The sequence below is a fragment of the Oncorhynchus nerka genome, unplaced genomic scaffold, assembly GCF_034236695.1.
Source record: "Oncorhynchus nerka isolate Pitt River unplaced genomic scaffold, Oner_Uvic_2.0 unplaced_scaffold_16___fragment_2___debris, whole genome shotgun sequence".
Taxonomy (NCBI): Eukaryota; Metazoa; Chordata; class Actinopteri; order Salmoniformes; family Salmonidae; genus Oncorhynchus; species Oncorhynchus nerka.
The window spans coordinates 37,146-109,234 of record NW_027040323.1 but is presented as its reverse complement, the minus strand read 5'-3'; the positions used below and the strand labels follow the sequence as shown (position 1 = coordinate 109,234).

Below are 72,089 nucleotides of genomic sequence, written 5' to 3'. Positions count from 1 at the left end.
TCTTTAACCTGTCTCCTCCCCTTCATCTACACTGATTTCAGCTGGATTCACCTGGTCAATCTGTCATGGTGTTGTTAATTTCTGGTATACTGTTTTGCTATGGGCAGGGTTCTTTTGGGCACAGGGCACAGGGGAGTGTAGTGCATTTTTTTCCCTCGTTTACATTCTACAGTTTGCAGGTTTTACTCTTTAATTTCTTCAATAGAGCAAAATGTCCTCATCTGCTTCTATAAGCATCCCCTTGGTACTTCCCTTATTCAATACACTTTTTGTCGCACTTACTATACAGTGAACTCTATCCTGCCCTCTAGCCATAGTAATAATAGTGGTAGGTGGATTGAACCCACAGGAACATAGAAGAATAGCTGATAGACAGCAGGTCGAGACAGTTATGACACGAGACACGCACTCCAATTCATCTTGTTTAGGCCATACCAATGCCCTGCTCCACAAACTTTAGACTTACCTAACGTCACTGTTACGATTTAAAATGACAAGTTATCAAACCAGTTCACAGGTGTTTATAGAGAACGAGGTAAATCAGCTTTTCATTTCCTTGCACCCGACTTGTGGAATGATCTACAATATACTTTACAATTGGAGGAATTAGTACTTGTAGAGAATTTCAGACAGGAGTGTCTGTTCTTTATGATTGTATTTTGATGTTTATTCTGGTGCTATACAGGGCTCATCTGAAAAATAGACCCTGGTCTCAGTATTGACTCTGACAGAATAAAAGTTAACTAAAGTAAACGCTTCTAAATGTAAGATATATTGCCTGTCAGCTCTATAGAAATGACAAAAATACAGTAGAATAGAATGCAGTATATGAGATGAGTAAAGCAGTATGTAAGCATTAAGCAGTGACTAGTGTTCCATTACTAAAGTGGCCAGTGATTCCATGTCAGCAGTCTCTAATGTGCAAGGTTGAGTAACCGGGTGGTAACCGGCTAGTGATGGCTTTTTAACAGTCTGATGGCCTTGTGATAGAAGCTATTTTTTAGTCTCTCTGTCCCAGCTTTGATGCACCTGTACTGATCTCACCTTCTGGATGATAACGGGGTAAACAGGCCGTGGCTCAGGTGGTTGATGTCCTTAAAGATCTTTTTGGCCTTCCTATGACATCGGGTGCTGTAGGTGTCCTGGGGGACAGGCAGTGTGCCCCCGGTGATGTGTTGGGAACACCGCAACACCCTCTGGAGAGCCCTGCGGTTACGGGCGGTGCAGTTGCCATACCAGGGCAGTAATACAGCCGATAGGATACTCTCAATTGTGCATCTGTAAAAGTTTGGGAGGGTCTTAGGGGCCAAGCCGAATTTCATCAGCCTCAGAGGTTGAAGAGTCGCTGTTGCACCTTCTTTACCACACTGTCTGTGTGGGTGGACCATTGAAAATGATCGGTGATGTGTACGGTGATGTGTACGCCGAGGCATGCTCCCTCTGCTGTTTCCTGTAGTCCACGATCAGCTCCTTCGCTTTGTTAACGTTGAGGGAGAGGATATTTTCCTGGTACCTTTGCTTTCTTAGGTACAGGAACAATGGTGGACATCTTGAATGGTGGACATCTTGAAGCAAGTGGGGAAAGCAGATGGGGATAGGGAGAGATTGAATCATGTTTGTAAATACTCCAGCCAGCTGGTCTCTGCATGTTCTGTGCATGCTCTGAGGATGCGGCTAGGGATCCTGTCTGGGCCAGCGTCTTGCGAGGGTTAACACGCTTAAATGTCTTCCTCACGTTGGCCACTGAGAAGGAGAGCCCACAGTCCTTGGGAGCGGGCCACGTCGGTGGCACTGTGTTATCCTTAAAGCGGGCGAAGAAGGTGTTTAGCTTGTCTGGGAGAAAGTGGAGTCGCAATTCAACAGCTCAAACACGACATGTATCTGGCAGAGTCTACAGACAATCACAGATTACATAAAACCACACAACCCTCCCCGAAGCAAAGATTTTTTTGTTAACCCTCCCCTATTTCAGACCACACGCTCCATCCGAGTCCTACCTGATTTACCTAACCTTTTAAAACTTGATAGTGTAAACGGATCACTTTGCCCGAAACACCCTAACACAGGCAGGACGTGCAAAATGAACAGACCAGAGGCAGTGATTGGTATTCCTTTACTTGAGATTGTTTACTAAACGGGTCTTCTTTGCCCAACAAAATAACTCCAGTATAGGATAACATCCAACTCTGAAAAACCAGCGTAACAAATAACGTGGCCAAAAATGGAAATCAAAACAACGCTCTAACCACTAGGCTATCTACACATAATAATTACAGGAGGCAGGCTTCTCTCTACCTAAAGCCTGCCTTGGTTTAACTTCTTATGTGCAGGTAGCGTCCCACCTGGCCAACATCTGGTGAAATTGCAGAGAGCAAAATACAAACTACAGTATTATAAATATTTAACTTTCTTGTTAATCCAGCAACGGTGTCAGATTTCAAGAATCGTTATTGTCTTTACCGGAGAAAAATACCAAAGAAAGCACTCTCTTCCAAGCGCTTGGAAACACTACAGCCAAAATGGGAGCCACCTAGAAAAACTACAATTTCTGCCTAATTAAAAAAAAAAGCCTGAAAAAAAAGCCTATTTCTAAAGACTGTTGATATCTAGTGGAAGCCCTAGGAAATGCAATCTAGGCCTTATAATTAAAGGGATAGCCATTGAAAAATGAGGTAGGCCGAAAAACATTTTTTTGGGGGGGTGGTTTGTCCTCGGGGTCTCGCCTGCCATATCAACTCTGTTATACTCACAGACATATATGCATATCCTAGCTTCTGGGCCTGAATAACAGGCACGCTTTTCATCCGCACGTCAAAATACTGCCCCCTACCCAAGAGAGGTTAACCCAGAGTGGCGCACACTGGAATTGTCTTGCAGTTCTCCAGTTGTATCCAATGAAAGTGTGCAAGGTTCAAGGCACGAGGGCAGGGGGCACGGGATGGGCCGCAGAGCTGCACACGGAAGACAGAACTAGCCCATGGGTAAGGGAGGAGGAGGAAGGGATAGGGAGGGGGGGTGGACCCACAGGGTGGAACCCCACCCCCCACCCCGCCACACTGAGTAGCACAGAGCAACACTTTAAAAGTGGTGTAGATCTTATTTATTTAAAGAGCATATTGAAGTTAGAAGCAATAGGATTTAAAGCAACAGGCTCCAACTATTTTAGCACAGTTTTGCGCTGTTCTGAGACAAGCATGGGGAATGGTCTTGATAAATCAATGAATTTTTTTATTTTGACTGAATCTCAATTTGGGTATTGGTTAGACGACAATTATACAATTAGGGTGTAGAAAAGTTATGCTCTTAGTGTAACCTTTATTTAACTAGGCAAGTCAGTTAAGAATAAATTCTTATTTGCAAGGACAGCCTACTCCTTCCTCCCCTTCCGGGGAATTGAACTCCAGTCGTCTCCCGCGTGCCCACACATTCTTTAGCTAAATAGTACAAATACTGTAGCCTACTCCCGTCCCGACCATCACGTTGCACAGCCCAGAGGGTTTTCAGTTTGCCTTGGTATAGAAACACCATAATATTAATCAAAATAATTAAGCAACATTTCTTAAAATCAGTCCCATATACTGATTTTATACATTCTCTAGTACAGCCACTATTGAAGGCTATCAAATGCTTCTCAAAGATGGTGGTCAAACTAGCATTAACTAGCTTTAATGGTACCAGCGGTTGGCACTTATATAACGTACCATAGAAGTCTGTGGCACCATGCAAGCTGTGGCACCATGCAAGCTGTGCAGCAGTATGCTGCAACTTTTAAAGGACAAACCACTGTAGGCGTGAAATGATAGGGCATGGGCCAGCAGAGCTGGTGGGCCTCTCTCTCTGAATCTCTCATTTAGGAGTACTTTGTATCTCACTACATTCTGTTTTCAGTAAGATCAGCAGCAGGTCAATGTTATTTTGATTCAATTTGCTTTGAACTTGTCGTGTTTGTTCTGAAAGTGTTTTAGGTTGACTACTGTCTAGCCTCTGAGATTTTCCCCAATAACAGCTAACCCATCTGCTTTCCCATTAAAGCCTGGAAAAATGTAGAGATCTGATCTACCTCTTCAGATCTTAAAGTGGAGCCGAGGAGAGAGGGAGGCAGAGAGACTAATCAGGGGGAGCTCTCCGTGGTAGTGATGCTGGTCGTGAGGGTTTGGGGAGGTGGGAGAGAGGGGTTACCTGAAGGAGAACCCTCTGAGTAGTGAAGGAGAATGAATGGTAGGGTTGAGGGTCCTGAGAAGTACTACCATGGGAAGAGAGTGGTGCTGAAAACAGAAAATCTGAAGTGTGAAGTAGTCTGCTCTGGGGACAGCCTGTCCACTTGAAGTCCACACGTTGACTGATTGTTGCTTTGAAAAAGGTACCGGAAAAATGTTGTCTTAAGTTTGTGTGCGCACGCGAGTGTGTGTGTGAGAAGGCCTAACTGTTTGTGTGTGTGTACATGCACATGTATGTATTGGGGAGGGGTTGATAGCTAGCTACAATGATCACTCTAAATATTTCAAAGGACCACGAGTGAAAACAAAGGAAATATGGGAATCTAGAGCACTACTCCTGGAAGAACTAGAGAGAGAGAGGCCCATTCTTCCCAAAACAACAGAAAAAAAAAAAAAACTGTTTGATCACAACCACTCTCCTCTTTCAACCGTTCCCTGTCTTTTCCATCCTTTTGTTTAATCAGTCATGCCGGTGCTGGGGAGCGTCGCAGCCAGGCAGCGGCTCGTGCCACATCAAGGACAACAGACTAGAGAAAAACATATGTATTCAGCAAACCCACAAAATGGTGGATATCTTCCCACAGGAGATCCGTTCACACAGACAACACTTTGTTTGTAGCCGTTTTCTCTCACACCTTCCCACCGTAATTAGCGTCATCACAGTAGAAAACAGCCCCTCGTAATGGCTCATTTAAAACTTTTCATGATCATCATTCTAATCGGACCAGACTACATTATGTTGTTACAATAGGGATCTAAAACCAAAGTGGCTCTGGATAAAATCGCCACTAAATGACTATGACGTAAGTTTAAATGTACATTTGGAAAGGGGAGAGTCGATATTTCTTTCTCTTAGTATGTGAATGGGCCCCAATAACAGCTGGGTGTGCACCTCAATAGAGTCATTTGGATGCAGGGCATATGAGAGAGCTGAAAGAGCCACCGCTGGATTGAAATCTACATCTATACAACACAAGGCTGTTTCATCACCAAAAAATACATGTTAACCAGATTGACTGAGTCTCTGAATAGAATCCATACCCATCTGCCCATAAGGCTATGGCTGCGTAGGTAGAAGTAGTTTAAATAATTGACCTGCACTTGATTAATCTTGATTAATTTTGGCTGGCATAATGGGACCAAGAAATATTCCCATAAATGCAAACCTGACCATCTGGCATTCCATGCGGGCACTTGCAAGTGTTTGAAAAAACAAAATACTACTGCATTAAAACCAGGTCTGCTGCTTAGTGAGTGTGTTGATACCACTTTACCATAAGGAAGTAAGAAGGCCTTTTCACCAGTCTACTGCTGCTTGGAGTCACATCTTCTCCTGCTCCTCCCCTCCGGCATATGACATTTCCAGAATACTAACTACAGGTCCTGGGATTCATCATTAGGCGCACCTGGCACTCATCATTGCGTGCACCTGTTAACCATTATGATTCACACCTGGACTTCATTACCTTCATAATTTCCTCCCCTTTATATGTCACTCCCTTGTGTTTTCTCACCAGTTGGTTGTGTTCTTGTTTACCAACTTGTAGCCTTATGGAATTGTCTCATTACTGGTTTTGTTGTTTTATTAAACGTTTCACCTGCACCTGCTTCCCGACTCACAGCTCGGTTATTACACTTGGTTTATAATCAAAACCTTCCCATCCTAAAAGCCTGGTCTTAAATTGTGACCAAACCTTAAAACCTGTCTAGGACACAGGTTCCGCTAACGGAACCCCCCCAACATTCCGCTGAAAAGGCAGCGCGAGAAATTCCTAAATATTTTTTTGAAATATTTAACTTTCACACATTAACAAGTCCAATACAGCAAATGAAAGATAAACATCTTGTTATATAAACATCTTGTTAACAAGTTAACTCTACCCATCGTGTCCGATTTAAAAAATGTTTTACAGCGAAAGCACAACCTATATTTATGTTAGATCACCACCAAATCCCAAAAAACACAGCCATTTTTCCCAGCCAAAGATAGTCACAAAAGCAGAATTAGAGATAAAATTAATCACTAACCTTTGATAATCTTCACCAGATTACACTCATATAACATCATGTTTCACAATACATTTATGTTTTGTTCGATAATATGCATATTTATATCAACAAATCTCGGTTTACCTTGGCGGCATGTTCAGAAATGCCTCCAAATTATCCGGAGTAATTACAGAGAGCTACGTCAGATAACAGAAATACTCATCATTTGACGAAAGATGCATGTTTTACATATAATTAAAGATACACTGGTTCTTAATGCAACCGCTGTGTCAGATTTGAAAAAAGACGTTACGAAAAAAGCATACCATGCGCTCAGACGTAAATATATTTCTCCGCCATGTTCGAGTCAACAGAAATACGAAATTACATCAAAAATATTCCCTTACCTTTGATGATCTTTCATCAGAATGCAGTGCAAGGAATCCTAGTTACGCAATAAATCGTTGTTTTGTTCCATAATGTCCATTACTAGTGTTCAATTAGCTACTTTTGCTAGCACGTTTAGTTCACATGTTGAAAAGCTGGCGCTGGTCCAGGCGAAATCGGACAAAAACTTCAAAAAGTTATATTCCAGGTCGAATAAACTGATCAAACTAAGTAGAGAATCAATCTTCAGGATGTTATTATCATATATATCCAATGATGTTCCAACCGGAGCATTCCTTTTTGTCTACAGAGTAATGGAACGCAAGGCATATAATGACTACTGCGCGTAACCAGGAACTGGCATTCTGCCAGACCAGTGACTCAAATAGCTGCCATCCGGTCCCACATCACACTAGAGGCTTCATTCCACGTTCTACTGGCTGTTGCCAGGTTAATGCGCCTAGATAGCAGACACTGGTGTTGCTCTGTCCCAGTGTCACGTTGTCCATTCTCTGTTCTCGCCTTATGAGTAACCACGCTGAAGTCCTTTCTCTCACACACACACACCAAAACTCACACACACACCCAAATTCCCACACATCAGGCCACATGAACAGGCCACATAAACATTCCCACTCATTAGCATTTATTTATCTTTGAATAACTATCCCTCCTCTCTCTCACTGCTCTCTCTCTCTCTATTTCCACTCTATATCTTTTCTCTATATCTCTTTTTCTCTTCCTCTGTCTCTGCCTTCTCTTTCGTCTATGTCTCCCCTTTTTTCTCCCTCTCCCTCCCCTCACTTTTCTGAAGTGATTTTTCATTCTGAGTGGTAGGTGTGTTTAATTGTGCACAGCGGTAGAGGTCTGCCTCCCAAATGACACCCTATAATATAGTGCACTACTTTTAACCAGGGCACATAGGACTCTGTTAAAAAGTAGTGCAATATACAGGGAATAGGGTACCATTTTGAACACAGTAGTAGAGGTTATCAGTTCCCTGACAGAGAGAGGCTACATAAATATCCAACAGCACAGGTGCCACTTAGGGGACAGGGCACTTGTTTGTTTGGGAATAGGGGTGAGGGGTGAGGGAGGGGACGAAGGGTGATGGATATAAGAGGTGTTGGTCGCTATGTGTTTAGGTGAATACAATATATGATAGGCAATAGGTAATAGGTTGTTGCTCATGTAGATAGGGTTTGGCCTCAGGTAAGCCTGAGGCCCCTGGTTTTAATGCTACTCATTTACATCACGTCACTCTCTGACACCTCCAGGGGATGCACACATGCTCGTACACACACACACACACACACACACACACACACACACATAAATAAATATAACTGTGTTAGTTAGCGTTGCGCGCTAGTAGTGTTTCAACTGGTGACGTCACTTGGCTTTCGTGGAGCAATAAGAACCATTGTGGCTCAGTTGGTAGAGCATGGTGCTTGCAACACAAGTGTTGTGGGTGCGATTCCCACGGGGGACCAGTATGAAGATGTATGCACTAACTACTGTAAGTCCCTCTGGCTACGAGCATCTGATAAATTACTAAAATGTAAATGTAACGATACTTTGTTGTTGTTGTGTTCAGAGAGTCCCTGTTTTGAGGCGAGGAGAGGGAAGGAATGAAGGAACACTGTGCTACATTGCTGCTGTTGACCCGGATCACTCAGTTGGGCTCTGCCCGGTTGCTGCAGAGAAAGAGGAGGTCAAAGAGGCCCTCCTATGTTGGCCCCTATGTTGAACATAATAAACGTCTCTCTATCCACCGGATGTGTACCAAACTCACTAAAAGTGGCAGTAATAAAGCCTCCCTTGAAAAAGCCAAACCTTGACCCAGAAAATATTTTAAAAACTATCAGCTTATATCGAATCTACCATTCCTCTCAAAAAATGTTAGAAAAGGTTGTTGCGCAGCAACTCACTGCCTTCCTGAAGACAAACAATGTATACGAAATGCTTCAGTCTGGTTTTCGACGCCATCATAGCATTGAGACTGCACTTGTGAAAGTGGTAAATTACCTTTTAATGGCACCAAACCGAGGCTTTGCATCTGTCCTCGTGCTCCTAGACCTTAGTGCTGATTTTGATACCATCGATCACCACATTGTTTTGGGAGAGATTGGAAACGCAAATTGGTATACACGGACAAGTTCTGGCCTGTTTAGATCTTATCTGTCGGAAAGATATCAGTTTATCTCTGTGAATGGTTTGTCCTCTGACAAACCAACTGTACATTTCGGTGCTCCTCAAGGTTCCGTTTTAGGACCATTATTATTTTCACTATATATTTTACCTCTTGGGGATGTCATTCGAAAACATAATGTTAACTTTCACTGCTATGTGGATGACACACAGCTGTACATTTCAATGAAACATGGTGAATCCCCAAAATTGCCCTCGCTAGAAGCCTGTGTTTCAGACATAACTGGATTGCTGCAAACATTCTACTTTTAAACTCGGAAAAAACAGAGATGCTTGTTCTAGGTCCCAAGAAACAAAGAGATCTTCTGTTGAATCTGACAATTAATGTTAATGGTTGTACAGTCGTCTCAAATAAAACTGTGAAGGACCTTGGTGTTACTCTGGACCTTGATCTCTCTTTTGTTTCAAGGACAGCTTTTTTCCATCTACGTAACATTGCAAAAATCTGAACATTTCTGTCCAAAAATGATGCAGAAAAATGTAGCCATGCTTTTGTTACTTCTAGGTTAGACTACTGCAATGCTCTACTTTCCGGCTACCTGGATAAAGCACTAAATAAACTTCAGTTAGTGCTAAATACGGCTGCTAGAATCCTGACTAGAACCAAAAAATGTGATCATATTACTCCAGTGCTAGCCTCCGTACATTTGATTCCTGTCAAGGCAAGGGCTGATTAAAATGTTTTACTGCTAACCTACAAAGCATTACATAGAAAAAAAGAATATAGAACGCCCACCCTAGTCACACCCTGGCCTAACCAAAATAGAGAATAAAAAGCCTCTCTATGGCCAGGGCGTGACAACCGCACGTAACGCGCCAATGTAAACTGAGATTTTTGGATATAAATTTGCACATTATCGAACAAAACATACATGTATTGTGTAACATGATGTCCTATGAGTGTCATCTGATGAAGATCATCAAAGGTTAGTGATTAATTTGATCTATATTTCTGCTTTTTGTGACTCCTATCTTTGGCTGGAAAAATGGCTGTGTGTTTGTGACTTGGCTCTGACCTTATTCTCTACATATGTTGTGCTTTCGCTGTAAAGCCTTTTTAAAATCGGACACAATGGGTAGATTAACAAGAAGTATATTTTTCATTTGCTGTATTGGGTTTGTTAATGTGTGAAAGTTACATATTAAAAATAAAAATAAAATTTTGCTCGCTGCCTTTTCAGCGGAATCTTGTTGAAGGGTTCCGCTAGCGGAACGCCTGCGCTAGAAAGGTTCATTAATAGAGTTTACAGTCATTTTTGAATGGGTGAATGCTTGTTAGTAACTGGAATAAGCAATTTCATAAATGTGTCAAGTGCAGCATCATTACACACCACAGACCAACAAATATTCTTTACATCAACAACATAGGAATCGCTACAAAATGTATTGTATGACCTATTATACACTGTATTAGCCCAGCCTTTGGAACTTTGGTCTTTCTAGATATGGCTACTTTATTGTGATCACTACATCCGATGGATTTGGATAGTGCTTTCAATCAAATTTCTGCAGCATTAGTTAACTTCTTGACGCTACCCATCCCTTAACCTCTAGTGACACCCCAGCCCGTGAACGGGACCGTTGTCATCATCTGACACTAATTAGCATAACGTAACGGAATATTCATAAAAATCACAAATGAAATATATTGAGACACAGCTTAGCCTTTTGTTAATCACCCTGTCATCTCAGATTTTCAAAAATGCAATCAAATTAAAGCATTTGTTTAGCTTTGATGAGCCTAGCATGTTTTGTCAGCTAGCAGCAGGTAACTTAGTCAGACAGAAAAGCAATCCCAAATCGTTAGATAGCAAATGACTCCCAGTTAGATAGCAAATGTTCCTTTTTTCCAAAAATATTATTTTTGTAGGCGAAATAGCTCCGTTTGTACTTCACGTTTGGCTGAGAAATCGCCCGGAAATTGCAGTCACGAAAACGGCGAAAAATATTCCAAATTAGCTCCATAATATCGACAGAAACATGGCAAACGTTGTTTATAATCAATCCTCAAGGTGTTTTTCAAATATCTATTGGATAATATATCAACCGGGAATGGTGGCTTCTTAGTAGGAGAGAGAGAAACAATGGCCACATTTGTCCTTTACGCAACAAACACTCTGAGAGACATCAGCTGACCACTGACGCAATGTTGACGTTCTGGCAAATTTTTCAAAATAAAAGCCTGAAACTATGTATTGTGACACTAGACACATTAGGGAAGCCATAGAAAAAGTAATCTGGTTGATAGCCCATTCACTGCTCAATAGGGAACGCAGAGCCTTCTAAATAAGAGTCCCTTCCTGTTTGGATTTTTCTCAGGCTTTCGCCTGCAACATCAGTTCTGTTATACTCACAGACAATATTTTTACAGTTTTGGAAACTTTAGAGTGTTTTCTATCCTAAGCTATAATTATATGCATATTCTAGCATCTTGTCCTGGCAAAATATCCCGTTTACTACAGGAACGTTATTTTTCCAAAAATGAAAATACTGCCCCCTAGTTACAAAAGGATAAGCGGGATAATTGTCATCGGCAACCGCTGAATAGCATAGAGCCACAGTCAAATAATATTACAAAAAAATATTCATATTCATGAAATCACAAGTGCAATTTTGCAAAACACAGCTTAGCCTTTTGTTAATCCACCTGTCGTCTCAGATTTTGAAATGATGATTTACAGCGAAAGCAATCCAAGCGTTTGTGTAAATTTATCCATAGCGTAACAAAACATTATGTAAACTAAGCAGGTAGCTAGGTCACGAAAATCAGAAAAGCAATCAAATTAATTTTACATTTGATCTTCGGATGTTTTCACTCACGAGACTCCCAGTTACACAACAAATGTTCCTTTTGTTCCATAAAGATTATTTTTATATCCAAATACCTCAGTTTGTTTGTCGCGTTATGTTCACATATCCACAGGAAAGAGCGGTCACGACGCAGACGAAAATTCCAAATAATATCCATAATGTCCACAGAAACATGTCAAATGTTTTTTATAATCAATCCTCAGGTTGTTTTTAAAATATATAATCGATAATATATCAACCGCATGTCTTTGACAGTAGGAGAGGGAAAAACAATAGCTTTCCAAATTCTGTTGCGCGAGCAAAACTCATGTGACCACTTGACACGATGTTATCGTTCTGGCTCATTTTTCTAAATAAAAGCCTGAAACTATGTCTGAAGACTGTTGACACCTTGAGGAAGCGATAGGAAAAGGAATCTGGTTGATATCCCTTTAAATGGAGCAATGGGAGGCTATGGAACATGGAGTTTTCAAAATAGAGGCCACTTCCTGGTTTGATTTTTCTCAGGGTTTCGCCTGCAATATCAGTTATGTTACAGACAACTCACAGACAATATTTTTGACAGTTTTGGAAACTTTAGAGTGTTTTCTATCCTAATATGTCAATTATATGCATATTCTAGCATCTGGTCCTGAGAAATAGGCCGTTTACTTTGGGAACGTTATTTTTCCAAACATAAAAATAGTGCCCCCTAGATTCAAAAGATGTGATCAATACATGTTGATAGTTTCAATCCTGTGCTGTTTGTAACTACCCTGTTAACCTGTTGCTTCTACTCGGGACGCTTGCGTCCCAACTAGAGCTCTGGAAATGCAAATGCGCTATGCTAAATGCTAATAGTATTAGTTAAAACTCAAAAGTTCATTAAAATACACATGCAGGGTATCGAATTAAAGCTACACTCGTTGTGAATCCAGGCAACAAGTCAGATTTTTAAAATGCTTTTCGGCGAAAGCATGAGAAGCTATTATCTGATAGCATGTAACACCCAAAAAGACCCACAGGGGACGTAAACAAAATAATTAGCATTTCGGCGTTACACAAACCGCACAATAAAATAGAAAACATTCATTACCTTTCACCATCTTCTTTGTTGGCACTCCTAGATGTCCCATAAACACTATTTGGGTCTTTATTTCGATTAAATCGGTCCATATAAAGCCTAGATATCGTTACATGTAGACTGTGTGATAAACGAAAAAAACATTGTTTCAAAACGTAACGTCATTTTTTAAAATTCAAAAAGTCGACGATAAACTTTCACAAAACACTTCGAAATACGTTTGTAATGTAACTTTAGGTATTAGTAAACGTTAATAAGCGATAAAATTCATCAGGAGGCGATGTAAAGATCATTAGCTGTCCATCTGGAAAAATGTCCGGCTAGAAACTCAACTAAAATATCCGGTCCTAGACCATAGGAGATACGGTGCCCTGCATGTGTTTGACCAAGAAAAAACTCGAAGGGAAATGACAAGACTCTAGACACCGTGTGGAAGCTGTAGGTACTGCAACCTCAGTCAATTAATTGTGGTTCACCTTTATCAATGGGTTCAAGTAGCGCATGGATATATTTTCCCCATTTTCAGTGATCAGTTTTTCCTGTGCTTTTCGATGTAAATGCCGTTCTGGTAAAGCCACAGCAGTGATTTAACCAGTTTTTTAAACGTCTGAGTGTTTTCTATCCACACAGACTAAGCAAATGCATATACTATATTCCTGGCATGAGTAGCAGGGCGCTGAAATGTTGCGCGATTTTTAACAGAATGTTCAAAAAAGTAGAGGGTCGACTTAAGAGGTTAAGCATTAGGGGGCGCTATTAAAATTTTGGGATGAAAAACGTTCCCATTTTAAACAAGATATTTTGTCACGAAAAGATGCTCGACTATGCATATAATTGACAGCTTTGGATAGAAAACACTCTGACGTTTCCAAAACTGCAAAGATATTGTCTGTGAGTGCAACACCACTGATGTTACAGGCGAAACCCTGATAAAAATCCAACCAGGAAGTGACGCATTCTTTGAAACCGCCTCATGCCAATTACTCCTTATATGGCTGTGAATAAGCTACGAATGAGCTTACATTTCCACGTATTCCCCAAGGTGTCTACAGCATTGTGACGTCTTTTTACGCATTTTCATTGAAGAATAGCCGTAAGGGACCATATATAGCAAGTGGTCACATGGTGTCTCCCGCAGAAAATCTTGCGTAAAATACTGAGGTAGCCATTTTTCCAATCGCTTCTTATGAGAAACCAATTGCCTCGATGGATATATTATTGAATATATATGTTAAAAACACCTTGAGGATGGATCCTAAACAATGTTTGTTGTGTTTCCTGTCGATAGCATTTTCCGGTCGATTTCTCAGCCAAGCATGATGAACAAACGGGAGCTATTTCGCCTACAAAAATAATATTTTTGGAAAAAAGGAACATTTGCTATCTAACTGGGAGTCTCCTGAGTGAAAGCATCCGAAGTTCTTCAAAGGTAAATGATTTAATTTGGTTGCTTTTTTTATTTTTGTGAAAATGTTGCCTGCTGCCGGCAGAGCCTAGCATAGCATTATGCCATGATAAACTTACACAAATGCTTGTCTAGCGTTGGCTGTAACGCATATTTTGAAAATCTGAATTGACAGTGTGATTAAATACTGTTGAAGTAATAAGGCTACAAGTTCATCTGCCTCACCTAAAGTCATTCTGGTGGGAGGCTGCTATAGACCAACAAATGCTAACAGTCAGTATTTGGATAACATGTGTGAAATGCTTGACAATGTACTGTATATTATATCAATGGAGCGGAATATTTTCTGGATGATTTAAATATTGACTGGCTTTCATCAAGCTGCCAATCAACTTAACTTCTTGCGACTAGCAATCCCGGATCCGGGAGCGTAATCATAGCCTCAAATGAATTAGCATAACGCAGCGGACATAAATACACCTAGAAACTTTTCCTATTTCCTATTCCTATTTCCTATTTCCTATTCATGATAAACGAAATATATTCAAACACAAGCTTAGCCTTTTGTTAAAACCTTTTAAGGATAGGGGGCAGCATTTCGACTTTTGGATAAATAGCGTGCACAATTTCAACTTCCTGCTACTCATGCCAGGAATATATTATATGCATATGATTAGTAGTTGTGGATAGAAAACACTCTGAAGTTTCTAAAACTGGTTCAATCATGTCTGTGACTATAACAGAACTTATGTAGCAGGCAAAACCCAGAGGAAAAAATGTTCCGAATTATTTTATTTTTTTCCTCTGACCGTTCCCTCGGTTGTCTTTGCCAAGGGAAATTAGATAGCGACCATTTTACAGTTCCTACGACTTCCACGGGATGTCACCAGTCTTTGGAATTGGGTTGAAGTTAATCATTGGTGAAACGAAGAAGAGGCACATCCTGGAACAACGTTACACTGTTAAGAGTTACGCAAGAGGGAAAAAGGTGCATGTTTTGTTTACTTGCTCTATCGAATACAGATTCCCCCGTCTACAATTTGATCGATTATTAACATTTTAAAATACCTAAAGTTGTATTACAAAAGTAGTTTGAAATATTTTGGCAAAGTTTATAGGCAACTTTTGAAATGTTTTGTAGTGACGTTGTGTTTTGGAAAGCTGTTTTTTTCCGGATCAAACCTTCTTTATAAATGGACATTTTGGGTATACATGGACGGAATTACTCGAAAAAAAGGACAAATTGTGATGTTTATGGGACATATTGGAGTGCCAACAAAGAAGCTCGTCAAAGGTAATGCATGTTTTATATTTTATTTCAGCGTTTTGTGTAGTGCCTGCTAACGCTAGTTCTTTTGTTTACAACTGGTTCAGCTGGTTCAGGGGGGTAAATGCTATCAGATAATAGCTTCTCATGCTTTCGACGAAAAGCATTTAAAAAATCTGACATGCTGGCTGGATTCACAACGAGTGTAGCTTTAATTGAGTACCCTGCATGTGTGATTTAATGAAAGTTTGAGTTTTATCGCGTTTTATTTCCATTTGGCGCTATTGGCCACTTGAGACGCTAGCGTCTCACTATCCCCAAGAGGTTAAAACCTAAAACGCTAGCGTTCCACCTGGCCAAAAGCCATGGAAAATGCAGAGCGCCAAATTCAAATAAATTACTATACAATTCAAAAGGCACTCGCACATCTGAGCAATCTAATTTGCAGGTGCATGGCAACAATTGAACAATGTGAAGGAAAAAGGAAACCGCACACTGCTCTTGATAGTATCACTGATATTTAATAAGCTTACGTATTGGCCTCACGGCCTCGTCAGAGCTTTTTGAATTTAAAAAAAATGTGCACCCTTATGTAGACCTAGCCCCTCTCACATCCATTCTACACATCGAATGGGGTTGAAGGCAAGTTCGTACAGTTCGTACTGTCAAGGCTCAGGAGAAGACCCAGATGCAGACAGTTTCGAAGTAACAAAATGTTACTGCAAAAACTGGGGGGAAGGCAAATGACAGTTCAAGGGCAGGCAGAGGTCAGTAATCCAGAGCAGATTCCGAAAGGTACAGAATGGCAGGTAGGCTCAGGGTCAGGGGGGTAGTGGTCAGTCATCTAGGGTGGAGTGACAAGGCACAGAACGGCAGGCAGGCTCAGGGTCAGGGCAGGCAGAATGGTCAAAACAAGGAAAACTAGAAAAGAGGAACTAGAGAAAGACGGGAGCACGGGAAAAACTCAAGTAGGCTTGACAAAACAAAAGGCACTGGCAACAGACAAACATAGAACACAGGTATAACTACACTGGGGATAATGGGGAAGATGGGAGACACCGGGAGGGAGGTGAAGACAAGCACAAAGACCGGTGAAAGAGATCAGGGTGTGACACAGAATGTGAATGCCATCTGTTACTAGCAAATTATACATGCATACAACAGCTGTAGGACCAGCAAAGGCATTAAGGGCAGTAAGAGGGACATACATTAAGTTACTTACATTGTGTCTTCCAATGCCCCTGGGATAATGTACATTTGCTGAAGCATTATGAGAACTCAGTGAAACAATGGTAGGGATTAAATGAGCTGGTCGTGGGTCATTGATAAGTAATTGTCTCAACGCAGCCTTATATTTCTGTCAAAGAATCCAGGAACCCAAATTAATTGGGTGGATCCCATCCTCCTTATAATACCAGGTTTGTTTTCGAGCTTTGTATCAAAATTGTCAATAAATGTTACACCCACAGTGCTGCAATAGTCTCGTAGCCAGTTATGGAGGGCTAAAGGTTTGCTGAATGTTCAATGCCACGATTTAGGAAGGGCAGAGGGCCAGATATTATGGGGCGTTGATTGGTGTCAAGTGTCAGTGTCAAGACACTGGTGAGCATGCAGATGAGCTTCCCTGAGATTTCCCTGAGAAATTCTTTGGTTGTGCATACCCAGTTTCATCAACTGTCCGTGTGGCTGTTCTCAGATGCTCCTGCAGGTGAAGAAGCTTGATGTGAAGGTGCTGGGCTGGCATGGTTACACGAGGTCTGCTGTATTGAGACCGGTTAGACGTTCTGTTAAATGATCTAAAACGACATTGGAGACAGCTTATGGTAGTGAAATCAACATTCAATTCTCTGGCAACAGCTCTGGTGGAGTAATCACTGTTCTGATGTCCAGAAGCTCTTTTCGGCCATAAGAGACGGTAGCATCAACATTATGTACAAAATAATTTACAAACAATGCGAAAATACAAACAAAATAGCATAGTTGGTTAAGAGCCCATAAAACAGCAGCCATCCCCTCCGGCGCCATTATCAAGCAATCACAACAAATCATGCGATTAACTCGATTACATATTTTTACTCTTGAAAGCACTATTTTGAATTGAACAGTCAATCGTTTGAGATTAAGATTAATTGATAATAAATAGACATTGGAAGAGAAACCCAGTGTTGGCCCTAATGGTCAAGTCATTGGCTTCTCCTGTGGTGAGACCTGGGTACTAATCCTGCTGATTACAAAAGCACACCTGAAACTACTTACCATGTGTGCACCAGCCTGTGCATGTTGATTTTGTCCAGATGTGACAATGGCACGCATGTTACAATATCAAAACCAACTGTGAAACACACATGAAACATTCATGGACATTTACTTGCATCTGTAGCGTCCAAACAGTTTGGGCTAGTACCACTCTGTGGAAAAGTGAGACTCTCACAAGGACAAACAGAAGAAGTCAAAAGTTTTACAAACACTTAGGTTGGAGTCATTATTATCATTCAACAACTCCACAAATTTCTTGTTAACAAACTATAGTTTTGGCAAGTCAGGTAGGACATCTACTTTGTGCATGACACAAGTAATTTTTCCAACAATTGTTTCCGGACAGATTATTTCACTTATAATTCACTGTATCACAATTCCAGTGGGTTAGAAGTTTACATACACTAAGTTGACTGCCTTTAAACAGCTTGGGAAATTCCAGAAAATGATGTCATGGCTTTAGAAGCTTCTGATAGGCTAATTGGCATCATTTGAGTCAATTGGAGGTGTACCTGTGGATGTATTCTCAAGGCCTACCTTCAAACTCAGTGCCTCTTTGCTTGACATCATGGGAAAATCAAAAGAAATCAGCCAAGACCTCAGAAAAACAATTGTATACCTCCACAAGTCTGGTTCATCTTTGGGAGCAATTTCCAAATGCCTGAAGGTACCACGTTCATTTGTACAAACAATAGTAGAGTATAAACACCATGGCCGTTATACCGCTCAGGAAGGAGACGCGTTCTGTCTCCTAGAGATGAATGTACTTTGTTGCGAAAAGTGCAAATCAATCCCAGAACAACAGCAAAGGACCTTGTGAAGATGCTGCATGAAACAGGTACAAAAGTATCTACAGTATATCCACAGTAAAAGGAGTCCTATATCGACATAACCTGAAAGGTCGCTCAGCAAGGAAGAACAACAGCCTCAAATAGGTTATTTCATGTGGGGGTGGGGTGGGGTGGAGCGGCAGACACACGCATCACAGCCATGCTCCCTCTAATCCACAATATGTATATATATATACACACACAAACATAGGCTATGGGTCATACACATACAGTACATACAAACATACCCCCACCCACAATGTATAGCCAACGTGTACTTTACACATTTCATTACATTTTTATATATTGCTACTAAAATTGTAAAAAATCACAAATAATATTTTATATTATTGATTTCAAACAACGGCATTAGCATGAGAAGAACTTACCAGTCCAAAACGATGTCCTCTCCCTCTCCGTTCAAAAAATATTCCTCCATTTGGGAATCGCTAAATGAATCGTCCTCCAACAATCTCTGTCTCACTTTCCAGATCAATTTCTTCGAAAATTGTTTGTACATCTGTATATCTAGACTTAGATTTAGCTTTCCCTGACTTAGTCACCATACTGATTGATATATAAACAGCTGAAGATGCGCTTTACCAAAACAACGCTGTGCGTAACATGCGTTGCTCCTTCCGGTATGAAACTTCAATGGCGAATGACCCTCTTTACTCCGGAGTTTACTACATGGGTTGGTCTTCCAACACATAAACATTACATATTGTTGTTTACCTCAGCTCATTGGCTACCCAGCTAGATTTCAAGACGATCAGTGGTCATTGGGTTAAAATACAGTCAATCAACGAAACAGCGGTCATATCATTGGTGCACAATGATGTCTTTACTTGTTGTCTTCAAATCGGGTTCTTTCAGTCAATACGTCCCGTGAAATGACCCATCACATTTGGTTGTGTTACAAACAAACCAGTTGATTGCAATGAAACCAGACTGGATAAAGTCACATCGAACGTGTCGTCAAAAATGGAATGAGACGGAATTCACGACAAATGTAAACTATATCATTTAATGCAATTTCTGATGTTGTTACGCCTGTGCTGGTTGAAATAGTTTTTTTTATGGGGCTTTGTTCTCAGATAATCGCAATTGTATTCTTTCGCAGTAAATCCTTTTTTAAATCTGACAACGCAGTTGGATTAGCAAGATTCTAGACACTTGTATTTTCATGAATGTTTAATATGACTATTTATGTAGCGATCACCATATGTTGTTGAATTTAATCCCGCTAACGGGTTCGGTATGCAGAGAGGTTAAATACATGTCAAAACGTGAATATCTGTGTGAATCGTCACACTTGTCCGAAAACCACAACAACAAAAAATGTGTTTGTGGCATTATTTAGATGTCATTTATTCAAACGTGTGTTCATAAATGTGTCTGAAAACCACATTTATTGTTTCCACATGATTTTTTAAATGTGTGTGCATACGCGTGTTTTTTGTGTTTGCGTTTAAGATTGTGTTTATAAGTGATTTTGAGGTGTCAATCATTATGTGCTGGAAAAGTCCCACGGGTCCAAAGCATTTGAGCAGTTACAGGGAATGAAGATGCTTATTGTAATTCTCGCTCTCTTTCTGCCTCTCTCTCCCTCCCTCTCGCTCCCTCCCTCCCTCTCTCGCTCTCTTTCTCTCTGCTTTCCCTTTACTCTGTCGCCTGAAGGCACAGTACACGCCACTGCAAACGATCAATAAGCCAGCACACTAAAACTTTCAATCCGAGGTAAATATCATCCCCCTCCCACCCCTCCTGTGTGATTTTGGCGCAGGCTGCGTATATTATGAGTGGAGCTGTAATGAGATCGTTCCACAGCCATCAGAGGGGGCAATGAGTGAGGCGGTGACATGGTATGGAAGTGTATAGAGAGGGTATGGATTTTTCCTCGATGGCGGTAGGAAGGGGCTGGCTCTAAGCCCTGGTTCCTCTCCTAGTCTGTTGCTGATCATGTGTGACACGATTTAAGCCCTACGCCCACGGCAGCAGGCAGACTCCACAAGTAAAACCAAAAATGGAACCTTTTTTGTGCCTCTGCTGAGCTGTCTGTCTTAACTCAAAACCACTCAACCAAAACGTTCCTGTATCTAGTTTTTCTCTCTTTTCCTTTCACCGTCATTCTCTGTCACTCATCTGCACTTCTGTCCACGGAAAAAAAGTAATTATTTCTCTTTGGCAAGGATACCTGGAAGGGTGGTTTTTTAAAACGATGGTGGTGATTCTCTCAAGCTGTGGCTATGATCACCAAATCACAGCTAGAATCTGTGGTCAGAAAACATGAAAATGGCACAAATGTAGTTCACAACAACATGAAGAAATGGTCTACCAAATGTATGCAGGGTTGGGGAGGAATATCATTGAATATCCTGGTGGTCATTGTCCCAGCCAGACAAGCAGGCAGACAGGCAGCACAGAGAGAGCAGTGGCATTATTGTAACAGTTATTGTGACAGCCAGTCAGTTAGTGGTTGTGGATGTGGTTGAGTCATCATTCAGGGACTTTAGCTGTACAGGAAGCAACGCAGCAACCAACCCCAGGAATCACATGATGGATGGCTTACTCACTCTGTCCATGAAGAGTGTGTGTGTGTGTGTGGAGGGGGGGGGGGCTCCTCTTCCTTTAGCTCCAATCACTACCGGGGAAAACCCCTCATTAGGCCTCACCTGACCCTCCTACATACCACTCTGCCCTTACACCCCAATCCCTCCCTTCTTCAACCTACACACAGATAGTGAGGAGGGAGACCGTTTTGAAGGTCACCCACGATCTTGCTATTCACCCTGTCTCCTCTGACTGTTCTGCTGCTCTTTTCATGATTCCTTTACTTTCTTCTCTCTCTTCATTATTTATTACTCTCTTTTCTCAGCCCTCATTTGCCGCCCTCTGCCTCTTGACTCCCTACACACGTTCTTTAGATGTATCTTTCTTCACCTTCTCTATTATTGTCTCGTCTCCTTTGTCACTCCTGACCATTTTCCCTCTCATCCCGCTTTCCCTATTCTCTCTTTAACTTCTTCCACTGTAAAAAACAAACAATAATAATAATAAATAAAAAAAAATGGGGACCTGTGGCCTCATTATTTACCTCTCCACATTCCACTTTAAGCCTGCTGATATAGAAAAATAGAAAGATGAAAAAACACAAAAACAGAATAAAAAAATTCCAAGGGACCACAAACGCTGTCTACTGAACTCCTAGGGAACATCCCCCCCACTGAGCGATGCCCCAGAACGAGCAGATCAAACGCCTCTCTCCCTAACTTTCTTTTTTCCCTTTCTCTCTTTTTTCTCTCCACCGATCCCTCTATTTTGGTGTTCCTCTTTCATGTTAGGGAATAGTGGCTTAAGTGGCTATATTGGTTTCTGACGGGCCTCTCAAATGAAGCCTGTGTGAGTTGGCTGAGAGGGGAAGTAAATTGGTTGGTTCTGGGGGCTGTGGCCCTGGTGGCGACCAATGCTGTGAACTCTTTGATCTGCACCGTTGCAGGATGAGACAGCTAGACAGCCACACACACGCATGCAGGTACACATGCACGCACACACACCCATACCAACACACACACACACAAAGTGGAGGGGTCATGGGTGGGGAGGGAGGGAGATTGAATTGGACGGATGAGTCACACTATTTTCATTCTTGGAACAAGCCTGTTTCGTTACAGTATATTCTGGTTATTGCCTATCATGACATGGGGATTGAGCGAGTGCCCTGAATTATTGATTTTCACATTGAAGGCAAGATTATGAAGGAGAAGATATGTGAAGCTACACCCCCATCTTGTGGCAGCCATGCAATATGGCACCACAGGTTTGACAGGCTTTTATTGAGAGATGTGTCCTTAAACTGAAGCAGAAGTCAGTTGACTGTCTACTACCAACAACAGCTCAACCATGTCACAATCATGGAGCTGTTGATCCTTTTATTTATCATCTTCTCAGATCTTCGGGGGCTATAATCAGCCTTGTCGCAGGGTAGTAAGTTGGTGGTCTGTTGATATTCTCTCAGTGGTGTGGGGGCTGTCTTTTGGCAAAGTGGGTGGGGTTATATCCTGCCACAGTGTCTGAGGCCTACCTGGCCTGATGATTCCTGGCTGTCGACCTGGTTGTGCTGCTGCTCCAGTTTCAACTGTTCTGCCTGTGGCTATGGAACCCTGACCTGTTCACTGGACTCTCTCTCTCTGAATGCTCGGCTATGAAAAGCCAACTGACATTTACTCCTGAGGTGCTGACCTGTTGCACACTCTACAACCACTGTGTTTAAAATTTGACCCTGCTGGTCATCTATGAACATCTTGAAGAGCAATCGAGCCTTAACGGCCATGTACTCTTATCTCCACCCGGAACAGCCAGAAGAGGACTGGCCACCCCTCAGAGCCTGGTTCCTCTTCCTGGGTTTCTGCCTTTCTATTCACTGTGTTTCTACATCTGCATTGCTTGCTGTTTTGGGGTTTAATTAAGGATTAGCACTTTTTTTTCAATTGCCGCCTAAAATGACATACCCAAATCTAACTGCCTGTAGGTCAGGCCCTGAAGCAAGGATATGCATATTCTTGGTACCATTTGAAAGGAAACAGTTTGAGGTTTATGAAAATATGAAAGGAATGTAGTAGAATATGACACAATAGATCTGGTAAAAGATAATACAAAGAAGAATACAACCATTCTTTTGTATTTTTTTTTGTACCATCATCTTTGAAATGCAAGAGAAAGGCCATAATGTATTATTCCAGCCCAGGTGCCATATATATTTTGGCCACTAGATGGCATCAGTGTATGTGCAAAGTTTTAGACTTAACCATTTAATTTCTGTTCAAAATGTTATATCAAGACTACCCAAATGCCTCATTTGAATACCTAATACCTACCCAAATACCTAATACCTACCTAATTTGTTTATTAACTGTTCATGTTCAAAATTGTGCACTCTCCTCAAACAATAGCATGGTATTCTTTCACTGTAACAGTTACTGTAAATTGGACAGTGCAGTTAGATGAACAACAATTTAAGCTCTCTGCCAATATCAGATATGTCTATATCTTGGGAAATGTTCTTGTTATTTACAACCTCGTGCTAATCGCATTAGCCTACGTTAGCTCAACCGTCCCGTGAAAGGGACTCCGATCCCGAATACGTTTTTAAGACTGGGTTTCTGTTTAGCACTTTGTGACATCTACTGATGTAAAAAGTGCTTCATAAATACATTTTATTATATTTTGTCAAAGGCCATCACTATGTCCTCTGTGGGTGTGCCCTTATAGGAGGAAGTATGTGGCTATATTCCAATGATCTACCCTTGTCCCAAACTGGGTGAAGCCAGGGTAGAGAATCTGAAAGAAGCCAGTGTCTTGATTAATGTAGGAAGATGTCTGATGCCTATGATAAAGAAAACCAAGTTCCTCAAATGATCTATATATTCACAGTGTGGGATTAGGTTGTGGCAATATTTTTAGGACATGTCATTATGTCTTTGTTTATCATAACATATTTATATATTTTATAATTATGAATTGCGTGTTCAATAAACTCAACCATTATTGTGTTGTTGATGCCATGACCCTGATGTTGGTTTGCAGGTAAATGGAGCTGTTTCCTTGTGCATATATTTGGCAGATTTACTCAATTGTACCTGTCAAACAAGCTATTCCTAATCTGCACACAACATACTTCCCACTCTCTATTCACTATCTCGCATCCAGTGAAAGGCGCTTGTTTATGACAGTGCAAAAACGGTTTATGACAGGGTTTCGGGTAGCGACCTAGGGCGAAACCGGTGTTTGGTTGGACGCTGTTGTATCAGGAAGTGTCAAACATCCAATGACAAGCGGATTCTTGTTTCCACTGCGCTGATCCACCGATATATGGTTTATCCAGCAGAAAAGTGAGTAAGGTTAACTTTTGCAGATTTTAAACATTCAAAATAGACTATTATTCACCAGGGTAAGCACATAGCTGCCTAGAAGTTAGTAGCCTACTCACCCCTTCTCCAGGACAAATTGAGCGCACAAGGTGCCTCTGTTCTCGAATGCACTCTCTCCCGGACCTGACAGTTTGAAGAACTCGGTCAGAGTAAAATGGACTGGCTGTACCCACGATTTCACAAGGAGTCCCTAGCTCAAATTCTCTGTCGTTTGGGATTGTTCGTGATCTGTATGGTAAGTTCATTATTTTGTTGAATAAAATTATTTGTATCCAGCAGGTGGCAAATTATTTTCGCGCTGGATGCAGTTTTGTAGTAATAAGTAACACATTAGCTATATAAAATCAGTTAAATTATATGGGGCAACCCTCACCAAATAGGCCTAGTCACATATTTACTGAATTAACCTACGTGAAATGCGTATGTTTAATTATAAAACATTTTGGCGGATGTTTTGGACGAGGGGGGGGGCACTTTAATATTGTTTGAAATGCCAATCATTCCATCTCATACCATGCCGCTTGCAATGAAGCAGGGACAGGAGCTGCAGAGAGAGAGAGAGAGGATTATAAATTGGCCGCTATCTGTTCCAACTAACCATTCGGCTGTGGCAGTGCAATGATAAGAGGATAGAGGACAGAGAGAGTCACCAAGCTGTATCCCGGACACAGCATTCCAGCATTCTGAGAGGACAGTTATATGGATAATACCTGGCTTTGTTCGCTACCAATGAATGACCGTCAGCGCTACCAATGAATGACCGTCAGGGTCAGGACCGTGTCCTAACTCCTTTCACCACTTGTCCTGATGTGACCTCAACTCAGAGATGTGATATGTGAAATATGTCCCTATAAACACTGATGCAGGGTTAGGTTTTGTTCAGCTCACTAATGGTTAAGATCAGGAGTTGCGGTAGGGTACTGTATATAATACTAGATAAGGGCAACATGGTTCTCCCTTTGGGAAAAAGGTATTCTGAGTAAATAAATGTTAAATAAAAATATGTAAAAGTATTATGTTTGTTATGTCATCATCATTACTACCACCTCAAGGTGCACTGTAAAACATTTCCTGTAATTATTTCAAGGAAATTACAGGCAGTACAGTAGCCAGAAGGTTGCTGTAAATGTACAGTAAATGACTGTAGATTTACAGGACTTTTACTGTAACACAAATTTACAGCATAGTACTGGAACACCTGACTACAGTAACATGCTGTATTTCTAGAATTTACAGTACATTACTGGAAACAGAGTGGTTAGTAAACTGTTGCAGATTTACAGTGCAGGTAGCTCATGCCAACGATAGGCAGTATTTCTGTTACATGTATTTGAAATAGGTATTTCAATACTTCCAATACTTATTTTGTCATTTTGTATGTCACTGGCCTAAAATACATTTTGGTCATTTAGCAGACACTCTTGTCCAGGGCAACTTCCAGTCAGTGCATTCATCTAAGGGTGCTAAAGAAAACGCATGTCACAGTCATAGCAAGTAAAACAAATCTGTATCCGTTACTGGGAATGTTGTTTTAGTTAAGGATACATTGGTCTTCAAAATGTCCTGCATTTGTAATAACATACCTTTTCGATGTATCTTTGCCCATCTCTGGCCAATGCAAAGTACGTTACTGTAATATTCACATAAACTTGCCACCAGCTTCCTGTAGGTAACTGTAAAATGCAGAGCAATGACTGACATAGTACAAAACTGTGAAATCTGATATTGGCAGCTTTTAGATTCCGGGTTGGAGCGAGCGGTCGCATCTGCACTCGGTCCGCAGGTAGTATTACATTTCATTACATTTCATTATAGTACAACGGTTTGATTTGTCTAATCTTAGCAATTTTTCTTCTTAGCTAGCTACATAGCCGTCTTTGTATCATAGATAATTGCGTAATTATCGTATTTCGTCGTCCTAACGCAGTCTACACCGCCCTGCAGCTAGCTAGCTAGCTAACGTCTACCGTTAGCTAGTCCACCGTCTACCGATTAGCAGCACAACTTACACTCAACTGAACGACTTGATTAGTGTAGTGTTAGCTAGCTACATAGTTGTCTTTGCTGTCTTCGTATCCAAGATAATTGTGTAGTTTAGAGTGTGTAGTTTTAGAGTGATTATCTTAATTTACCGAGGTTAGCTAGCCAGCTATTTGTCGTCCTTAACGTAACAGAACTTCCGCACTCAACAATCCGGTCGCATTTCGCTTCGCTCCACAGGTAGTATCACATTTTTCATTTCATTACAGTACAACGGCTTGATTTGTTTGATCGTAGCTAGCTACATAGCTAGCTACATAGCCGTCTTTGTATCAAAGATAATTGTGTAGTCTTGAGCGATTTCCTAGGTTAGCTAGCCAGCTATTGTCGTTCTTTTAACGCAACGTAACGTAAATCAACACTGCTAGCTAGCCAGCTAGCCCCGAATAGCAGCACAGTAGCACAGTAGAAACCATTACACTCAACGGAACGACTTGATTAGTGTAGTGTCAACAACGCAGACACTGCCAGCTAGCCTACATAGTCAACAACGCAGCCTCTGCCAGCTAGCCTACTTCAGCAGTACTGTATCATTTTAATCATTTTAGTCAATAAGATTCTTGCTACGTAAGCTTAACTTTCTGAACACTCGAGACGTGTAGTCCACTTGTCATTCCAATCTCCTTTGCATTAGCGTAGCCTCTTGTGTAGCCTGTCAACTATGTGTCTGTCTATCCCTGTTCTCTCCTCTGCACAGACCATACAAACGCTCCACACCGCGTGGCCGCGGCCACCCTAATCTGGTGGTCCCAGCGCGCACGACCCACGTGGAGTTCCAGGTCTCCGGTAGCCTCTGGAACTGCCGATCTGCGGCCAACAAGGCAGAGTTCATCTCAGCCTATGCCTCCCTCCAGTCCCTCGACTTCTTGGCACTGACGGAAACATGGATCACCACAGACAACACTGCTACTCCTACTGCTCTCTCTTCGTCTGCCCACGTGTTCTCGCACACCCGAGAGCTTCTGGTCAGCGGGGTGGTGGCACCGGGATCCTCATCTCTCCCAAGTGGTCATTCTCTCTTTCTCCCCTTACCCATCTGTCTATCGCCTCCTTTGAATTCCATGCTGTCACAGTTACCAGCCCTTTCAAGCTTAACATCCTTATCATTTATCGCCCTCCAGGTTCCCTCGGAGAGTTCATCAATGAGCTTGATGCCTTGATAAGCTCCTTTCCTGAGGACGGCTCACCTCTCACAGTTCTGGGCGACTTTAACCTCCCCACGTCTACCTTTGACTCATTCCTCTCTGCCTCCTTCTTTCCACTCCTCTCCTCTTTTGACCTCACCCTCTCACCTTCCCCCTACTCACAAGGCAGGAAATACGCTCAACCTCATCTTTACTAGATGCTGTTCTTCCACTAACCTCATTGCAACTCCCCTCCAAGTCTCCGACCACTACCTTGTATCCTTCTCCCTCTCGCTCTCATCCAACACTTCCCACACTGCCCCTACTCGGATGGTATCGCACCGTCCCAACCTTCGCTCTCTCTCCCCCGCTACTCTCTCCTCTTCCATCCTATCATCTCTTCCCTCTGCTCAAACCTTCTCCAACCTATCTCCTGATTCTGCCTCCTCAACCCTCCTCTCCTCCCTTTCTGCATCCTTTGACTCTCTATGTCCCCTATCCTCCAGGCCGGCTCGGTCCTCCCCTCCCGCTCCGTGGCTCAACGACTCATTGCGAGCTCACAGAACAGGGCTCCGGGCAGCCGAGCGGAAATGGAGGAAAACTCGCCTCCCCTGCGGACCTGACATCCTTTCACTCCCTCCTCTCTACATTTTCCTCTTCTCTCTCTGCTGCTAAAGCCACTTTCTACCACTCTAAATTCCAAGCATCTGCCTCTAACCCTAGGAAGCTCTTTGCAACCTTCTCCTCCCTCCTGAATCCTCCTCCCCCTCCCCCCTCCTCCCTCTCTGCAGATGACTTCGTCAACCATTTTGAAAAGAAGGTCGACGACATCCAATCCTCGTTTGCTAAGTCAAACGACACCGCTGGTTCTGCTCACACTGCCCTACCCTGTGCTCTGACCTCTTTCTCCCCCTCTCTCCAGATGAAATCTCGCGTCTTGTGACGGCCGGCCGCCCAACAACCTGCCCGCTTGACCCTATCCCCTCCTCTCTTCTCCAGACCATTTCCGGAGACCTTCTCCCTTACCTCACCTCCCTCATCAACTCATCCCTGACCGCTGGCTACGTCCCTTCCGTCTTCAAGAGAGCGAGTTGCACCCCTTCTGAAAAAACCTACACTCGATCCCTCCGATGTCAACAACTACAGACCAGTATCCCTTCTTTCTTTTCTCTCCAAAACTCTTGAACGTGCCGTCCTTGGCCAGCTCTCCCGCTATCTCTCTCAGAATGACCTTCTTGATCCAAATCAGTCAGGTTTCAAGACTAGTCATTCAACTGAGACTGCTCTTCTCTGTATCACGGAGGCGCTCCGCACTGCTAAAGCTAACTCTCTCTCCTCTGCTCTCATCCTTCTAGACCTATCGGCTGCCTTCGATACTGTGAACCATCAGATCCTCCTCTCCACCCTCTCCGAGTTGGGCATCTCCGGCGCGGCCCACGCTTGATTGCGTCCTACCTGACAGGTCGCTCCTACCAGGTGGCGTGGCGAGAATCCGTCTCCACACCACGTGCTCTCACCACTGGTGTCCCCAGGGCTCTGTTCTAGGCCCTCTCCTATTCTCGCTATACACCAAGTCACTTGGCTCTGTCATAACCTCACATGGTCTCTCCTATCATTGCTATGCAGACGACACACAATTAATCTTCTCCTTTCCCCCTTCTGATGATCAGGTGGCGAATCGCATCTCTGCATGTCTGGCAGACATATCAGTGTGGATGACGGATCACCACCTCAAGCTGAACCTCGGCAAGACGGAGCTGCTCTTCCTCCCGGGGAAGGACTGCCCGTTCCATGATCTCGCCATCACGGTTGACAACTCCATTGTGTCCTCCTCCCAGAGCGCTAAGAACCTTGGCGTGATCCTGGACAACACCCTGTCGTTCTCAACTAACATCAAGGCGGTGGCCCGTTCCTGTAGGTTCATGCTCTACAACATCTGCAGAGTACGACCCTGCCTCACACAGGAAGCGGCGCAGGTCCTAATCCAGGCACTCGTCATCTCCCGTCTGGATTACTGCAACTCGCTGTTGGCTGGGCTCCCTGCCTGTGCCATTAAACCCCTACAACTCATCCAGAACGCCGCAGCCGTCTGGTGTTCAACCTTCCCAAGTTCTCTCACGTCACCCCGCTCCTCCGCTCTCTCCACTGGCTTCCAGTTGAAGCTCGCATCCGCTACAAGACCATGGTGCTTGCCTACGGAGCTGTGAGGGGAACGGCACCTCAGTACCTCCAGGCTCTGATCAGGCCCTACACCCAAACAAGGGCACTGCGTTCATCCACCTCTGGCCTGCTCGCCTCCCTACCACTGAGGAAGTACAGTTCCCGCTCAGCCCAGTCAAAACTGTTCGCTGCTCTGGCCCCCCAATGGTGGAACAAACTCCCTCACGACGCCAGGACAGCGGAGTCAATCACCACCTTCCGGAGACACCTGAAACCCCACCTCTTTAAGGAATACCTAGGATAGGATAAAGTAATCCTTCTCCCCCCCCCCCTTAAAAGATTTAGATGCACTACTGTTCCACTGGATGTCATAAGGTGAATGCACCAATTTGTAAGTCGCTCTGGATAAGAGCGTCTGCTAAATGACTTAAATGTAAATGTAAATGAGCCTACTATAATGTAAGAAAATAAATGCTACTGTAATCATGTTGGTATTTTACAGTAATCACATGGGATGAGTGCAAGCAGGTTGGCTGCTAAGTATTTGTATATTACAGCATATTTACGAATATTTGGTGTTTAATAACTTTAAGTTAATAACTAAACAAAGGCTTCCAAACTGGCAGTGATTACAAGGAAAAACAAATCAAAAGGACACTGCTTAACCTTCCTGCTGTGTTCCGGTTGAATTGGACCAATTTACAAGTTCTCTCTTTGAAAAATGTAGTTAATTTAATCTGATTGTCATAAGGTTCCATGACTTTGTCCACACAGGGGATCTGAACACCCAAAATACATTTTGATGCTTTTCATAAGATTTTGGGTGTTTTATTTAACTTTTTAAAAAATGACCGGTCATTAGAAATGAACGGGTGAGACTACAATTAGCGTCTAAAATTGAGTTCAGGCACATGCCCATTCATCAGATGGGCACACTTCGTCTCCCAGACCCCCACATGCATGTGTGTTTGAGCGCACACACCTCACTCCCCTTCTTGGCTTCCATGGCAACCCCAACAGGAACCTTTCCCCAATATAATCTTTCCCCTACGGGGACCACACCTGTTGGCATTCTCACAAACAATTGCAACATTGTTTCAATAATATATATAACTTTTCTCGCAACTCTGATATGTACAGTTTTTTTGAGGCCTTGCTCACAATTCATTCTGTGGCAGCACATGACCAAACGATATACTGAATGTGAGGTTCTTGATCATATCTTTGATCATGACACTGGTAAGGAGGAGAGAGTCCTTGTTAAATTTTGACACAAAGTAGTCTGGGATAAATATCACAATATGTTTCATTTGTACAAGTCAAAATAATCCATACATTATGCTTTTTTTTAACTCAAAAACTAGTTGTATGAGCTCAGGTCAATGAGGCCTACAGGCCATAAACTGCAAATAGAAATTCAGAACTTGTAATGTTCACAAGAACATAAGTTGATAAAAAGATCTAACACAACATTAGGTGATAATATATGTATTATTATGGATTTATAATCTGCTATAAGGGGGCGGTCATTTTGGACCGGGAACACAGAATTAATGAACATGAAACGAACACAACAGGAGGGTTAATATTCAACCATTATAGGTTTAAGACCCACTGTCACTGTGATCTTTACCCAATATACTGTACTTTAAATCAGTTCAATTGGTACAGAATTCTCACTAACGGGTGCAACAAACATAGCCACTTAATATATGTTAATGAGCCAGCTATTCTTTCCTCTCCCACAACATTTTTCCACAATTCTCCATCCTTTACGAAACACTGCAGTAAATATATAGCAAAACAGTATTACAGCACTTTATTGTTAAATTGTATTGTAATACAATTACAGCAATTGCTAACAGTGAATATGTAATTGTATATTACAGTATACCAATTAATATTTACTGTTATATATCGCTTGCACTTGTAGAGGCCTTAACAAAAGTTTCTAAACTGGCACTGACTACAGGGCGAAATAGATAATTCTCGCTAATGGGTGCAACAAATATAGCCCCTTTCAAGGCAATCCTCAAAATATGATAATGAGCCTGAGATTATTTCGCCCCACAAAATTTTCCCACAATGCACCATAATTCACAGTATGCTGCTGTAATTCTAAATCAGTGTAGCGGAACAGCACGGGTACTGTAATTTAGAATTACAGTACCTCACAGTGAAATTTTGCTGTAAATTTACAGGAATTTGTTACTGTGTGGGTGACATCTTGCGATTGTATTAAAGTGAATTGTATTGCTGTTCTCCCTTCCATCCTCTTCTCCAGGGAATGGTGTTGACCATGTCCATGTATCCCATGCTGAGGGCCCTGTGTGTCCAGCTCCATTCTGCCTTCACGGGGAGCTACGTACCTGGACACCACTCGGTCCTCCTCATCAACTGCCCCAATGAACAGGCAGCCAAGGACATAGGCAGGTAGGCTACCGAACAGCCAGCCTGGTCTCATAGACGAGACATAATATAGTAAATGTAAAAGCAGGGTACTCAAATTAGTATCATATGTTACATTTGGTATGGTTACATAAGACAGATGGTTACTTAAACTCTTTAACCTATCTCTGAAACTGAACCCTAACCCCTAGCCTAACTAACATTAGCACCCACATAGCAATCGTAACATATCCTACGTTTTGCATATTCTTTACATATTGTAAATTTTCAAATTCGTAACATATAATACAAATTGTAATTTGTAGCACATCTACAAAAAATGGGTGATGGACATCGAAATGGGTGATGGACATCCACATATTAATACATACCATACCATACCAATCATAACACATCATACTAAACTGAGTTTCTCTGATTTATATACAGAATTATACAAAATGCTCTGAGACCAGGTTGGGACAGCATACCATTACCACAACAGAATACTACTCTCCAGTGTTGTTGTACTCAAGACCAGTCTCGGTATAGAGCCCAGAGTTTTTCCTGGTGAGGACACTTGGCCAGGAAAAACTCCTGGCCCTATTAATATCACCCATGTGATATATCTAACCACTAACTAGAATATATGCTTTGTAATTAGTATTTCCACAATGCGTCAGTTCTTTCCTATTTGTAGATGACTCATACATTTTTTTTTTTTTTAAAGAATAAATTAATAAATAAATACTTATTTGGAGCATTCCGGAATACCGAAATATACCACTTCAGACCTAAGCTCTTATTATTGCTTTCTCTTTCTGCATTTATAGGAAATAAGTGAGTAAGCTGTGAAAGCCATAAGCCAGTGGAGTACTACTGTGAGTGCAGCTTCCTCTCTCCCTGCGTCTGTGGTGCATGTAGATGAGCTATTCTCTGTTTACCGTGTGCCTGCCTGGAGAGAACACTGAGTAGCTTTCAAACAAGCCACGATCTTCTGCCAAAATGTAAATGGCCATCCTCCCTCCTGTCTTCACAGGTTAGAGCAGTCAAATCAAGTTAAAAAAAGATTTTTTTTTTTGTCATATGCTTCGTCAAACAACTGGTGTAGACTAACAGCGAAAAGCCTATTTATACAAGCCCTTCTAACAATGCAGAGAGAAAACAATTATAACACAAGGAATAAATATACAATAAGTAACAATAACTTGGCTATATACATGGGGTAACAGCCGAGTCAATTTACAGGGGTATGAGGTAATTGAGGTAGATATGTACATATACAGTGCCTTGTAAAATTATTCATCCCCCTTGGCATTTTTCCTATTTTGATGCATGGATGGACATACACTAAATAGTCCAAATTGGTGAAGTGAAAAAAATGACTTGCTTCAGAAAATCTTTAAAAAAAAAAAAAAAAAATGGAAAAGTGGTGCATGCATATGTGTTCACCCCCTTTGCTATGAAGCCCCTAAATACGATCTGGTACAGCCAATTACCTTCAGAAGTCACATAATTAGTTTAACCTGTTGCGACAGCAATCCCGTATCCGGGAGCGTAATTATAGCCTCCAGCTCATTACCATAACGCAACGTTAACTATTCATGAAAATCGCAAATGAAATGAAATAAATATATTGGCTCACAAGCTTAGCCTTTTGTTAACAACACTGTCATCTCAGATTTTCAAAAAATGCTTTTCAACCATAGCTACACAAGCATTTGTGTAAGAGTATTGTTAGCTAGCATAGCATTAAGCCTAGCATTCAGCAGGCAACATTTTCACAAAAACAAGAAAAGCATTCAAATAAAATAATTTACCTTTGAAGAACTTCGGATGTTTTCAATGAGGAGACTCTCAGTTAGATAGCAAATGTTCAGTTTTTCCAAAAATATTATTTGTGTAGGAGAAATCGCTCATTGAAAATTAAGTCATTACAACGCAAACTTTTTTCCAAATTAACTCCATAATATCGACAGAAACATGGCAAACGTTGTTTAGAATCAATCCTCAAGGTGTTTTTCACATATCTATTCGATGATAAATCACTCGTTGCAGTTTGGTTTCTCCTCTGTTCAAAATGGAAAAATGCACGCACCTGGAGATTACGGAATAGTTTCGACGGAGGACACCGAGCGGACACCTGGTAAATGTAGTCTCTTATGGTAAATTTTCCAATGATATGCCTACAAATACGTCACAATGCTGCAAACACCTTGGGGAAACGACAGAAAGTGTAGGCTCATTCCTTGCGCATTCACAGCCATATAAGGAGACATTGGAACACAGCGCCTCCAAAATCTGTCTCACTTCCTGTATGAAATTTAATCTTGGTTTCGCCTGTAGCATTAGTTCTGTGGCACTCACAGACAATATCTTTGCAGTTTTGGAAACGTCAGAGTGTTTTCTTTCCAAAGCTGTCAATTATATGCATAGTCGAGCATCTTTGTGACAAAATATCTTGTTTAAAACGGGAACGTTTTTCATCCAAAAATGAAATACTGCCCCCAGAGGTTCAAGAGGTTAAAAAAGTCCACCTGTGTGCAATCTAAGTGGCACATGATCTGTCACATGATCTCAGCATATATACACCTGTCCTGAAAGGCCTCAGTGCCTGCACCACCTCTAAACAAGGGGCACCACCAAGCAAGCGGCACCATGAAGACCAGGGAGCTCTCCAAACAGGTCAGGGACAAAGTTGTGGAGAAGTACAGATCAGGGTTGGGTTATAAAAAAATATCAGAAACTTTGAACATCCCACGGAGCACCATTAAATCCATTATTAAAAACCTGAAAGAATATGGCACCACAACAAACCTGCTAAGAAAGGGCCGCCCACCAAAACTCACAGACCAGGCGAGGAGTGCATCATTCAGAGAGGCAACAAAGAGCAAAGATAACCCTGAAGGAGCTGCAAAGCTCCACAGCGGAGATTGGAGTATCTGTCCATAGGACCACTTTAAGCCGTACATTCTACAGAGCTGAGCTTTACGGAAGTGTGGCCAGACAAAAATAAGAAAACATGTTTGGTGTTTGCCAAAAGACATGTGGGAGACTCCCCAAGCATATGGAAGAAAGTACTCTGGTCAGATGAGACTCAAATTGAGTTTCAGTATGTCTGGCGCAAACCCAACACCCTTCATCACCCTGAGAACACCATCCCAGGGGCTGGGAAACTGGACAGAATTTAAGGAATGATGGAAGGCACTAAATACAGGGATATCCTTGAGGGAAACTTGTTTCAGTCTTCCAGAGATTTGAGACTGGGACGGAGGTTCACCTTCCAGACAATGACCCTAAGCATACTGCTAAAGGCAACACTCGAGTGGTTTACGTCTTGGAATGGCCTTGTCTTGGAATGGCCTAGTCAAAGCCTGGACCTAAATCCAATTCAGAATCTGTGGTATGACTTAAAGATGGCTGTACACCAGTGGAACCCATCCAACTTCAAGGAGCTGGAGAAGTTTTGCCTTGAAGAATGGGCAAAAATCCCAGTGGCTAGATGTGCCAAGCTTATAGAGACATACCCCAAGAGACTTGCAGCTGTAATTGCGGCAAAAGGTGGCTCTACAAAGTATTGACTTTGGGGGGGATCAAGATGCCCTCAATTTACTTTTTCAGCCAGTGAAGGTGCCCTCAATGGTGCAGCTGTAGAACCTTTTGAGAATCTGAGAGCCCATGCCGAATCTTTTTAGGATCCTGAGGGGGAAGAGGCGTTGTCATTCCTTCTTCACGACTGTGTTGGTGTGTGTGGTCTATGATAATTCCTTAGTAGACACAGAGGAACTTGAATCTCTCGATCTGCTCCACTGCTGCCCTGTCGAAGTGGATGGAGGCATGCTCTGCCCTCCATTTCCTGTAGTCCACTATCAGCTACTTTATCATACTGACATTGAGGGAGAGGTTGTTCTCCTGGCACCACACTGCCAGGTCACTGACCTCCTTCCTATAGGGTATCTCAATGTCGTCGGTGATCAGGCCAACCACTGTCGTGTCGTTTGCAAACTTAATGATGGTGTTGGAGTTGTGCGTGGCCACGCAGTCATGGGTGAACAGGGAGTACAGGATGGGACTAAACACGCACCCCTGAGGGACCACCGTGTTGATGGTCAGTGTGACGGATGTGTTGTTGCTTACCCTTACCACCTGGGGGTGGCCCATCAGGAAGTTCAGGATTCAGCTGCAGATGGAAGTGTTCAGTCCCAGGGTCCTGAGCTTAATGATGAGCTTGGAGGGCACTATGGAGTTGTCCAGGTGGGAGAGGGCAGTGTGGAGCAGACCTGGGATAACTATAGTTTTAAATATGCTTTGTGGAAAGTAACAATTTTGGGGCAGAACAAATAGTTACATTGGAGGTGACAACTATTTAAATACAGATCTCAGAAAGTGACTACTTTTCAGATTTGCTGCCTTCAACTAATGTCAGGGCTGCAACTGGGGCTGCATGTTCCAGATAGAAATATAATGACTAGAGCACACACAATGTCCTATAATATTTCAATCTATCGGACAGCAGATCATATTTTATCTAAATCAAATCAAGCTTTATTTATAAATCACATTTCAGACATGGAATGCAATGCAATGTGCTTTACAGGGAAAAAAACAACAAATAAAAAACAATGAAAATAATGCTGAAATATTTACTACACAACATACAATATATATACCACGGTAAGTGGACACCCCTTCAAATGAGTGGATTCAGCTATTTCAGCCACACCCGTTGCTGTTAGTTGTTTAAAATTGAGCACACAGCCATGCAATATCCATAGAGAAACATTGGCTGTAGAATGGCCTTACTGAAGAGCTAAGTGACTTTAAACGTGGCACCGTCATAGGATGCCACCTTTCCAACAATTTGTCACATTTCTGCCCTTCTAGAGCTTCTCCGGTCAACTGTAAGTGTTGTTATTGTGAAGTGGAAACGTCTAGGAGCAACAACAACTCAGCCGCCAAGTGGTAGGCCACACAAGCTCACAGAATGGGACTGCAGGGTGCTGAAGCGTGTATAGCGTATAAAAATGGTGTGGCAGTCAGATGGACTAATCTGGGTTTGGCGGATGCAAAGAAAATTTTACCTGTGCCAAATGTATAGTTTGGTGGAGGAGGAATGATAGTCTGGGGCTGTTTTTCATGTTTCTGGCGAACCCCTTAATTCCAGTGAAGGGACACCTTAATGCTACAGCATACAATGACATTCTATATGCTTCTGTGCTTCCAACATTGGATCTACAGTTTGGGAAGGCCCTTTCTTGTTTCATTGTGACAAAGCGAGGTCCATACAGAAATGGTTTGTTGAGATCGGTGTTTAATAACTTGACCTGCCTGCACAGATCCCTAACCTCAACCCAATCGACACCTTTGGGATGAATTGGAACGCCGACTGCGAGCCAGGCCTCATCGCCCAACATCAGTGCCCGACTTCACTAATGCTCTTGTGCCTGAATGGAAGCAAGTCCCTGCAGCAATGTTCCAACATCTAGAGGAAAGCTTTCTCAGAAGAGTGGAGGCTGTTATAGCAGCAAAGGGAGGACCGACTCCATTTTAATGCCAATGAATTTGGAATTACATGTTCGAAGAGCAGGTGTCCACGTACTTTTGGTCATGAGTGTACGTAATGTACATTCAGAAAGTATTCAGAACCCTTCACTTTTTCCACATTGTGTTACATTGCAGCCTTATTCTAAAATGGAATAAATTGTTATATTCCCTCATCAATCTACAGACAATAACCCATAATGCCGAAGCTAACATTTTTTTTTTAGAAATGTTTGCAAAAATATCACATTTACATAAGTATTCAGACCCTTTGCTCAGTACTTTGTTGAAGCACATTTGGCAACAATTACAGACTTGAGTCTTCTTGGGTATGACGCTAGAAGCTTGGCACACCTGTATTCTTCTCTGCAGATCCTCTCAAGCTCTGTCAGGTTGGATGGGGAGCATTGCTGCACAGCTATTTTCACGTCTCTCCAGAGATGTTCCATCCGTTTCAAGTCCGTGCTTAGGCTGGGCCACTCAACGACATTCAGAGACCTGTCCTGGAACCACACCTGCATTGTCTTGGCTGTGTGCTTAGGGTCGTTGTCCTGTTGGAAGGTGAACCTTTGCCACAGTCTAAGGTCCTGAGCGCTCTGGAGCAGGTTCATCTTTCCATCGATCCTGACTTGTCTCCCAGTCACTGCTGCTGAAAAACATTCCAACAGCATGATGCTGCCACCACCATGCTTCACCGTAGGCATTCAAGCCAAGGAGTACAATCTTGCTTTCATCAGACCAGAAAATCTTGCTTCTCATGGTCTTAGAGTTATTTAGGTGCCTTTTGGCAAACTCCAAGTTGGCTGTCATGTGCTTTTTACTGAGGAGTGGCTTCCATCTGGCTACTCTTCCATGAAGGTCTTATTGGTGGAGTACTGCAGAGATGGTTGTCCTTCTGAAAGGTTCTCTCATCTCCACAGACGAACTCTGGAGCTCTGTCAGATTGACCATCGGGTTCTTCGTCACCTCCCTGACCAAGGCCCTTCTCCCCCGATTGCTCTGTTTGCCAGGCAGCCAGCTCTAGGAAGAGTCTTAGTGGTTCCAAACTTCTTCCATTTAAGAATGACCTTCAATGCTGCAGACATTTTTTTGTACCCTTCCCCAGATCTGTTCCTCGACACAATCCTGTCTTCAAGATCTACAGACAATTCCTTCGACCTCATGGCTTGGTTTTTGCTCTGACATGCACTGTCAACTGTGGTACCTTATATAGACAGGTGTGTGCCTTTCTAAATCATGTCCAATATATTTAATTTACCACAAGTTGACTCCAACCAAGCTGGAGAAACAGACGCCTCACAAGTCCTCAACTGGCAGCTTCATTAAATAGTGCCCGCAAAACACCAGTCTCAAAGTCAACAGTGAAGAGGCGACTCCGGGATGCTCTAGGCAGAGTTGCAAAGAAAAAGTACATATCTCAGACTGGCAATAAAAATAAAAATATTAAGATGGGCAAAATAACACAGACACTGGACAGAGGAACTCTGCCTAGAAGGCCAGCATCCCAGTCGCCTCTTCACTGTTGACTTTGAGACTGGTGTTTTGCGGGTACTATTTAATGAAGCTGCCAGTTGAGGACTTGTGAGGCATCTGTTTCTCAAACTAGACACTCCAATATACCTGTCCTCTTGCTCAGTTGTGCACCGGGGCCTACCACTCCTCGTTCTATTCTGGTTAGAGCCCGTTTGCGCTGTTCTGTGAAGGGAGTAGTACACAGCGTTGTACAAGATCTTCAGTTTCTTGGCAATTTCTCGCATGGAATAGCCTTCATTTCTCATAACAAGAACAGACTGACGAGTTTCAGAAGAAAGTTCTTTGTTTACGGACATTTTGAGCCTGTAATCGAACCCACAAATGCTGATGCTCCAGATACTCAACTAGTCTAAAGAAGGTCAGTTTTATTGCTTCTTTAATTAGCACAACAGTTTTCAGCTGTGCTAACATAATTGCAAAATGGTTTTCTAATGATGAATTAGTCTTTTAAAATCATACATTTGGATTAGCTAACACATCGTGCCATTGGAACACAGGAGTGATGGTTGCTGATAATGGGCCTCTGTATGCCTATGTAGATATTCCATTTAAAAATCTTCCGTTTCTATCTACAATTGTCATTTACGACATTAACAATGTCTTCACTATATTTCTGGTCAATTTGATGTTATTTTAATGGACAAAAACAAGGACAATTCTAAGTGACCCCAAAGTTTTGACGGGAAGTGTACATGTAAATGAATCAATACATTCTAGTATGGTAACATGAATAAGTATATTTCAAGCTAGAATCCAACAGCTGGAAATAATCCTGGAACCCCTGCGGTTAGGGTGAATCCTGTCTCTGTTAAAAAGTGCTGGTTTCTTCCACAGCAAATCAAAGTTGTCACACAAAGTTGCAAAGTTTCATCAGGTACTTGTTGATGAGTCGGCTGAAACGTTCCAAACCCCTTCGGTATCACGGGAGGGGAACAGAGATTATTATTATTATATTCCCTGTGCTAGCGAGCATGTTTAAAACATGTTTGTAGTCCTCCCTCAGATCACCTAAAACCAAGGTCGTTAAACCTATGTGAGTGATGATGGTCTCAATGTTAGAGTAGTTGGCCAGAACCGTGGGCAGGAGGGAGTTGATGTCATTGACACAGGCTCCTTGGTGACAGTGGACCTTGGTCGGTCCACAGATCATAGGCAGGCCAAAATCTCTCACCATCAAGCTGCCCACCATGATGTTGGTCGTGATGGAATCCGATGGGGAAGCAACCTGTTGAACTGTGGTTGCCATGGCCGTGAGGGAGGTGCCACTGGGCGGCCGCCGGCTGTTGGTAAACATCTAGGATCCGTGCTGACTCCCGGGGCTGGTAGGTCCGGCACCAAGGGGGGCAAACCAGTTTGATAACTGGATTGTATCTTCTTGGATAGATGAAGGGTGCCCAGACTGCCTCCCCAATCTCTTACGCCTTGTGAGTGTCCAGTCTCCCATGGGCCACGGAGTTGAGTTTAACGTCTGTCTGTTGGATTGGGACAGATGACGTCTGTTTCTATATGAATATTATTTTCATTTCCATTCTCCTGAACATACCCCAGGTGTAGATAATCAAGAATACCCAAGCAACCAACCAATGATATTGTGTACAGATAAGTATAAATAAGCTTTGACACTATGCTGCACAGCAAATTCTCCACTGTTGAAATAAAACAAATTAACACTGACATATAGACACCGGAACAGTGTTAAATGAATACACTGCTTAGTCTAAAGCCGTATTCAAATATTTCCCACCGTGCCTTGCCTTTCGGTTAAATTGTGGAGTTACCACCCATGACTGTATTTGTTATGGGTTCATCCATTTTCTGTCCGATGGATTTCACGGATCTCTCAAGTGAGATCCAAAGTGAATAAAATACAAAATACATATATATTTCCTAAGGCCTTATTTTAAGGACCTAGTTTTACCCTAATACAGGGACGTGAAACTCATGCACATTTTCTGCCCAGTTCTGGTGTGGAGTGCAATAGGGATTGCATCACCTGTGGATCTGTTAGTGAGGTATGCGAATTGGAATGGGGTCACGGGTGTCTGGGATGATGGTGTTGATGTGGTGCCATGACCAGGCTTTCAAAGCATTTCATGGCTACAGACGTGAGTGCTATGAGGTAGTCATTTTAGAGTGGTTACTTTGGCATTCTTGGGATGTTGGGATGTCCATGGCTTCTGTTTGAGATATGTACCTACTGTCACTGTGGGGACGACATCGTCGATTCACTTATTAAGGAAGCCGGTGACTGATGTGGTCAACGCCTCTGTTTTTGGATGAATCCCGGAACATATTGCAGACTGTGCTATGAAACAGTCCTGTAGCTTTGCATCCACTTCATAGAGCCACATCCGTATTCAGCGCATCACTGGTACTTCTTGTTAGAGGGCGAGGGAGTAAACGTGATCTAGAGTTTTATCTCCTCTAGTTGCGCAGCTGGCATGTTGGTAAAACAAATAAATGAGGTGAGACAGATTTCAGTTTGCAGGAGCATTGAGGAAATGTTCTCAATTGTTTTCAAAATTAGAAACAACATATCCTGAAAATAACCAGATCATATCCATAAGTGTTTTAATTGATGTCTCTCTCCTCCTTCCCACTCTCGTCCACAGAGCCCTTATGGAGAGGAGGATGGCAGCATGCATCAATATTCTGCCCAGGACTTCTACGATGTAAGTTCTGTCTGGCTAGCTGACACACATGCACTTCTTGAGTATGGGTACCCGTTGCTAAGGAAATCACTATTGTGGTTACTTGACTGAATGTAAATGACTCACATTACCACAAGAGAGTGAGAAAGTTTCAATCTAAAGTGTGTAAGCCTTTAAATGCATTGGCCATGAATAAGAAAGTGTGTTCTGTTCTCATAGAGGCTTGTCAATGTTTTACCAGCTACTCAACAAGGTGGTACTGGATTTACACCTTCAGGAAACAGAACAGCAGTGACATGCTACTAAAATAGTTACTTATCTACAAGTTGAATGAACAATGTCATTGAGCCACCAAAAGAAGGTCAGATAAGGACAGAGTGCAATGACTGGCATTTTATTTTACCATGCAAGTCAGTTAAGAACAAATTCATTTTTTCAATGATGGCCTAGGAACAGTGGTTTAACTGCCTTGTTCAGGGGCAGAGTGACAGATTTTTACCTTGTCAGCTCAGGGATTCGATCTTGCAACATTTCAGTTACAAGTCCAATGCTCTAACCACTAGGCTACCTGCTGGGTATCGCCATAAACTCTCCTTTAACCTGTTGCGACGAGCATTCCCGTATCCGGGATCCTATTTATTGCCTCAAGCTCATTACCATAACGCAACGTTAACTATTCATGAAAATCGCAAATGAAATGAAATAAATATATTTGCTCTCAAGCTTAGCCTTTTGTTAACAACACTCATCTCAGATTTTCAAAATATGCTTTTCAACCATAGCTACACAAGCATTTGTGTAAGAGTATTGATAGCTAGCATAGCATTAAGCCTAGCATTCAGCATGCAACATTTTCACAAAAACAAGAAAAGCATTCAAATAAAATCATTTACCTTTGAAGAACTTCAGATGCTTTCAATGAGGACTCTCAGTTAGATAGCAAATGTTCAGTTTTCCAAAAAGATTATTTGTGTAGGACAAATCGCTCCGTTTTGTTCATCACGTTTGGCTACGAAAAAAACCTGTATCCAGGAGTGTAATTATCGCCGCAAGCTCATTAGCATAACGCAACGTTAACTATTCATGAAAATCGCAAATGAAATGAAATAAATATATTAGCTCTCAAGCTTAGCCTTTTGTTAACAACACTGTCATCTCAGATTTTCAAAATATGCTTTTGAACCATAGCTAAACAAGCATTTGTGTAAGAGTATTGATAGCCTAGCATAGCATTAAGCCTAGCATTCAGCATGCAACATTTTCACAAAAACAAGAAAAGCATTCAAATAAAATCATTTACCTTTGAAGAACTTCAGATGTTTTCAATGAGGAGACTCTCAGTTAGATAGCAAATGTTCAGTTTTTCCAAAAATATTATCTGTGTAGGACAAATCGCTCCGTTTTGTTCATCGCGTTTGGGTAAGAAAAAGCCCGAAAATTAAGTCATTACAACGCAAACTTTTTTTCCAAATTAACTCCATAATATCGACAGAAACATGGCAAACGTTGTTTAGAATCAATCCTCAAGGTGTTTTTCACATATCTATCGATGATAAATCATTCGTGGCAGTTGACGTTCTCCTCTGAAGAAAATGGAACTCGCATGGAGCTGGAGATTACGCAATAATTTCGACGGAGGACACCGGGCGGACACCTGGTAAATGTAGTCTCTTATGGTCAATCTTCCAATGATATGCCTACAAATACGTCACAATGCTGCAGACACCTTGGGGAAACGACAGAAAGTGCAGGCTCATTCCTGGCTCATTCACAGCCATATAAGGAGACATTGGAACACAGGGCATTCAAAATCTGGACCATTTCCTGTATTAAATTTCATCTTGGTTTCGCCTATAGCATTAGTTCTGGGGCACTCACAGATGATATCTTTGCAGTTTTGGAAACGTCAGAGTTTTTTCTTTCCAAAGCTGTCAATTACATGCATAGTCGAGCATCTTTTCATGACAAAATATCTTGTTTAAAACGGGAACGTTTTTTATCCAAAAATTAAAAGAGCGCCCCCTATCTCGAAGAAGTTAACTCAGTATTCAACTGATTAATACGTAACTATTCTAGTAGCAGGTCAGGCTGTTCTATTTCCTGAAAGTGTAACTTCCGTAACACCTCGTTAAGTAGCTGTTTAAACATTGACAAGCCTCTATGAGAACAGACCATACATTCTTATCCATGGCCTAAGATAAGAGAAAGCTAGATGGAGTAAGATATAGCAACAGCCACCAGGCCAGAAACAAGTGCCAAACCCTCAACTTAGCAGGCCATTGTGTGACTTGTGTCACTGTAGAGAAACTGTGGATATTGGCCAGCTGTCAGTCAAAGTGGCTGTGTCTGTTACTGAATGTCCTGCTTGACTCGAGACCAACTTTTTGTGCAACCATGAGTGAGAGTGTTTTATTCCAGTTTTTCTAATGTCTTGTGTTATGAAATGACATTATCTATTACTATGGGCAAAGATGGTCTCTTGTGAAAGAGTCACGTGTGGCCTTGTGTCAGTCAGTGGTTCTCAATTCTCTCCTCAGGGACCCCCAGCTGTTCCAGATGTAATTCACTTCATTCAACGTGTCAATTAACACAATAATAACGTGTGGAATTTTAATAATATAATATGGCTGACCAGATGTTTCTTCAAAAGGATCTAAAAATAACCTTTCAGATTATCCATAAAGGTTCTATAAAGAACTATTGTGTCTTTACTATAATTTCCCAATATAACCTTTCAGATATTTTCATATCTGATCAATAATCTTCTGATTAATGATTTATTTATTTTCCCTCACCTTAGTCTCATTCCAAACGTTGTAAATTGTTGGTTATCTGCACGAATCCTGTCTTCACTATGAGTCATCCATACATCAATTGTATTAAATCATTTATTTATTGCTAACTATGTCATTTACATAAATGCATAAACAAACAGTAAATATGGTTACATGAGATGATAGAATGTGACCTAGTGGGCTGAACCGGCATGGAGGTGTGTTAGACAAAGGGGCAATGGGGGTGTTGACTAAGAAGTCCCTACAGAGTTAATTATAACAATTAAAATGCTAATCCCTTACACATGAACGCTCACTCATTCGTGAACAATTGCAATCAATATATATATTTACGCTCAGTGTGTCGTCTTGATCGCTGGTGAAAAGTCTTTCTTTTGTAGAATTGTCCGTCTCTCTCTCTGTCTTGTTTAGAGGGGATAGTTCAAAGTGACATTCGTTATAGAGGGATGTTTCGGCGGTTGTCGTTCTTCGCGTTCAATGATACCGAATTCCTAGCTGCAGGCTAGTAATCAATATCAAAGACTTGTTCTTATTCTGTCAGTATCGATAGTATAAGAGTAACCATGTGGTAAGATTCAGCAATGGTCTACAACCTTTGTCCTCCCCTAATGGAGAAAAACATGGTCTGCTGATAATTTCTCAAAGTTGGGTTTTATTCGGAATGGCAGAAAAGGGCTGTCCCAGGATGTCTGACCCTAACTGGGCTCAGGGGCGGTCCTCTAATTTAGTTCAAATCCAATTGGGAATTGTAATTTTCTTCATTAAACAGTCCACAATCATATTACACCATTATACAAACAGTATCATACTCACTCATTCATCTTATACAACAATTAGATGTAAACCTCATATCTGAGGCTATTATATAAACAGCGTTATGGTAATGTGGCCACAACATCTCTCTTGAGCTTCCCAAGTTGTGACAAACGCACCTGTTCGTAGCTGGATTCTTCACCGGTCTTTTACACTTTCTCTGGAACATGACATTTGTTCGTACCTCAAGTTCTGTGAGGTGGAAGGATTTCCTTTGTCCTCTGTGAAAGTTTACCCTCTAATACTGTGTGGCCATGAGGCAGGGTCTTCTGAGGAATTTACGACCTCTGACCACAGCAGCCTAGTTGAAGGAGGAAAGGGGGGCGGCAGGGAGCGGGGGATGGGGTTGCTATACACAGACCAACGTCATGACAGAACCATAAAAAAAGGGTTCTATATAGCCCCACAAAAGGTAATCATAGTGGAACCCATTTTTGGTTCTTTTTAGAATTTTTTTTATAGTTCTTGATAGCACCAAAAAGGGTTACTCTGTGGTTACAAGCAGGGCATAACATTGACTTTTTAGTCCAGGAAGATGGCAGCCACTCAGATTTTTTTACAACCCAAAATATTTTTTCTCCCGCTAATATTACACCAACAAAACACCCCAAAATTTATGAGCACGCTTTGTAATGTTTCTAAAACAATGAATGTATTACTAGTAAGAAGTAATGTGCAATATTGTTTAATTTATTTACATTTTTGTGACCTAATTATTTTAACCAAAATATCACAGATGAGACAAAAATGTTAATCTGCCAGTGTAAGGGCGGAAGGATACCGTGGTTGCATGACCAGAGACATATTTGTGCCTGTGAGATTGAGTTTGACAAGTAGAAACATTGTCTTTTCTTCCCAAGCAGTTGAAACTCAAACTTAGGGAAAAAAACTTAGCTTGTGATGAAAAACGTTTAAATAGCCAAGAAACACAAGGACAAAGTCTCACTTCAGTAGACTTTCACTTCAAGTAAATTAGACCAACTTTTATGCCTGTGCTCAGCGCTTCTAAAAATTAATATTTTACTCAGCTCTTCATGTGTGCACAGCCAGCCAGCCAGAATAGGCAGCCAGAATAGCCAGAATAGGCTAAATCGGATTTGTAGTTCTTTGATTTTGTGCGATTATTTAACCAGCTATGAAACAAAACGTCAGAAATACTTTGAAAACAGCTCCTGCAGCATTTATTTTACTATTTATGATAATACTTGACTATTGTTTTTAACAAATGTGAGTGAAATGCTCGCGCTGGGGGGCCCTGACCACCCGCTAATGTGGCTGGTGAAATTAACATCTGAAAGGCACTGCATGGTCATTCCGATCGCTGGATTTGCCGTGCAGCATTTACAGTGATATGATTGACCGGCTCAAATCAGTCTTATGTAGCAAAATTTGAAAGATGATAAACTCCCTTTTGAGAAAAGGGCCTTTGAATGTTTTGGTACCTCCTGGAGAGCTCTCCTTTGTCTACACCCATTCAGCATTGTTCACACTCTCTTAAAGCCAGCCCCACCTATCTCTTTAAGGATTCACATGTGAGGTCATGTGCTAAACAAGAATAAGACTAAAAGTGGTATTAGCCTACAGTAAGGAAAAATTCCAGGTAAACAGAAAGTGTCCAAATGAAAATATTTCAGAAATATTAGGTGACGCTAGCACAGACACCGTTGTCTAAATTGATGGGTCATGTGAAAGAAATGCTATAACCGCCAGCCATATCCAGTGGTGGAAAATGTACTAAATTGTCATACTTGAGTAAATGTAATGATAGAAACCTTCAAAGTAAAATACTTGGTTAAAAGTATTTGGTATAAGAAGTATAAATAATTTAAAATTCCTTATATTAAACCAGACAGACCATTTTTTAAATTTACAGATAGCCAGGGGCACACTCCAACATAATTTACAAACGAAGCATTTGTGTTTAGTGTGTCTGCCAGATCAAATGCAGTAGGGATGACCAGGGATGTTCCCTTGATAAGTAGTGAAGTAAAAGATTCCAAAAATATAAATAGCAAAGTAATGCACAGATAACCCCCCAAAATACTTATAGTACTTTAAAGTATTTTCTGAGGCAACCTTTGTCAGCCTCAGAAAGCCTGGCCTCTCAACAATTTGAAATGGCATCATGTCCTTTGCAATGTAATATGAAAAGGACTGCAGTGAGGTCTTGAGCATTTTTTTGACGTGGGTGCATAAGCAGCCTGACTTTTTAAATGCTTGCTCGAGTGTCTGTGTCACAACTGTAGATGAGGGACCAGTAGCATCACTGGGTTTGCCTGCTGCACACCCACTCTGTAAACAAGGGAATAGAACATGTATTATTATTACTAGTATTGTTACTTTATGATTATTATTCACTTACACACAGTCTATCTTTGGTGTTGCATTTGAGTATATGCAATGACCCAATGGACAATTTACATAAATACAAATTAGTCTTAAGACCGTGATAGTAATTGTAATGAGCCCAACAATTGACATAAATACAGGAGTCTTGTATAGTGTTTCTCCTGTTGGAACACTTTTACAACCAAGTCGACGTCTGCTGGATTTTAAATTAACAAAATATGTTGGCGGGTGACTAAACTACCTAACGTGTTATCGTGTGCAATGGGCGAATATGCAGACACACGATGCATACAACAGCAGAACAACGCGTAGTGTTTTTACAAGAGTAAATAACACTGAAAGCTTCAGTTTACATTATTGACAAGGTATTAGCAAGTTAGACTAACCTTAACATTTTTCCCCATTCCGAAGTCCCCACATCATGCATTGAGCTAAAAGTTAACTTACCTTGCATGTGTTGCCCCTTTCGCATCAATTTTTTGTTGTTGCATGTTCTGCAGACAGGGTGACCATCTTCGATTAAGTTTCCCTCAGCACTCTTATGAACCCCAAAATACGAACACACTTCAGATTTGGTCCTCTCAGAAGGCTTAAAAATCTTCTGTGCCCTGTCACTGCCTTCTGCCATGTTTTCACACAAAACAACAAAACCCACGTTGCATGCTGCGCCTGCGTCAGACTGTTGCTAACTTTGGTTGATGCTGGACAGTATTTACAGTGAGTTTTTCAAACCGTGGTAATCAAACTTGGTTTTAATGATCATTAATATTTGAAACGGTAATACTAATCTTCGGGAATTTTACCGTGGTTTATCGTGAAACCGGTAACCGTTTCATCCATGCGTTACACACACTTCATACACGTAAGTTAATGTTAGCTAGCAAGCCAGCCACCGCTAACGTTAAGCTAATTTAGACATGTAATGTTAACTTTAGCTAGCTAGCTAATTTTTTTAACTTGAATCCGAGTCCATAAAGTAACGTTACTAGCAATACAAACCGATTGTCATAGCTAGCTAAAGTTAACCAAATAGGTTCAATGTTAGCTAGTTAGCTAGCTATAAAGTACACGTAAATTAATCTACAATGTCTTCTTCAATGAAATTGTTTGTACCTAAATCAGGGAATGCTTTTAACCTAAATTTCTCATCTGATTCATTTTCATAATCAAAGAGTCAGCATGCCACAACCAGAAATTAGTCCACAACTTTTTCCCGTTGACCTTTGTCAATAGCGCCCGATAAATTCAGGGCAGCAAAGTTATTGAGAGCAGTAGCAACATATTTGCAGTTCTCCATGACTAACATTATATATTTTTTAAAACTGCAGTAGAAAGCAATTTCTACACATAATGATCAGCTAATTTTATAGACACAAGATGCTACACCGCAGACCAATCTGAAACTAATTTCTCTGAATGTCCAGCCGACTCAGTTTCTCAGCCAATCATGGCTAGTGGGAAGTTTCCTGACTTTTTCTTTGGCTAATCCCACAGGGCTTGTAATTTAACAACTTCATTCATATTTACAGATGACATAAAAGTTTGTTATCGAGAAGACAATTCTGCCAAAAAACGCATATTGATAAAAAAACATTTTTTACGTTCAAACGTCTCTCCTGTGAAGTCATGACTTCATATGTCCACTGCTGAAGTCAGTGCATTCATACTTCTTGCGCTTCGCAGCTGTTGTGAAGGTAGTTGTCAAGGAAGTGAGTTTGTGTTTATGCAGGATCTCCTACCGTCAACGCGGAGCCATGTGGAGCCCTCCGCATTGTTACCAAATATGAGAGGTGCATGGCGATGTGGTACAAAGCTCATTTTGGCCTTTGATTGCCTTGATGCTCTTCATTTGCGTCACACCATCCATTTTATTTTATTTTTAGGCAAGTCAGTTAAGAACAAATTCTTATTTTCAATGACGGCCTAGGAACAGTGGTTTAACTGCCTGTTCAGGGGCAGAACGACAGATTTGTACCTTGTCTGCTTGGGGGTTTGAACTTGCAACCTTCCGGTTCATAGTCCAACGCTCTAACCACAAGGCTGCCCTGCCGCCCTAGCACCTCAACCACATTTTCGGATCAAGCATGAATTGGCTCTTACCTGCCAATGTCAAAATCTACCTGCATTTGGCAGGTAGTGGATGTTAATTTCTAGGTCCTGGTTGCAAGCCAAATAACCTCTATCTGGTACTATTTAGAACCATTATATTTGTGTGCATTTTTTAAATCTATTTTTTTATTGAACCTTTATTTAATTAGGCAAGTCAGTTAAGAACAAATTATTCTTTACAACGAAGGCCTACCCCGGCCAAACCCGGACTACGCTGGGCCTATTGTGTGCTGCCCTATGGGACTCTTAATCATGGCCGGACGTGATGCACTACACAGAAGTATACTTTCCACTGTGTGTGTACAATTTCCTACTGCATGTCCCAAAGTTGTTGTTTTTTGTCCATAGGTATTACTGGAAAGGAGAGGTTCAAGAAGCGACAGAAATTCTGATGGTGAGGTTATTTGGCAGTGCTTTTAAGTCTCTGGCCAGTCATACAGAATTACGCTGTGAGTTGAAACCAACTTTCCAGAGTGATAACAGGGACTTTTCTGCATTGTAGTTTGTGAAGACAAGGACCTCTAAGATTCAGAGGGTCACAGACTTTGTCAAGTAAGTTACATTTGGTTCCTTTAGAAATCATCCCAAGCAGTTACATGTCAGGTAAAGCCAAAGCATTTCTGGGTCCAGGGCAACAGTACTTCCGGTCTCAGGAAGGCAGTAGGGATGCTAATTTGCCTAATGTCTATGTTGTTCCTTCCCTCCAACCCAGATCTGTCCATCCCTATGAGACTCCAGAGGTGCTGAGTTTTCCAGTTGAGGACGGGAGCCTGCCATATATGAAATGGATGGACGAGGCCGTTCCTGACGACTGACGAATGAGGGAGCATAATATCCCCAATGGACTGTGATCTTATTGGATGTGAATCTCCAATCGGTTGATTAACATGAAAGTTAGGCCACAGGGATTGGCTAGGAACCAGGAAGCTTTGGGTTAGATCGAGGGGTCCAAAGTTTAACTCATGCTTTTGAACTCTCAATCCACAGATGATAACGGATTAGCTCCCACCAGAGGGGCATACAGTGCCTTGCAAAAGTATTCATCCCCCTTGGCGTTTTTCCTATTTTGTTGCATTACAACATGTAATTTAAACAGATTTTTATTTGGATTTCATGTAATGGACATACACAAAATAGTTAAAATTGGTGAAGTGAAATGAGAAAAAATTACTTGTTTCAAAAAAAAAATGGAAAAGTGGTGCATGCATATTGTCACGTCCTGACCTTAATTCCTTTTTTTAATGTCTCTATTTTAGGTTGGTCAGGGTGTGAGTTGGGTTGGGCATTCCATGTTTTGTTCTATGTTTGTATTTCTATGTGTTTGGCCTGGTATGGTTCCCAATCAGAGGCAGCTGTCAATCGTTGTCTCTGATTGAGGACCATACTTAGGCAGCCTGTTTTCACCCTTGAGTTGTGGGTAGTTGTTTTCCGTCTTTGTACCAGACAGGACTGTTTTGTTTGTTCCGTTTTGTTATTTTTGTTCTAGTGTTCAGTGTAATTAAAAGATAATGAACACGTACGACGCTGCACCTTGGTCCTCTCCTTCTTCCACCAACGACAACCGTTACACATATGTGTTCACCCCCTTTGCTATGAAGCCCCTAAATAAGATCTGGTGCAGCCAATTACCTTCAGAATGAACATAATTAGTTAAATAAAGTCCACCTGTGTGCAATCTAAGTGTCACATGATCTCAGTATATGAACACCTGTTCTGAAAGACCCCAGAGCCTGCAACACCACCAAGCAAGTGGCACCATGAAGACCAAGGATCTCTCCAAACAGGTCAGGGACAAAGTTGTGGAGAAGTACAGATCAGGGTTGGGTTATAAAAAATATCCAGAACTTTGAACCTCCCACGGAGCACCTTTAAATCCATTGCAAAAAAAAATGGAAAGAATATGGCACCACAACAAACCTGCCAAGAGGGCCACCCGCCAAAAAGCACGGACCAGGCAAAGAGGGCATTAATCAGAGAGACAACAAAGAGACCAAAGACAACGCTGAAGGACCTGCAAAGCTCCAGAGCAGAGATTGGAGTATCTGTCCATAGGACCACTTTAAGCCATACACTCCACAAAGCTGGGCTTTATGGAAGATTGACCAGAAAAAAAATAAGCAAACATGTTTGGTGTTTGCAAAAAGGCATGTGGGAGACTCCCCAAGTATATGGAAGATGGTACTCTGGTTAGATTAGACTGAAATGTAGCTTTTTGGCCACCAGGGAAAAAATGGCTGGCGCAAAACCAACACCTCTCATCAACCCAAGAACACCATCCCCACAGTGAAGCATGGTGGCCATCTCATGCTGTGGGATGTTTTTCCTCGGCAGGGACTGGGAAACTGGTCAGAATTGAAGTAATGATGGATGGTGCTAAATACAGTGAAATTCTTGAGGCAAATATGTTTGTCTTCCAGAGATTTGAGACAGGGACAGAGGTTAAACTTCCAGCACGACAATGACCCTAAGCATACTGACAAAGCAACACTCAAGTGGTTTAAGGGGAAACATTTAAATGTCTTGGATTGGCCTAGACCTCAATCCAATTGAGAATCTGTGGTATGACTTAAAGATTGTGGTACACCAGCGGAACCCATCCAACTTGAAGGAGCTAGAGCAGTTTTGCCTTGAAGAATGGGCAAAAATCCCAGTGGCTAGATGTTCCAAGTTTATAGAGACATACCCCAAGAGACTTGCAGCTGTAATTGCTGCAAAAGGTGGCTCTGCAAAGTTGGGGGGGTGAATAGTTATGCACGCTCAAGTTTTCAGTTTTTTATTTCTTGATTCTTTCACAATAAAAAAAATATTTTGCACCTTCACAGTGGTAGGCATGTTGTATAAATCAAATGACACAAACCCCCCAAAATAATATATTTTAATTCCAGGTTGTAAGGCAACAAAATAGGAAAAATGTCAAGTGGGGTGAATACTTTCACAAGCCACTGTACTACAAAGCATGATCAATGAGTTAGCCAGCTAACATTGATGAACAACCAGAAATAGCCTTATTTTTTTGTAATTAATTTAAGAAAGCTACATGTACACATGTTTTACGTTGTTGAGTCAACTAGATATGTCCATTTCAAGGTCAAGGTTAGCTTGCTAACTCATTGATCCTCCTTTGTACCCCTCTGGACATTGAGATTAAGTCAGACTCAGAGTTGTTAGACTCTTGTTGTTAGCGCTCTGTGTTATACAGGTCTGTGTTTTGTCATGTGTTTGATATGACCTCTGTAATGTTTGTTGTCAGTTTGTTAGACCTGAAAGAATTTGTAACTCCAAATCTGAAAATAATTGCCTGGAAACAGCATTAGGCTTGAAACATGTATTGTTATGTGTTTATTCAAGGTATTATAGTTTACTACATAACATTTTAAACTCAGCAAAAAACAAAACGTCCTCTCACTGTCAACTGCATTTATTTTCAGCAAACTTAACGTGTAAATATTTGTATGAACATGACAAGATTCAACAACGGAGACATAAACTGAACAAGTTCCACAGACATGTGACTAACATAAATGGAATAATGTGTCCCTGAACAAAGGGGGGGGATCAAAATTAAAAGTAACAGTCAGTATCTGGTGTGGCCACCAGCTGCATTAAGTAGTGCAGTGCATCTCCTCCTCATGGACTTCACCAGATTTTCCAGTTCTTGCTGTGAGATGTTACCCCACTCTTCCACCAATGAATCTGCAAGTTCCAAGACATTTCTGGGGGATTATGGACATAGCCCTCACCCTCCGATCCAACAGGTCCCAGACATGCTCAATGGGGTTGAGATCCAGGCTCTTCGCTGGCTATGGCAGAACACTGACATTCCTGTCTTGCAAGAAATCAAGCACAGAACGAGCAGTATGGCTGGTGGCATTGTCAGGCTGAAGGGTTATGTCAGGATGAGCCTGCAGGAAGGGTACCACATGAGGGAGGAGGATGTCTTCCCTGTAACTTACAGCGTAGAGATTGCCTGCGATGACAACAAGCTCAGTCCGATGATGTTGTGTCACACTGCCCCAGACCATGATGGACCCTCCACCTCTAAATTGATTCCGCTCCAGAGTACAGGCCGCGGTGTAACGCTCATTCCTTCAACGATAAATGCGAATCCGACCATCACCCCTGGTGAGACAAAACCGCAACTCGTCAGTGAAGAGCACTTTTTGCCAGGCCTGTCTGGTCCAGGGACGGTGGGTTTGTGCCCATAGGCGAGGTTGTTGCCGGTGATGTCTGGTGAAGACCTGCCTTACAACAGGCCTACAAGCCCTCAGTCCAGCCTCTCTCAGCCTATTGCGGACAGTCTGAGCACTGATGAGGGATTGTGCGTTCCTGGTGTAACTCGGTCAGTTGTTGTTGCCATCCTGTACCTGTCCCACAGGTGTGATTTTCGTATGTACCGATCCTGTGCAGGTGTTGTTACACGTGGTCTACCACTGCGAGGACGATCACCTGTCCGTCCTGTCTCCGTGTAGCGCTGTCTTAGGCTTCTCACAGTATGGACATTTCAATGTATTGCCCTGCCCAAATCTGCTGTCCTCAAGCCGCCTTAAAGCATGCCTAAGGCACGTTCATGCAGATGAGCAGGGACCCTGGGCATTTTCTTTTGGTGTTTTTCAGAGTCAGTAGAAAGGCCTCTTTAGTGTCCTACGTTTTCATAACCTGTGACCTTAATACACGAACCGCTTACAGACGGTAGGCAATTAACGACCATTCCACAGGTGCATTTTCATTAATTGTATGATTTATGGTTCCTTGAACAAGCATGGGAAACAGTGTTTAAACCCTTTACAATGAAGTTATTTGGATTTTTAGGAATTATCTTTGAAAGACAGGGTCCTAAAAAAGGGATTTTGTATTTGTTATAAGTTATTTCCATTGAATTGTATTCCTAAAACATCAGATTAATGATTAAATCACATTTGTTTTTCTTATCTGGTTTCCGTAAAGCTGGCACAGCACCCCTGTTTATCGTTTCAATGTGAAGTGAAAGTTGATAGTACTGCATTTTGAGTAGGGATTATTGAGCTGAGTGTGAAATTATTGCTCTAAGGATAGCGTTTTGTAATATATAATGGGTCAAAAATACTTTCCTTCTTCCTTGAGGTGATACATGATGCTTTGTACCAGTTAGGGTTCTATTCAATCTGTATCCCTGAATTTACAATTTAAGGTAAATTCCAATTGAGCCGACATATACAGTGTTTCTGTGAATGCAGTCTTCGCTAACACTGGAACATTGCCTTTCAATTTCAATCATGCTGTAATGCTGAACTTCCGTGGTACGGTTTGAATAGAGCCCTTACATGTTTGAATTTTAGGGTGGGGTGAAGGCTTTTACACATATTTCCGGGTTTTGCCTTACATGGAAAGAGGAGATTTGGTGCATGCACTTGCACTCTGTATACTGTAGTGTGTTGTGTTCACCAATCTTTAGCCCGTGATCCCTGACTGTTAGATCCAGAGAGGAAGCTGTGTGTCCACATTAAACCTGTTCCCCTGGGTACATGGAGCACAGAGAAGAAAGGTCCACCTGTTCAGGGCCCAGATGGATCCGGGCCTGGTGAAAGCAGGGCCTGTTGTGTATACACATTAAAACAGCCACACTGTTTACATTGCATGCTGTAGATTACTGAGCTCTAGTTTATGTACACATACACACACACAGTTACATCCACACCTCGGCACCCTGCATCCTCTGAGGGTCATCTCTCTTGCTCATACATACACAGTGAACATAGTATACCTGAGGGACTAACTGAACAATGTTCTGTAATAAATGATAGACAAGATGTCAAACAGCTACAGTTTGAGTGGAGTGATTTATCATGGTACCGTTTTCAGAGCCAGTTTAGTTTGCTTCCTCATAGTCTTGAATAGACAAATGCTGGTTAAACCATTGATGCAGCATAGTTTCGCTTAACTCGCTGAAGTTAGAATGGGGGTTAGTCCCCCATCGGAAAACTGTTTCCAGCATCAGAACCTCACAAAGGAAATGCAGACATGGTTAAGCAAGGTTTTGTTCCCGTGGATTTACCCATAATCCACTTTACCCCCAAAGACAGAGGAAAGGGCAGTAGCGAGTAGCCTATTCCCTATATAGTGCACTACTTTTGACCTGGGCCCATAGGTCTCTGGTCAAAAGTAGTGCACTAATACTATATAGGAAATAGGTTGCCATTTGGGACTCACAATTTTTCCTTTTCACCATTGGATTAATGAACAACCTGAAAAATGTATAGCTATGATGTATGTCATCACTATTTATTTGATGTTACTATCAGGGTCATGAATAGTGGATTGAGTTCCTATGAGACTAAATCACATAATGTTCTGTCAGCGTAATATGTTGCTGACTGATCATGCCCACTGGAGGTTATCACTGAGTGGACTGCATACTGATGACCATTTACATTGAGGGGGATCAAAGATTGTGTTCACCACTATTGTATTGTGATGGATAGGCCTACTTTCTATTTTGGCAAACTACATTCAATAAAGGATCTCAACATTCAGTTACTAGCAAACAGGGCTGGGGAGTAATGGATCACAAAAAAAAATGTAACTAATCCGTTACCATCAAAAATATTGCAATCAGATTACAGATACTTTTGAAAAACTAGATGAAAAATATCTTTCACACTACTCTGTTTACTCAATAACAATCAATCAGAGCATTGAAAACGTTTGTTCCACCTGAGCGAGTCTGACCACAAGTTAGAGACCACAATGACACACCAAATGTATTTGATGGATCGCGGGAAAAGAGTAGGAATGGAATTTTTTAGGCTACAGTCCATGCTATTTCCAAGCCAGTAGCCTAGGCCATATGAGCTGGACAAGCATGGGGAATAGAGCAGCGTGGTCAATAACCCTCTACGGTGGTCTGTCACGGTCACCCACCATGCAGGCATGCGTTTCCCAAAGTGTATACAGTTGAAGTGGGAAGTTTACATACACTTAGGTTGGAGTATTTAAAACTCGTTTTCAACCATTCTACAAATTTCTTGTTAACAAACTATAGTTTTGGCACAATTGTTGGAAAATAATTTTTTCAACAATTGTTTAGAGAGAGATTGTTTCACTTATAATTCACTGTATCACAATTACAGTGGGTCAGAAGTTTACATACACATATACAGGCCTACAAACCTGACTCAGTTACACCAGCTCTGTCAGGAGGAATGGGCCAAAATTCACCCAACTTATTGTGGGAAGCTTGTGGAAGGCTACCTGAAATGTTTGACCCAAGTTAAACAATTTAAAGGCAATGCTTCCAAATACTAATTGAGTGTATGTTAACTTCTGACCCACTGGGAATGTGATGAAAGAAATAAAAGCTGAAAAAAATCGTTCTCTACTATTTGTCTGACATTTCACGTTCTGAAATAAAGTTCTGATCCTAACTGACCTAAGCCAAGGAATTTTTACTTGGGTTAAATGTCAGGAATTGTGAAAAACTGAGTTTAAATGTATTTGGCTTACAGTATGTAAGGTTTACAGTATGTAACCGTCCGACGTCAATTGTAGATTTAAACTCAGTTTCACAATCCCTGACATTTAATCCTAGTTAAAAATTCCCTCACCTTTGTTTTTACACTAACTTTACCCCTACCTACATGTACAAATCACTTCGAATAACCTGTACCCCCGCACATTGAGTCAGTACCTATACCCCCTGTATATAGCCTGAATATTGTTATTTTGTTGTGTTACTTTTTTAAATGTATTTGTATGTAAACATTTTTACTGTAGTTTACTAAGTAAATATGAAATATTAGTAAATATTAACTTTATTTTCTTAACTGGATTGTTGGTTAATGGCTTGTAAAAGTAAGCATTTCACGGTAAGATCTACACTTGTTGTATTTGGCGCATGTGACAAATAAAATGTTGTTATTTGATTTGCACTGTTTGGATTATTTTGGAGTGGGCGAACATGCACAGGAAGCCCATGATTAATTGTTCAGCAGTCTTATGGCTTGGGGTTAAAAGCTATTAAGGACCATTTGGACCTAGTCTTGGTGCTCCAGTACCGCTTGGCCCCAGTGATGTACACTACCCTCTGTAGTGCCTTACTGTCGGATGCCGAGCAGTTACCATACCAGGTGGTGACGCTCTCAATGGTGCAGCTGTCGAACTTTGAGGATCTGGGGACCCATGCCAAATTTCAGTCTCCTCAGGTGGAACAGACGTTGTAATGCCCTTTAATGACTTTCTTGGTGTGATTGGACCATGATAGTTCGTTGGTGATGTGGACACCAAGGAACTTGAAACACTCGAACCGCTCCACTACAGCCCCGTCGATGTGAAAGGGGGCGTATTCGGCCCTCCTTTGTCTTGCTCTGGTTGAGGGAGAGGTTGTTGTCCTGGCACCACACTGCGTCATCTGTGGATCTGTGGGTCTAGGGTTTCCGGGATGATGGTGTTAATTTGAGCCATGACCAGCCTTTCAAAGCACTTCATGTCTACCGACATGAGTGCTACAGGGTGGTAGTCATTTAGGCAGGGACTATGGTGGTTTACATGAAACATGTAGGTATTACAGACTTGGTCAGAGAGAGGTTGAAAATGTCAGTGAAGACACTTGCCAGTTTGTCCGCTCATGCTCTGAGTTCCCGTCCTGGTAATCCGTCTTGCCCCGCGACCTTGTAAATATTGACCTGTTTAAAGGTCTTGCTCACATCGGCTACGGATGGCGTGATCACACAGTCCTCTCATGCATGCTTCAGTGTTGCTTGCCTCGAAGCTATCACAAAAGGCATTTAGACCATCTGTTAGGCTCCCGTCATCAGGTAGCTCGCGGCAGGGTTTCCCTTTGTAGTGTAATAGTTTGCAAACCCTGAAAAATATAGATGAAACTATCTACCAAGAGAGTTGTGTTCTATAGCTTATCATGAGGTACTCTACCTCAGGTGAGCAATACCTTGAGACTACCTTAATATTATAACAGCTGTTATTGACAAATAGACACACACCCCCACCCCTTGTCTTACTGGACGTAGCTGTTCTGTCTTACCAATGCACGGAAAACACAGCCAACTGTATATTATCAGTGTCGTCATTCATCCACGACTCAGTGAAACATAAGATTTGACAGTTTTTAATGTCCCATTGGTAGGATAGTCTTGAAATTAGCTCCTCCAATTTATTCTCCAGTGATTGCACATTGACCAATAGAACAGATGGGCGGGTTACCCACTCGCCAGCGAAGTCTCACAAGGGCCCCTGTATTTCCTTATTTTTAAAATTTTTAAAAACATTTTACCCCTTTTTCTCCCCAATTTCGTGGTATCCAATTGTTTTAGTAGCTACTATCTTGTCTCATCGCTACAACTCCCGTACGGGCTCAGGAGAGACAAAGGTTGAAAGCCATGCGTCCTCCGATACACAACCCAACCAAGCCGCTTAGTTAACACAGCGCACATCCAACCCGGAAGCCAGCCGCACCAATGTGTGGAAACACCGATTTGGCAACCTTGGTTGCGAGAGACTGCGCCCGGCCCGCCACAGGAGTCGCTGGTGCGTGAGACAAGGATTTCGGGCCAAAAACCCGGACGACGCTAAGTTTGCCTGCCCCACGGAATGTCACGCAGGGTACGACAGAGGGAATGATGGGGATTTGGGCCTTGTCCGGGAGCAACATTATATCCTTCGCATCAAATGTTTGTCCAGTTCGAGGTGAGTAATCGCTCTTCTGATATCCAAAAGCTATTTTCGGTCATAAGAGATCTACCATCAACATTATGTACAAAGTAAGTTACAAATGATGTGAGAAAACGCACAGAATATCACAATTGGTTAGGAGCCCGTAAAACGACAGCCACCGGCGCAATATTACACACATGAAAACACATTGAATGCAGGCTACCTGTTCTGCATAATACATGAGTTCAATCAAAACATGTTTACACCCTAGTTCATGAGTTGTCCATAATTCAATGAATGCTTGGAGTCTTCACAGATCGTGTGACATAAAACACCACTTTTCTGTCCTTACATTAATGACATTTATGACCGTGTTATTTGTCATTATTATGCATTTAACAATTGAATTAGCAAGTTGAACTTAACCCTGTACGATTCCTGGATCTTGGAGATCTTGGAAAATGTGTAACAAAGTGCAACTATGCCTACGTAACAATTCGTTATGTTTCGTCATGAAAACAGTTCTCAGGGGCACAGAAATCCAAAATAATGTAGGCTTATGCCATTGCAAAACAGAATGCTTCTAACAAAAAGAGTCAACTATAGGCCTACTGTCATTGTTGGACGGATTGGATGCGCATTGGTGTCTAGCTGTAGGCTAGTTGTCTGGTGATATTGGCGACCATCATCAGCTGATCCAGGAAAGAAAATAAATAGTGATAGAAAATAATAATGCTAAATAAATAGTATACTTCTTCTGGCCACGGATGGCACGGAGAACACTAATACCCACGTGCACATGAAATTCAAAGCAATGAGTGCTCTACAAAAACAAACATTGATAAATCCAACATTTTAATTAGCAAGTACAAAGCAAAATCTATGAGTTTAAAGAAGCTCAGCTGAGGCCAAATTCAGCACTACTGACCAGTGGAGGCAGGTAGGAGGAGCTATAGGACTCTGTTCCTTTATCACATTCCAGCCATTACAATGAGCCCATCCTCATATAGCTCCTCCCACCAGCCTCCACTAACACTGAGTGGACAGTGCCGTGGATAGGGAAACGGGGAAACGTACAAATAAATGGTTTAAACCATGACAGAGAGGTAGGGGTGTTTTTTTCATTTGGAAGTTTTGATTTTCATATTTACCACCGTAAGACCACTGCATATGAAACAAATAGGAGAACGGTTAAATTAGCATTATTTAGAGAACCCCCTTAAAGATACATTTTTGTTGCATTTTGGGGAGCTAATGTCTCATCCAGGGGAACTGAGGCCCCACTGGCTTCCCTGTCATTCACACCCTGCCTGTACATCATGTTATGGTTATGCTTGTCATTGTTATGGACTGGGGAGTTTCAGGGGAAAAAAACTAATCCAATGGCGCCAAGCACAGTAAAAATCCTGGAGGAAAACCTGGTTCAGCCTGCTTTCCACCAGAAACTGGGAGAATAATTCAACTTTTAGCAGGAGAATAACCTAAAACACAAGGCCAAACCTAGTTGCTTACCAAGAAGACAGGGAATGTTCCTGAGTGGCCGAGTTACAGTTTTGACTATCTGCTTGAAAATCTACGGCAAGTCCTGAAAATGGTTGTCTATCAATGGTCAACAACAATTTGACAGAGTAAGAAGAATTTTGAAAATAATAAATGGGCGATTGTTCCACAATCCAGGTGTGGAATAATCTTAGCTGTAATCACTGCCAAAGATGATGTATTGACTCAGAGGGTTGAATACTTACTGTATCAAATGAAGAGTATGAAGAGTATTAAAAATGAAGAGTATTTTGTGTAGATTGTTGACAAGAAAATGAAAATGAAATCATTTTTAATCCTACTTTGTAACATTATATAATGTGGAAAAGGTAACATGGGTGAGAGTGGGGGGATTTTTGAGAGGCAGAGTACCCCAAGTGGTGTAGTCCTGGTCTAAACAGTTTTGGTGTTGATATGGTGTTATGTTAGTATGAACAGACTGAACACCAGCTGGTGTTACTTTTTAAGCTGTTTAAAAAAAGCACTGTTGTTAATACAGGGTGTCAAATTGGCCAGTGTTACCTAGTGTACATTTTAAAGTGTAAAATTTGAGTGATGATTCAATTGTTAAATTAACACTTATTGTTGTAAAGCAGGGGTGTCAAAGTCAAATGGACGGAGGGCCAAATAAAAAAATCAGCTACAAGACGAGGGCCGGACTGTTCGAATGTTCATTGAAAAAATTTTAAATGACGCATATAGTCTAGTGAACCTAATTGAACCTACTGAAAACCTAACAAATATATTACAATATGATCAGATAAATAAAGCAATATTTTCTTATGGCTCTGTCAGTAATCTTTAATTTTCAACAGACACAAAAGACAAATTTCCTTTATATAAATATCCCCATAACATGAACATTAAATGAAAGAAACCGGTATTCAAGGCACCATCAGTAGACTATATTTTCTATTTTAGCAAAAGTGGGCTAAATTTACTTCAAAGAAAAAACAATAATAGCAATTTTCTATCATCCACTCAACTGAAATATTTTTAAAATATAATTGGATTGAAATACAAAAAAATAAAGTGCAAAAATCTATTAATCAAAAACAACACTTTGTTTAAGGAAAGTAACATGCAGTGAAAACAAATATTAAATTTTAACTTTTAAACTTGAACTGAGTAAAAACTCTAAATATGTGATTGCACAGTAATGTTCACTTGTTTGAGGTTGAGGGTGATACTTGGTGGTGTCCCATCTTTTCCACAAGTTCATCAATGTTCGGGTAAGGCTCTGAGCTGAAGAAAATCAAATTGAGTGGAGGTGTTCAGCAGTAAGTCGACTTCTGTGTGATGTTTTGTTCAGGTTCATCAAAGAAAACAGTTGTTCACACAGGTATGTGCTGCCAAACATAGACAACGTTTGAGCAGCCTGGATGCGCAGCTGGGGCATTGTGCCGGGAGGAAACGGGCGAACTCCGCAGCACCCACTGCCGCATATTTTGCCCTCAGTGCATCATTGCATTGGAGGTCAATCAACTCCATTTGAGGTTTGGTGGTGAGCTTTCCACGTCAACAGCAAATGGGTTACCGAGCAGTTCCAACCTGCTTTTTTGTGCTTCAAAGTCAGCAAATCGGCGTCGAAAGTCAGCGGCAAGCATACCTATTTTATCAGCCAACTGTGTGCTGAACGCACTGGTAGAGAGCTTTCTTTCATGGTCTGGCAGCTGGGAAAGTGGCTCAAATTTTCTTTCCGCATCTGCGTTCCCACAGAGTCAGTTTGGTTTTAAATGCCTTCACTGTACTGTACATATCAGAGATGACACGATCCCGAATGCAGCTGCAAGTTTATTGCATTCAGATGACTCGTAATGTCACACAGAAAAGCCATTTCACACAGAAACATTTCGTCTCGGAGTTGTGTTGTGTCTTTCCCTTTGCTGTCCAAGAACAGACAAATCTCCTCACGGGAAACATCTTTGAAGCACCTTTCCCTGGCTTAGCCATCGCACCTCTGTGTGATAAGGCAAATCACCATGCTCCGTTTCTAACTCCGTCAGAAATGCCTTGAACTGGCGGTGATTCAAACCTTTGGCTCTGATAAAGTTAACTGTGCGCGTGATGATGCTCATTACATGCTCCATTTTCAAGGCTTTACCGCACAACGCTTCCTGGTGTATGATACAATGATAAGCTGTCAGCTCACCTGTCGCGTTTTCCTCTTGCATCTTTTCCCGTATCTTCGCCACCAGTCCGCTCCTGTGTCCACACATCGCAGGTGCTCCGTCGGTTGTCAAACCCACGAGTTTTTCCCAAGGCAGCTCCATCTCATTTACACATCTTGACACCTCTTCATACAAATCATGCCCCGTAGTTGTCCATGCATAGGAAAAGCCAAAAACTCCTCTGTCACGCTTAGGTTGGAGTCCACTTTGCAGGATGAAAATTGACAACTGGGCAATGTCAGAAATGTCGGTGCTCTCATCCACAGCCAAGGAATATGCAATAAAATCTTTTCCCTTTTTCACAAGCTGCTCTTTTAGATTGATGGACAACTGGTCTACTCTCTCGGCAATGGTGTTTCTGCTCAGACTCACATTTAAAAAGAGTTGCCTTTTTTCTGGGCAAACTTCGTCACAAACTTTAATCATGCAGTTTTTGATGAAATCCCCCTCCGTAAATGGCCGGGCTGATTTAGCGATCTCTTCTGCCAAAATAAAACTGGCCTTGACAGCAGCCTGGCCTTGTGATTTGGCTTTTTTGAACAGAGCCTGAAGATATTTGAGGCCTGTTTTAATTCCTCTGCCTTTTTAGCCTTTGTTCCATGTCCATATTCTTGTTTTTGTCCGCGTTTTCGTTTCAAATGTCGTCTCAGATTATACTTTTCAGTACCGCCACACTTTTCCACACAGAAAATGACACACAGGTTTTCCAGCTACCTACGTGAACATATACTCCGACTCCCACCTTGTTTGAAGCCCCGGTTCTCAGTATCCACCTTCCGTTTGCCATTTTTGATGGGTATCTGAAAGTTAATTTTACTGTGATGCTGACCTGTGCCAATAAATATTGAAATGAAGCAGCCTACTGCTGGTTACCTTTTTGTGGGAAATGTAGTATTGTTTAAAAGATCTGCACTGTTGTTAATGCGGGGGTTCAAATAATAAATCAAGATCATCCCAGGGGCCGTAAAATTTGAGTGATGATTCAATTGTTAAATTAACACTTATTGTTGTAAAGGAACCCCCATTGAGTGTTGGTGTTAATAACCAGTGTTAAACAAAAAACACAACCATCATTATCATATTTCCCAGCATGCTCTTTTGCAGTTCGATTATTTTCATTATTTGATTCAATATCTATGTTTTTGCATGTACATTGATTAATTAATCAATCTTATGCTTCTCAAATATAAATAACATTCACTTTTCTAAACGAATCCAATCTGTTATATGGACTTATTGCACCTGCTACTGAAATGGTTGTTCCAGTTAATATGCTTAAGGTAGAGCTCAGGTTTTTGAGAAAGGGAACCAGTGTGGCCATGAGGTCGGGAAAAGATGGTGGACAGGGAAAAAAAGGAGAAAAGTGGAATATATTAAAACTAAATAAGGAATGGGGGAATGCAGAAGCCTTCTGGAAGATCTGATGAAGAAGATGGTGGACAGGTAAAAAAATAAATAGACATTTTGTTCGTGAATATGGAGTGGTGGATAACAGAGAAGTTTTGGAAGAGCTAGAGAAGGAAATTGAATGTGACGAGGGTGACAATAAATTAACTGCGGTGGCAGGTGTAGTGGAGACTGGTGAATTTGGTCCTCGGCCTGATGATGACAAATACGATTCTGGCCCAGTGGGAGAGACTTTTGGAGAGAATTCTGGCAGATCCATATGTGATGTAAGGTTGGGAGGAGCAGAGGATGGGACATTTTGGGTTGGTCAAAGTGACTCGAAGTGTAATTGTTGAAGGAATTTTGTCAATAATGACTAAATAAGGTATACATTTGGCGTAGATTTATAACTCACAGAGTTATGTTGTCTGTTAAAGAATATGTTGGTACATAGGCAAAGAGGAAAGGTCAACAGACAACTCGTGATCACAGTGAAACTAACAGGAAATATGTCTGGTCCCCAACCAGGGTGAGGAGAAACCGTTGGGCGTGCAGTAGATTGTGTAACATATGGTAGCAGAAGATAAGCAAAGTGTATGTGTTGGAATTGAATTGACAAGCAGCTTTGTGATCCAGGAGGAGGAGAGACATTATCGTAAGACATGACGCAATGTGTGATATATAAACTAATGTACTTTGTGATTGTGTTCAGAGCTCTCGGAAATAAATGCTACTGATTAATTTTGAGACTGGTCTCTGTCCATTTTATGCAAATAAGTATCTTACAAATTCTTAGAAACGGACAGAGTGTTTTAATTGAATTGGTTAATGAACATATAGGAAATAAATTCCTCTAACAGTTTGGTCCTTTGAGGCGGATCTAAATACCCGTTCCTGTCATCTGAAGGTAACAAGCCGAGAACCGTGCACGGGCGGGCCGTGGTCCAGTAGAACAAAGTCCTGTCCCCTGACATTGGGGCTCTATAACAGGCCGGTACACACCCCACGGTGACAGGAACGGTGACTAGATCCAACCAACATTGCTTTTCCCAGTCTACGGCAAGGTCAGTAAGCTTTATTTTCGAATTGGGGGGGAATGATTTAAGATATTTTTGATTTGTTTTTCTAAAAATGCTTAGAATTGATCAATAATATGAGCTTGAGTATTCCTAACAGATTCACTCAGGGGTTACACACTGTTGTTTAAAGATCGATAGGGAGGCAGGTCCGAAAAGACCTGAGGTAAGGCGCTGCCACAAATAAATATAACGAGGATATAGTATGTTGGTAGTATAGGATGGTAGTTTTGTACAAATAGCATAGTCATGGTTAAGCATTAAAGCGGTAAATTATCCATAGTCATGGTTAAGCATTAAAGTGGTAAATTAGCCATAGTCCAAATTTAAAAGCTGTTATGCGAACAGGATAACTTAAACCTATTTAACGCTGAAAGAAATTAATATCCAAACAGGAGGAGAGGGAAACGTAATCTAGAGGAGTGGGATAAAAGCCAAATCTATAGACAGAAGGTTCCAGAAAGGAGAAACACATATAGAGATCCATACACATAGATGGTAAACATTAAAGAGACGCACACAGTCAGACAGGAGAGCAACTATAGTAACCAGGTAACGATAAACAACACCTACATAGATCATATAAATACATACACATTAATAGTGAAAAATACCATAACTACTAGCAACGGCAAGGATTTATCAAACATGGGTAGTAAATCCTCAAAGGACGTCCCGGAATCAACGGGAGATCAGCGCTATATGGAACTTAAAGATAAAAGGAACATTGAATTCTGTCCAAAATGGAGAAAGAAGCATGAATTTGATTCACGTCTGGATGTGGAAAAGCTAGAATTTCTTATAAAACAGATACATAAGGAGTGTGGTAAGGATGTGAAGAAGCAGAATAAACAAGGGCTGAACACAGCTAGAGTCTGGCTGTCGGAAGCCAGGAAAAGAGTAGAAGGGGATAGGAAAAAGAAAGATGCAGAGAACCAAGAAAAGCTACCCTCCGCTCCCGCAGCCGAATAAGTTAGCCAATCGGGCGGGGGTGGGGGTCAAAAACTATATCCTTCTCTAATAGACCAAGCATACAGAGGTAATCCCGACGAGGAGGTGGTGATGGCTCAAAGAAGAGTGCAATTGCCACGCCGTGCTGGGACTCCCCCAGCTTATGATCTGGGAGCGGATGGTGTGGGGCCAGAGGGATAAAGAAACCTGGAGAGGGAGCAGGAACTGGTTAGGGCTTCATTGAGGAAAGTGGAGTTGGAAAGGGCATGGGCAGAGGCTCAGGCAGTGAAGGAGATAGATAGATCGGGGAGGGGAAAATATCAGACAGAAAAATCTCCGATATAGGAGAGAAAAATAGATTGAGGCCTAGGAGAGATTTCCAGTATTATAATGGGGAAGAAAAAAAGAGCATAGAGAGAGAGGACCAGTATCCCCTAATAAAATTACCCAATCCCCAGGCGGGGGAGGGTGATCATGAACCTATAGGCCCTGGACGCAGAGAGACGTAGAAAAGGCAGTAGAATGAATCCCCCACCAAAAGACTAGATTAGCGTCCAGTTTCAGGCTAAACACAGGGGAGGTGGAAAGAGCAGTTACAACTATTGTGGGAAGGACTGGTTTGCTGCGCAGGACCAGGGGAGCCATTCCGAGCAAAAGTTACAGAATTCTGCACTAACTTAACAGAATATTACCACAGAAACGCAGACTTCTCTAAGGTAACTGAATGTAGACAGGGAGAAAGTGAGACAGTCAGTCAGTACCTAGAACATTTAGAAGATGTATTCAATGCCAACATTGGTACACCAGAACCAGTCCCTGGGGGTGATCAAAATACCCTTATCATCAGCAATTAAAAATACCCTTTTTAACCGGAATGCGCATTGAAGTCAGTAAGGAGGTAAAAAAAAAAGAGAACTTAGTGGGATGGGGGTTGGCAACCCTAGCCGAGGTAAAAAGATATGCTGTCCACCATGAACAGCAAGGACAGACAGAAAAAAGAAAAAGCGAGAATAGGAAGGATGAGTTCTTAATGGCAGGACTAGAAGACAGAGCTACCGGAGATAAGGACAGGGAGAACAGGACTTGGACAGACAGAAAGGGGAAGTCAGGGGAAGGGAGAAAGGGAGAGAGTATGTGTTAATTGTAACAAAAAAGGACATTTCGCCAGAGAATGTAAGGCACCTTGTGTACATTGCGATAAAAAGGGCCATTATCACCGCGATTGTTAACAGAAACCACATGAAAAGGGGGGTAAAAAGGAAAAGGGAGAGAGGCGCCCGAAACCTGATTCAGGCAGCGACAATGATGAATCCTGACTAGAGACTGATATCGCTAAGATAGTCAGGAAGGAGTTAGTGGACTGGTACAGCGAAAACGACAGTGACTGTAGTAACAATTTATACCTTGATATGTTGGATAAGATGGACTCTGAGACTGAGGTGTTTGAATTAGCAACAGTAGACCTTGCCCTTGCTCAAGAAGAGAAACCCTTTTTGACACTTACAGTTATGGGAATTTCTGTGTGATGCGGGGGCATGTAGGACAGCTATATGCAGTGAGGATGCACCGAAAGGGATTCAATCTTCGGGAAAAAAAATATATTGTTCGTTCTGCGTCTGGCAACCATTGTGTAGAAAGACTCTCTACTCCCATAACCCTCAGACATGAAATGACTGAGGGAGAGGTGACGGTCCCAGTACTCATATCAAAATTGTGTCCTGTGAATCTGTTGGGGAGAGACGTAATGAAACTCTTGAATATTGCCATAACACCGACAGACAAAGGTATGAAAGCCCAGGTTGTTAAATATAACATGGTAATCTGTGGGGAAGGGGAGCCGTATTACTGGTATAGTCAAGATGTATCGAGGGGAGGTTTGACAGACATACCCAAAGCATTGATGGAACTAACAGACCCACTAAAATGTCTCCAGATGACTTGCACTGTACTCTGTGGTTTATAACAGACACCCCGGCCCTGACCCTGTATATGAGAGGGCACTTCTAAAAACCACTGAACGAACCATTGGTCTGAAATGGCTTCACTATGACTCTACTCATGCAGCCGTGGAAGGCAGTGGAATGATATGGGATATTGGGTGACAAAGGGGAAAAGGCTAACAGACTGGGTAACGGGGGAGGGAGGTTTGCAACATAGCTCTCCAGTTCAGTTTGCGTCTGTGTCTGTCTGTGGTCGGGCTAACTGTACCCCCACAGTGCACATGGGTGAGAGTGGGGGGGATTTTTGAGAGGCAGAGTACCTCTTAACCATAGAACAGGAGGAAGATTTAAAATGGATACCTGAATATTTCTGGTCTCAGGGCCCCGCTAATGTAGGCTTAAAGGAGTAACTCCGGTGCAAGTAGTTCCAAAATCAAATTATGGACCTTACCAAAAACAGTACCCATTAAAGCTGGAAGCAGTTAAAGGGATAACACCCACTTTTGAACAGCTGAGAAATGGAGGGGTTATCATACCAGGGGACAGAGCGTTCTGTAACTCTCCTCTTTTTCCAGTAAAGAAGGCATTTCCTAGCACTGACTGGAGAATGGTAATGGACCTACAGGGGGTCAATAACAGTGTGATACCAAGAACACATTGTGTACCAGATCCGCACACTCTGTTAAACCAGTTGAAGCCTGAGAATGCTTACTTTTACTGTGATAGACCTTGTTAATGCTTTCTTTAGTATTCCGATACACCCAGACAGCCAGGGGTGGTTCGGGTTCACCTTTTTAGGACAAAAATGGACGTATAGCCATTTAGCTCAAGGCTATTTGGAAAGTCCAACAATCTACAGTCAGGCTATTACCAGGAATCTTGGAAAATTTGACCGTCCCCAGGGGAGTCAAATTTTGATATACGTTGATGATATTCTGTTGTCAAATTTCTCACGGGAGGCCTGTGAAGCGGATACTCTTGCTCTGTTCCTCTTCTTAGCAGACCAAGGTCACAAAGTTAATAAGAGGAAATTACAGCTCTGGCAGGAACAGGTCATCAATTTAGGACACATCATAACTCAGGAAGGGAGATCGCTTAATTCAACCAGAAAGACAGCTATCTTAGAAGCACCCAAACCACTTAACAAAAAACAAATGAGTTTCTTGGGAATTATTAACTATTGTAGGGCATGGGTCCCACACTTTGCATTGCATACAGGGTTACTTAGTGATTTGCTCTATGGTAAGGCTATGACAGCAAAATACAAAATTGTATGGACAAAAGAGGCGGAGAAATAGTTTGTGGCTATTAAACAGCTATTGATATCTGACACTGTTCTGGCTTTCCCTAGGTATGGCCATGAATTCACACAGACTGTGGATTGCAGGGAGGGGTTCATGACATCAGTGTTGACTCAGAAACACGGAGGGAAGAATAAGCCAGTGACCTATTCCTCCAGGCTTGATGAGGTAGCACAAGCAATGCCCCTGTGTCTGCAGTCAGTGGTGGCTGCAGCACGGGCTGTGGAGGACTCAGCCTCTGTAGTACTTTACCATGATTTGACTTTGAGGGTACCACGTGCCGTCTCAATCTCATTATTGGAACATAAAATGGCATACATGTTGCCAGCTAGACACTTGTCTTGTATGATCATTCTGTTAACTTCTTAAGATATAGGGGGCAGCATTTTCACTTTTGGATAAATAGCGTGCCCAATTTCAACTTCCTACTACTCATGCCAAGAATATAAGATATGCATATTATTAGTAGATTTGGATAGAAAACACTCTGAAGATTCTAAAACTGTTTGAATCATGTCTGTGAGTATAACAGAATTTATGTAGCAGGTAAAACCCAGAGGACTAACAGTTCAGATGTTTTTCTTTAGAGGTCTCCGTCTGTTCAGTGAATTCTCATTGGGAAACGATATTTCTTAGTCACTTGTTTTCAGTTCCTACCGCTTCCACTGGATGTCACCGGTCTTTGGAATTTGGTTGAGTTATTCCTTTGTGCAATGAAGAAGTACGGCCATCTAGGAAATGGGTAACACTGTTGAGAGTTGCGCAAGACTTGAAAAGTAGCATTGGTTTGTTGTCTTCCTGTATTGAACACAGATAGACCAGTCTTCAATTTGATCGATTATTAATGTTTAAAAATACCTAAAGTTGTATTACAAAAGTAGTTTGAAATATTTTGGCAAAGTTTACAGGCAACTTGAAATATTTTGTAGTGACGTTGCGTAAATTGGTAGCTATTTTTTTCCTGGATCAAACGCGCCAAATAAATGAACATTTTGGATATATATGGACGGAATTAATCGAACAAAAGGACCAATTGTGATGTTTATGGGACATATTGGAGTGCCAACAAAAGAAGCTCGTCAAAGGTAAGGCATGTTTTATATTTTATTTCTGCGTTTTGTGTAGCGCCTCCAGGGTTGAAATATGCTACTCTTCGTTTACTGTTGTGCTATCATCAGCTTTTCGCCGAAAAGCCTTTTTAAAATCTGACATGTGGCTGGATTCAGCTTTAATTTAGTATCTTACATGTGTGATTTAATGAAAGTTTGATTTTATTATCATTTTATTTGAATTTGCTATGCTGCATTTTCCTTGGCTTTTGGCCAAATGGGACGCAAGCGTCCCGTATACCTTAACCTCTTCAGTCGACCCTCTACTTTTTTGAACATTCTGTTAAAAATCGCGCAACATTTCAGCGCCCTGCTACTCATGCCAGGAATATAGTATATGCATTTGCTTAGTCTGTGTGGATAGAAAACACTCAGACGTTTAAAAAACTGGTCAAATCACTGCTGTGGCTTTACCAGAACGGCATTTACATCGAAAAGCACAGGAAAAACTGATCACTGAAAATGGGGAAAATATATCCATGCGCTACTTGAACCCATTGATAAACGTGAACCACAATTAATTGACTGAGGTTGCAGTACCTACAGCTTCCACAGGGTGTCTAGAGTCTTGTCATTTCCCTTCGAGTTTTTTCTTGGTCAAACACATACAGGACACCATCTAATCCGGTCTAGGACCGGATATTTTCGTTGAGTTTCTAGCCGGACATTTTTCCAGACGGACAGCTAATAATCTTTACATCGCCTCCTGATGAATTTTATCGCTTATTAACGTTTACTAATACCTAAAGTTGCATTACAAACGTATTTCACTCGTCGACTTTTGAATTTTAAAAAATGACGTTACGTTTGAAACAATGTTTTTTTCGTTTATCACACAGTCTACATATAACGATATCTAGGCTTTATATGGACCGATTTAATCGAAATAAAGACCCAAATAGTGTTTATAGGACATCTAGGAGTGTCAACAAAGAAGATGGTGAAAGGTAATGAATGTTTTCTATTTTATTGTGCGGTTTGTGTAACGCCGAAATGCTAATTATTTTGTTTACGTCCCCTGTGGGTCTTTTGGGGTGTTGCATGCTATCAGATAATAGCTTCTCATGCTTTCGCCGAAAAGCATTTTAAAAATCTGACTTGTTGC

The 72,089-nt window shown here is 41.7% G+C and overlaps 1 protein-coding gene across 2 annotated transcripts; it reads left to right on the top strand.

Moving 5' to 3' along the window:
• Positions 1 to 24,216: 24,216 nt before the first annotated feature.
• LOC115101071 (protein CutA homolog) lies at positions 24,217 to 51,396 on the top strand. 2 transcript variants are annotated; one of them, XM_029620250.2, is made up of 6 exons: positions 24,217 to 24,601; positions 31,975 to 32,123; positions 41,765 to 41,824; positions 50,218 to 50,263; positions 50,372 to 50,421; positions 50,582 to 51,396. In XM_029620250.2, the coding sequence occupies exons 1-6, from the start codon at positions 24,521 to 24,523 to the stop codon at positions 50,682 to 50,684; spliced, it is 489 nt and encodes a 162-aa protein (XP_029476110.1). In that variant the 5' UTR covers positions 24,217 to 24,520; the 3' UTR covers positions 50,685 to 51,396. The 2 variants fall into 2 exon arrangements, with proteins under 2 accessions (XP_029476110.1, XP_029476111.1); XM_029620251.2 differs by having other exon boundaries at positions 24,218 to 24,327.
• Positions 51,397 to 72,089: the final 20,693 nt, after the last annotated feature.

Coding starts and splice junctions, on each gene's coding strand:
- LOC115101071 (XM_029620250.2), top strand. CDS start 24,521: ATGGACTGGCTGTACCCACGATTTCACAAGGAGTCCCTAGCTCAAATT. Junction 24,602..31,974: donor GATTGTTCGTGATCTGTATG/GTAAGTTCATTA, acceptor CCTCTTCTCCAG/GGAATGGTGTTGACCATGTC. Junction 50,264..50,371: donor AAGCGACAGAAATTCTGATG/GTGAGGTTATTT, acceptor TCTGCATTGTAG/TTTGTGAAGACAAGGACCTC.